Below are 60,948 nucleotides of genomic sequence, written 5' to 3'. Positions count from 1 at the left end.
CAAAAGGTAAAAAGATGAGAAATAAAATGTAAAATAAAATGGTATAAAGTAAGGGTCATAATGAGCTAAGTCAACTATGAGATAGGCCTTGTTTGGCATGTACTCATGAAGTAAAATTCAAACTCGAGTTTACATGAACTTGAAAAAGTTGAGCTCACTATCAAGCTTGTGAGGTTAAACTCATACTTGAGCTAAACTCAACTAATAGTATATAATAGTTAATTTCCGTTTTTCCACATGATATTTTTTAAAAATATAATATTCGAAGGTAAAATATAAAAGTATTGGGCAAACCTATGAGAACATTTGCTATGGTGAAACAATGATATAACCATAACCATGGTAAATATTTTTTTTACAAAATAAGAGCATGATCTAATCACATAAGTTCGAGCCACTTTTTAAGCCAAGTCAACTTAACGTAGCTTGACTCGTTGGATTCTAAAGCTAATCATGAGCTCCAGTCGAGCTCATACGAATTGAGCTATGACCGAGTTTTGATGAGTTATTCGCGAGTTGACTTGTCCCATTATCGCTCCTAAAATGGATGATCCAAACTCGACCTACACCATTTGATGAGTTGGGTGTGAATAGGAATGGTAGATTTGGTAAGAAGATACCCAAAGGATGAATTATGATAATGGGGAATTAGGGCATCAAAACACAGAAAGGTGGCTCCGACGAGGACACTATGAATGATTGGGTCATCAGGTTCAGGACTAAAAAAATAATTAAAATAATAGAAAGTAGCCACTATCTGACCCAATAGATCTCTGCCGTGTGTCCCTTTCGTACTCTCAAAGGGTACCACAACCCTTATTGGACTGTACTACTGTACTCCTATTCTTTTGGTGTTTTTTGACCCTGACCTCTTGTAATACTCCCATACCGTGTGGGCCCCCTCTCATCAAGGAGGTTGGTGCATCTTCTCTTGTTCATCCCCTTGTTTGTGCAAGGGCAAATCCGTCATTTGGCTCATTCTTCTAGGGTACCCTTCTCTCTTCATTTTAGGAGATCCTATGTGCTAAAACAGTAATAGGTCATGCTTAAGTGGGAAATATCCGTTTTTATTTCTAAAATGGAACTAATTACCATATGTTAGATAATTAAATTCGTTTAGAGATAAAAACGGACATGTCCATCTTAAACAAGCACAAATACTATCTATCATGTAAGATGGATGTATAAGACATGATCTTCTACTAAATGAATCCATTTTACATATACTTGTATCAAAGTGTTGGAAGAGACTAACTAAAGAACATCACAAATTCTCATTGAAGACATGACATATCCGTCACAAGCTGAAGACGGATACCATTTTACCTCACAATGTATCCATTTTTTCTCTCTCTGCAACACTATTCATGTGGTCCCCTTTCTCCACTAACCCATTTTGTTACCATTTTATCTCACAAAATATCCGTCACAAATGGTAACCCGTCACAAGGGAGACCAATTGAAAGAACATATACTTGTATAGGACTATCACACAAAATGTAATGACTTTATTTTATGTTATGCATCAAATAAAAAGTAGCAACTGATAGATGAATCAACTCAACCAAAACCTTCAGGTAATGGTTGAGGCCCAACTATTATAAATATTCCTATTACGCTCCCTCACTCGAATGCCCGTCGGGCTTGAAGAGTGGTTAGTTGTGCACCGGCTCCCCCGTACCGTGTGCTGGGTTTCCACTTCGAGTTTTTGAGGAGTTTTGAGGTTGCCAGGATTTGAACCTGTGACCTTCGGTCTACTAATCCGTGCAAACATTCAAATATCTATCCTATATTTATTCGTGAATGTACTTTTAATGGGTTAAGGACTATACCAACAGATCTTCCATTTTGCAAATAAGGCATTGCATTATGCATATCTTGTCTAAGGAGAGTTTTTGAATTGATACCTTTATTGAAATGATACAATGGGATCAAATTTAACATAATATTATATCTGTAATGCTTAAATGAAAATTAGAAGCTTAAATCTAATAAGGGTGTTCTAACTTAACTAAAGGTTTTTGGTTCAAACGAGAATGTAGTAGTGTTAAAACTCATTAGGGAGAATTTTAATGTCCTAGTGATCTTACCCGGTTTGAATTTGGACTAAATTGGATAGTCTAAAAAAAACTAGAAAAACAAATCCAAACCATTATTTGTACTCCAATCATGCAAAATTATATGTAATAATCCCAAATTTTTAATCAGCAATTTGACAGAATATAAAGATTTGAACAAAACCAATTAGGCAATTAGCAATGTAAAGGAAGGATTCCAAAAAGGCAGGGGGTTCTTAAAAGCAACAAGTCAACAACTCTTTTGGTGTGGTTAATTTGATAAAATTAAGGTAATTAAGCTGGTGTTGACACTTAACACATTGATTAACGAGTCTTTGATTGACTGGTGTTTAGTCTGGTGGATTTGCCATCAACCATCAAGGTGAGGTGTCATCATATTCTCTGTTTTCTAAGCTCAAAAACTTAAACAAAATGATTAAGAGTTAAAGACTATACTGTCTCACCATTAAACATGCTTAAACATAACGCTAACTATCAAATGAGGGTGTTATACCTTGTACAAAGTTCTTATAAAATAATCGGTAAAACTAAAATCAATGTCAGAAAATATACTTAAATCGTTTATGATTTTAAAAAATAACCCTTAGAATATTTAATTTAAAATAAAAATGCATAAAGAGACTAAATTTTTTAAAGAGAGTTTAAATTTGAAAACGATGGTGAAACAAAATCAATATCCAAAATTAACAACTTCCCTAATTTTCAAACCCATCCCAATCCAAACTAATTTTATACTCCTGAGAACGTTTCTACGAGATTCACCAATGATTGTTCGAAAGTCATATATTGGGTATTGGGAATCCATGATCCATTCTCAAACTCATCCCCTCTATCCTTGATCGGATACCAATATACCATTCACGTCCAAGTTTAAGACGCTCCTCTTTATCTTGCGATAAAGGTAGCCGTACTCCTAAGTATATCCTCGCTAAAGTATATAAGTAATTCTCAAAAATCCTTTTTACGGAGACTATACGATAAATCTTCCGCTAGACCGTTTTCCTATAAAAGATGTTAAACTTCACGAATATAGGCAATTCCCCGTTTATATTAACTAACTAACTTGAAAAACAGACGTACCTTAAAAATATTTGAATAAAAAAATTGCCTTAAACATATAGACGTGATTATCATATTACTGCCCAAGAATATACAAACTTGGCAAAAGTATTCTTTAAGCTTCATTTTTCAAAATAATTTTTATAGAGCATAATTACAAAGCTTCATTTTTCAACATCTCTATAATATTCACATGAATTATTATACATACCCCTACTCATTATTAAAAGACAAACATAGAGCAGAAGGATGGTCACAATCCTAATAAATAAAAAAATAATTATAAAACATGAACTTTTTCATAAACTTGCAGTCTCATAAACACCATATTAGCCAATCACAACTAACCACCTTTAATAATCAATTCTGCTTACTACCATTTTTTAGTTTTTGTCTCTCTACCTCTCTCTGTCCTTCCTCCTCTGCCCTTTTCTCTGAAAGATCTCTCCCTCTCTCTATCTCTTTCTCTGTACCTATGTATAGATGTGCTCAAACTTCATATTCATTCCTTGAATCTCTCTAACTTTGCTTTTTTTAGGTGTTTTCCCTTTATTACTTTGCCTTCTCTTTAACTTTGCTGCTCAAAACTTCAACACAATTACAAAGAGGAAATAGAAAGAACAGATCTTTCTCTATTTCCCCTACTTTTTTTTCACCTTTATTACTTATATATAGTTTTTGCTTTGCCTACAAAATTATTCTGTTTCCTCACTTATTTGAGTATTTCTATTTTCGATTCTTCCTCATATAGTAATAACCACTTAAACTTTCTTGATTTAGCCTCTTGAAGAATCAAGCTTGAGTCTTGAAATTTTAGGGAAGTTTGTGCCTACCTTCAGCTTCTTTGAGTGAATCCACAAACTAGTTAGGTCATTTTTATTTTTTTTTGAAGTTTGTGCCTTACTGAAAGTCTAAATTAATCACCCATTTTTCTTTTCCAAGTCTTTTTACTAAAAGCAATAGATAACTATTGATCGAGACAAGGCGGAGGGAGTAATAATATTTCACAAACATTTTTCTTGTATGGGAGATTTATGGTAGATTTCTATAGGTGGGTCTTTTCTAAGATTCCTTGATAGAGGAGGGGTAGTAGGCCTAGGCAAGATAGAAAGGAAGTGGTGAGAGTATTCTGATTCCTTTCAAAATGCTCCTCCACTCTCTTTAATTCTCTCATTTTAGAAATCTACACATGTGCATTTTCTTAAGAGGGCTCCTTACTATCTTTCCCTCACAACCTCATATGTTCTTCCACTCTTTCATCAAAACCCAACTCCCTACTCTTTGCAAGTCAAAACTGTCCTTTTGACCCTTTAAATTCCATCAAAGATCTCATCAAATTATTGAAATACCCCCCAAAAAAGAAATTATAAAGTTTTTACCTTTACTTGGTCCAAATATCGGAACCAAACTTCCGACTTGTTAGGAGTAAGGTTGCGTACATCTGAGCCTCTAGAGACTCTTCTTTGCCGGGTTTCTTATCCGGGTTATTGTTATTAGTCTTTGGTTAGTTCAATATACACTTCTTTCTAAATGAAGTATGAAATGGAGGATCTATCATCTTACTTGTCAAGTGCAAGTTGGTTGATTGATGAGAGTAGAACTGCTAAATGGACACAAGCTGAGAACAAAATCTTTGAGAATGCTCTTGCAGTGTATGATAAGGACACTCCGGATCGATGGCAGAAGGTGGCAGCTATGCTTCCTGGGAAAAATGTGGGTGATGTGATCAAACAGTACAAAGAATTAGAAGATGATGTTAGTAATATTGAAGCTGGTTTGGTTCCTATTCCTGGTTATGACACTGCTTCTGCATTCACCTTGGAGTGGGTTAACCATAATGGCTATGATGGGTATAATCACACTTACAGTCCTGGTGGCAAGAGGGGTCCCGGTACTCGGCCCGCTGAGCAAGAGAGGAAGAAGGGGGTTCCATGGACTGAAGAAGAGCACAAGTAAGTCTTTTTTTACTCTTAACTGATGATTTGCCCAAGTGCATTTTTAAGTAAAATGTGTGTTTTAATTCATACTTTATATGGGTAAGGTTGCATACATAATACGAAATCAATTTTCTCTTGGGAAAAGACCCTTGGAAAGGAAAATAAATGGCACCCCCTCTTTCTCAATCATTTGCTTAACTTTTACATTATCCTGAAGAGTATTTTAATCAAAGGTAAATAAACGGTTGAAACGAAGGGAATATTATGTATGTATCAAGGACTCCAGGCGTATAGTACTATAGTACTATACAAGTACAGTGCTGTGCAAAATAACAGTTGCTGGTTTGAAGCATTTAGTTGATATTGTATTCTTTTTTTTTTTTTTTTTTGGTTCCTTTCATATTCATTTGATAGCAATTAAATTGTTAAAACTACTTGGTAAATCATGGCAAAAGTTTGACATGGGTGAAAAAATATGGCTTTTGCAGGTTGTTCCTAATGGGGTTGAAAAAGTATGGAAAAGGGGACTGGAGGAACATTTCCAGGAATTTTGTGGTAACAAGGACACCAACCCAAGTAGCGAGCCATGCACAAAAATACTTCATAAGGCAGCTATCAGGTGGTAAGGATAAGAGAAGAGCTAGCATACATGATATTACCACAGTTAATATCGAAAATGACCCTCTTTCACCAGATACTAATAGTAACAGCAAGAGGTCAAATTCACCAGATCACTCAACAATCACTCTGCAAACACCACATCAGGTTACTTCAGCTTCAATGCTCAAAACACAATTCCACTGGGACTCACCCAACAATGGCGCGGCCATCGCCTTTGAATCGATGCCGGAAAATGTGTTCATTTCTCAATATGGGAATAGCTCATATGGGTTCAAAATGCAGGGTCAAAATTTCCAGAGGGATGATCTTGAAACTTATCTTAGGAATCAAGGCATGGGTTTCCAGGTTCAACCTTCAGAGCACTATCCTCATGGATGACATTAAGTTTTAAGGTTTTTATTAACAAGGATGTTGTCTTAATCTTAGTAGTTTGTATTGTTTGCATCTTTGTTTCGGCCTATTTTAAAGTTTTTTCTAGAGTTAGATGTGTTTTTGTCTCTGCTTGGTACTGTATGTGAATATTATTATTAGTCCATGATATTCAAAGTAAAAGAGAAGCATGAGATTATGATTTGGGGTAAGAATATGGAAATATTAGATTTGTAGCATTAATTCAAAAAGTCATTCCAATACTATTTCTACCCCTTGTGTTTGGAATTCTAATTGTTATCTCTTTAGGTAATGATTCTGTCACGGGCTCACGGCTACCGTCTAGGAATAATTAGTGTAGCACACAATAGCTGAGTTTAAAAAGACAATTTAAAATATGTAATTATTACGGCGAGAGATGAGTTTTGAATTTTTCAATTTTATATATGAAGATGTAGCAATATTCTTGCCTGGATTGTAGCCCTTTTGTCTCCTCTCCCTCAGCCACTGGTAGTCCGAAACCTGGCCAGCTGAGTATATTTTTCAATCGAATTATGTCGACAGCATGTATACTGGTTTATGCAAACCTCAGTCCTGCAAAGCCCATTACATTCAACAACTGGGTGATGTTTACCAAGATATTATGACAGTATACGTAAAGATACCGCGAGCTATTCACAAAATTGTCAGCTTATGTTTGTATTATCCGTTCTAGACTGGGATTCATACTACCATAAGACAACGAATTACAATTAAACACGCATACTTGCGCCAAGTCGTACAAGACATATGGTATGACAGGATGAAACCATCTAGTGTTCAGCTGAAAGGAACAACCCGAAATAACTCGAGATTCAAACAAGATAACTAAAACAATTTTCGACCGTCTTTGTTCTTCAGTAACGACGGAGTGTCTAGCCTATATGATAGTAGGCTGAGTCAAAAGGCACCCCTTTAACTCTGTTCATGGATTCCTATACAATCCATTTTAATCTAATGTTTTGTACACAGAAACATCCCAAAATGACCTAATTTACTAGTAACTTGACCTAAATTAAGAGCAACTGCTGAGTCTACACTCCACTATCTAAAGCACTATATTCTTCACCATAGCATATCAACCAAGATCTTTTCCTAGGACATTCTTTTGTGAAAGAAGAAAGGATAAATTACTTTCACTAATAAAGACAAAGATAATGATTAACCTCAAATAGGATTTACAGAACAAATCCAAGTAAGATTCACATACATAAAAAACAGTTTATATACTTAAATTATGGTTTAACCCACTAACTAACCCCTTTTCCACTCTAACTCTTTGGACCAACCCTGTGTACGGTATATTGCATGAACTATTGTATTAGCACGCCACTACCGCCTTTTATCCTAGATTACGAAACTAACCACATCATGATTACCGGTAAAATATTGTAGGACACCCACCTAATTAACTAACAATTTTCTCTTGAAAGTGGTCCTGCACATTTAATCAGGGTCTTAATCTTGTTCAAGGAAGAAAAAGCTATCAAGTGCTTTTTCATTTGTATGAAAAGGATCCCCTGCCTTTTTCCTAATCAGCTACTAAGTTTGTTTTCCGAAATTTAGTTGATACCTTTAACTCCCATTGTTGGATCGGTCCAATGGATTCCCTGTATATGAGGACTCGACGCTGCAACCTATTGTACCGCTACCTCTGTTTTAGCCACCAGGTCAAGACTTCCTGAGTAAATAAGTACGTAGTATTTTGTTTCACAGTTGGTCTTCCGTAAGATGGTTATATATGTCTTAAATGTAAAACAAGTTAAATACTACCCCATATAGATAGATGGGCAAAAGGGTTTGCCATTCCCTAAGCATTCTGCTTTAATGTCCGTCTTAAACAAAAATGTGTTTCGTGAGACCATGCTTTTCTTCTGTAAAGGCAAGACAGTATAACCTTTAGTTGCTGAACCTTTACATCCCTAGTACATTGAAGCTGAACTAGCAAGTTTGGCATACCTTCCCAATAAAAATTCCTGCCTCAAATAATTGGCAAATTGACTGATTCCACTGACATATAACAAACACCAAGCATTATTAGTCCTCCAATAATAATGCCTTCCCTAGACTTAAAATTGGTTGACATAGCTGTATACTCCAATATTTATAGTACTTATTCTTTACTAAATATATATTATACATATGCACACACAAAAGTTTGACTTATGGCTTCAATTATTTTTTTATGCTAATCAACCAGCTGGTGAGATATCTTGTCTCTAATTTAATGAACTGCCAACAGATCCCTTGAGGTTTCAGTGTATCAAGACCCATTAAAAATAAAGTTCTTCAAAGTTAAGACTGCATTGTCATGAAATTCGGGTACGCTGCTCCTATATAAAAAACGGTTTCAGGGTTAGAATTTGGTACTAACTCGACTTGGGGTGCTCAATTCAAAGCAAAACCTGATGGGAGCTACTGAGCTCTATAATGTAGTGCTTGTTTGGATTGAGACTGATTACCTAATTATTAAGGGATGATATAGATCAATAGAAAGGTAAGGGGTGGAAGACGATGCTGATAGAGGGCGGTGCTTTTGGGGTGGTAGAGAGTAATTGCTCCCATTTGGGAGTACACTCCATCATCCAAAGGTGGAGGTGAATAATTATTACCGCCTCTGGCCCTCTCTCTCTCTCTCTCTCTCTCTCTCTCTAATTCTATCACTAACGCGGCCACCTATGCTACTCTTGACACTTCTCTTTGCTCGGGTGTCCGACACTTGAATATCTAACACCACACGACATTTCCACACTTCATTTTAGGCAAAAAGAAATTCAAAATTTCACAAAAAGTAACCATATCTGACACTCCATCATCATCTTGTGTTCAACACTAGCAACCGAGTCAGAGTAACATAGGTGGTCACACCAACGTAATTTGTGGAGAATTTTAAAAGGGTTAGATAGGGGACCATCACTTCCTAAATTCAATGTTTTACACTAAATATATAATACAGTACTGTGTAAGACGGTAAGATCCAAGTCTAGCTCCACTGCACCAGCCCTGGTAATATTTTATCTAAGATTAAACTTTAAAGACTAGCCCCTCCTAGATTTATCGTAAAGATCCGTCATTGACTCATTGTAAACTGTAATACTCAGAAGTTTCTTAATAAGTACCATTAATCCAAGCAAACCTGAGGAAGTAATATTCCAAACACAGCCAAAGAGTACTACTTTGTAAAATAATCGTAATTTCGTGTTTCGTCTGATTCGCATACCAGTTTTGACGACTTCTTTGTCCTACTGCTTTCTTTTGGTTGCACTCCGAATATCAGCTCATCTAGTGTGGCTGCATATTGTACACAACATGTCAGCTCAAATAATTCAGGCAGTACACCCTCATGGTGTTATTCCAGTTCTCATCAATTAGGCAAAAAAAAATTAAAACAAAAATCAAAGGCAACTAAGTGACAAAAATAACCACTTCTCCTTTTAGAAAGAAGCATCTTTTATACACATTGCTCTATAGCCTTGCATTCAAGTCCCAAAAGCGCCTTGGCCACTTTATTCTCGCGTAAATGTAATTGAGACCATAAACTAGATTCATCCACACAAAAAAATACATAAAAAATAAAAATAGTTCATCCACATGTGCATTAGAATAATATTTACATTATTATTTGGGACCTATGCTGCTCGGACTCGGCTAGACGTATCCGACACAGGTGCATGTTCAAGTCTTATATTCAGCTATTTTATGAAGAAATTTTTTTTATGTTTTTGGTCTAGAATGAAATGTCCAAGTGTCTTACTCGTGTTCGAGTGCCGAGTGTCCGACATGGGTACGTGAGGCAATATTGAAGAGTCTGACCAATATAGAGATGTGCAGAGCAGCAGTAGCAAAGCTTTCAAAGTTTCAAGGATTTTCGTCCTTTGCTTTGAGGGTTGTCCTTTTTTTTGTTTCCAACCAATGAAGGACTGCCACCTATCGGGTCACCAACTTTTAACAATTTCTCAACTCAGGGTCATGGCTTGCCCCTCAGTTATTCAAGGTCACCAAAATCATCTTGTTAATCCTAGTTTAAGGAGTCATTAGCGTGACCCGACAAGGTCACGACCCAGTCGGTGACCTTGCTTGGGAGTGGTCTTATAAGGAACATTTATGATTTGATTCTCTCAAGTCTTACCATTACTGGGTCAGAGTCAGATACTCACAGAACAGATGAAAAAGATACAAGTAGCACGCTAATTATTGAAGGAATCTCTTCATCAGATCATGTTACTGTATACTGAATAATGTGATAAAACCATGACACAACTGAAACTCTGAAGGTTAAATCAAATCAAAATAAATTAATACTAGAGACTAGTTTAAACATGCATTCATAAAGCCATATACTCTGGAATCTGAATTGAATTTGGGTGACTTGTTTAAATATACTGAAGATTAAAAAGACGGCTTAATGTTGTAACCAATGTAGCTCAGACTCGTTGACTACAGATTTTAGTCTTGTATATACATCCAGTATCAAACCCGGCTAAAAAAACCAAACAACACAATAGTGCATCAAAGGCTCTCGCAAATGACGAAGTAAGGGATGAAAGTTTTGCGAGAATGCATCAAATGACAGCTATTTCACAATAAAATCGCCATCTGTCTCAGACTCATGTTACACCCATGTCCAACTGTCTACTATGTAAGGCAAGTAATAGATGAAAAAATGAAGTTTTCAATTCGACAGAGGTTGTACAGACAATGTGAAAGGTATCAGTTACTGAAATATCATATCAAAGGCATCTTTTGGGAAAGTTGGTAAAAAGAGAGATGGGACGTACCATTGCTGATAATTGTATAGGATCCATGAGAGAGGCATATGCCTAGTGTGCTGAAGAGCTTTTATTTTGACGTGAGACCACAAAAAAGTTGAACCACTGTTCTCTCTCCTAAAGAATAATGTCACACCATTAAACCCAAGAGCTGTAGGAGTAAAAAACTAGAGCCAGTAATTTGAATTTTTTTGGCTAAATAGGGTTATTTAGCAAATTAATTAGACTTTTAAGGTTAATTTCAAACTATTTGGGGTGAATGGGTCCACGTCATCAGTTTATTTTTTTTCCAGATTTTAGGTGAAGCCACTAAGCTTCCTAGCGGCTTGTGTCTTTACCACTTCGCCAAGAAACTAGATGGCTTATCCTCTTAACTATTCACAAATTCTAAATGTTGCAGCAAGTTGCAGCTATGGAATATGAAGTCAAGTATGGAAGCCGCTAGGGACTTGAGCGTTTTTCATGAATTCTCTTTTTCTAAAACTTAAATAGCTTTTGGTAAGTGGTACAATACAAGCCGTTAGGGAGTTTAGCAGCTTCACCAAAATTCTGAAAAAAAAAAAAAAAAACTGATGACGTGGACCCATTCGCCCCAAATAGTTTGAAATCAACCATAAACATCTAATTAATTTGCTAAATAACCCTATTTAGCCAAAAAAATCAATTTGAATTTTTTTTTGTAAAACTTAACCCAAGATGATAACATGACCAATGCATCACCGGTATAGCTCAGAAATGCAGCAGGAAGTACTATTACATTTCCATATTCAATAGATTTGCAATATCATTATTATTTGATTTTGGATTATGATGAAACAAGGTAAAAATGACATGACGCATGAAAGTGGTTAGTATGTTAACAATGCAATTTTCATAACAAGTCGTAAGAAAAAAAAAAATTGTGATTTAATGTATGGGTAAGACTGTAATTTGACCTCCCCTTCACGTACCATGCCATTTATGGGAGCCCTTGTGCGCTGGGGTAATGTTGAAATTGTTGTTAGTATGTTACTCAGACTTGGGTACTTGAGTAGCACATAGGAACATATCAAGGAATCGAACTCGTCAGGGTTCATGAGACACATGAACTTTTGTCCAAGAAATGAGAACACGGCCACACGGGTTCCCCTGTTCACATATTAAAACATAAATTTGATTAAATTTATGAAATGGTGAGATTATTTAAACTGATACACAAAGTTGCATGAAACGTAAAGGCTTAAACTCGTCAAAAATCATAATATATGCTTCCTAAACCATAGTATTTCTCTGTTTTTGTCATGCAAGCCTTTCTTTTGGCTTTCGCTATATCTAATTACCAGAAGTAAATTATAACTCTTCATGATATCTAATTACCAGAACCAATTGAAAGGACAAAATCACAACTCTCTCTCATAGCATAATTTTCCCTGCCTTGTAAAACAGGAACTAAAAGAATAACACGCTGTAGTCAAGGGTAAACTACATAACGGCCCTATCACCTCTGCAACTTGGTTCAGAATTTCAGATGATACAGGGAAAACAAAACAAGAGTCTCCCTGTTCTTTCTGTGGAGTAATTTTTGAAAAGCAAAGAGAGTGAAAACAAGCTTTCCCTAAAGCTTCTTTGACCACTTTAATCAGCTAGTAAATCAATTATATGCAGGTTTGCCTTGTTATGCCCTTTAAAAACAGTATGAATACTTGTTGAATAATGAATGATGTCTAAATACTGATAATTATGCCTATTTCAGAACCTCGGCTTATATGATAAGGAAAGGCATGTTTACTAGCAATCAGCTGCATAGTAGACAGGAGCATAGAAAGAGTTGGGAGAAAATATACACAATGGAAGATTAATACCGAAAAAGCCTGAGGAGTAAAGAACACTAAATTAGGTACAACTAGCGACCTTTCGGGAAAAAAACAGATAGGGTTTTTAGTTTGGAAAGGCGCAAGGTGAACTAAGCCAATGACTGCATATAGCAATGAAGCAAAGCGTGAAGTGAAGGCGCTAGTGTTTTTGCAAACAACATTGTATTGTAAACATAATACATTTTGCAACAGTAGAGAAAAAGAACAAAACAGATAACTAAGGTACCACGAGACATTTTGGCTAGTGCCTCACTTAGCCGGCCTTAAGCTAGAAGGTGCGGTTTTTTAGTCTAAGGCCAGTCTAACTACTTGGCAAGTTGGCATAGTGGCCTTTATCACACTGTTGCTTTCTTTTCTTTTGCAAAGAACTTAAAAGACTTAAGCAGAGACTCAGCATCATTACACATTCAATAACGGCTCTACAAATTTCAGATGTAAGTCCAAAGAACAAAAGGTATACAAATTGAACTTTATGAACTGCTTTTAGTAGCAACAAATTGTTTAGTTTTTATTTTATCAAGCAAACAAAAACTTATGATCACGATATTTTTGGGGGAGGAAGTAAATATAATCTCCTCATGCATTCACTATTCCAATCCAATTTCATTAGTACACTACATTCATTTTAGCATTGTTTATCTGTGACAGTAAGACACCATGATCTTTTGCAATATATATAAAATTATCTAGTTCAAGGAGACAAACCAAACTGCCTTTTGCTTTCATGGACAAGGTTCTCTAATACATGATCATGCCACCTATGATGTAATTACTGATCACATAACTAATCATCACATTTGACCAATAAGTTGACTAAACAACTCCCTTAACTCAATATTTAATCACTTACAGATAAACAAAGGCGGATCTTAGTTAAGCGGTTGGTCCTTACTGGTTTGATGATGGTTGAGCAGTGAAAGTTTCAAAGTTTAGGTCAAGGGTTTGAATCTCGGCCTCTTTTGTCTTTTGCCATAAGAACATGCTCTCTGTATGGGCATATTCTTGTTCAACAATCAGGTCCATTATCAACAACACCTACTAGTGAACAACAAGCAAAATGGAAGACATTCTTTATCAGATGGCATTGTCAGCAAATAAGTCAGATTAGTCATTACAGAACAGAGAACTTGAGGTCAAGCGACTCCATTCACAACAAGCACTCAAACCACTTTATTTAGTGTATAAACAGTTAAATTCAAGGAGCAAAGGTAATAGTGAGCAGTGAGCAGTGAGCTCCACTAGCTATAAGCTTCTGCAATCGTCGTTGCAACAATTATCTAAGCCAAATTTGCATCGTACAACATATGTCGGCAAAATTCACTTCCCTTTTCCCTAACAAGCAATCAAATTTTCAAAAAATGACCAACATCTAAGCAAAAGAAAAGAAAGGAATTCGAGTAGTTATTCTTAAAGGACCTGAGGCACATTGAGGAGATGAGTCCATAGGGACAAGGTGCAAGGGGCGAGGCAATGTCACACCATTACGAGTTGCACCTTGGATGCACGTGTACGTTGTGTACATGACACTCCTAAGAGCATATACCAAAAGCACTTGTTTTGCTCTCCATTTATTAACTCTCACCAAATCCATAATACTCATATTCGCTCTTCATCTCATTTTCTATTTTGCATCTTTTAATTTAAATTTTGAAGAATACATACTCCAAAGGCGCGGGGCTAATTACTCTATAATTCTCCATGGAGAGCACAGCACAAGGAAACAATGTATAACAGTCGAGAAACACTAACTTTTGCTCTCTAACAAGGGGATCACCTTGAGAGCACCTCAATAACTCATATTATACATACTCTAAAAGCACACGGCGAATTACTCTATAATTCTCCATGGATAACAGTATAACACATAGGGAGCTACTCTTTATTTTTCTCCGCAACAACCACATATAGAGCACAAGAAAACAATGTATAACGGTCGAGAACACCAACTCTCGCTCTCTAACTAGGGGATCACCTTAAGTGCACCTCGAAAAACTCACATTATACATACTCTAAAATCACGATTTGTCTCGCGCATTCCCTACCCTCGTATATAGACGTGCTTCTTAACAATAAACCTACTAGCACCAAGGATTGACATCTATGCGGAAAAACAGTAGCTTCAGAATTATTATTATTATTATTATCATCATCATCATCATCATCATCATCATCATAATTATCACTATCATTCTCATTTTCATTATCATATTATCAAATCGCATTAACTCCGTAAGGTGTAAAACTGTAAATAGTCTGAATTGCCGCAATTGCGTCGCAGATTTGCGAAATTCATTATTATTATCGTGAATCGCGTTAACTCCGTAAGTAATCTGAATTGCACAATTGCGTCGCCAATTTACGAAATTCGTAGTGAAACCGCTAAAATCAGATGATAATGCTTGATCAAAGAGAACAAATCGACCCGAACGCATCGAAATTCATGAAAAATCAACGAATAAATAACGATTCATCTTAATTAAACAATTGAAATCAATAAAACCCTAGGAGAGAGAAAGTACCGAAGCGCATCTGAGTGACCGAGTGTCTGTGTGACTGTCAATTGAGCGAGTTTCTCAAGGAAAGTCATCCGAGTTACTGAGTTAGGAGGTATTTGACTCGGAATTCGATCAGCGAATTAGGGATTTTTAGTAGAGGAATGAGGAGCGTGTGCTAGTACGGCGGACAATTGAATTCGAAAAGTATGCCAAAAATATGGCGGGAGTTTGTGACATAGTAATAGGCCTGTAGCACGGAATAACACCGCTTTCATCCATGATCCGACTCTTTAGTTCGAAAATTAAGAGAACTCCCGCCCGGCCTACATATATTTATCGTCAAATTTTATTTTCTGGTGAATAAAAATCCGGTAAACATACTTAACTCATACGTTTACCGTTTATATTGAAATGTTAAAATTTATCAATAAATTATGAGACACATTCACTGCTCTCACGGTTAATATTATTACTTTCACGAGATCTCATGTTAATACTATTAATTCGCTAATCTTCTGGTTGTTGTTGCTTATCATTCTATTTTTACTGTAATATTCATTCTCGTTAATTTTATCAAACTCATATATAAATTAATATAATATTTTTCTAAAATTAAATTGTTAGCTAATTTTTCATAATTTCTTCGTTGTTCTTACTCTTAATTTTATTATATTCGTTATTACTATTGTTACTTCCACTACTTCGGCCGTAATTATTGTTACTTTCACTGCTACCGCATTAATATTGATAATTTCACTACTCCTGTTGTTACTTATATTACTTTCACTACTCTCACTCACTGAGTAGTCACTGCTAGTATTGTTACTTTGACTATTTAAATGAGTGATTACTATCATTTCACTAAATTCCAATGTTACGATAATTATTTTCACTACTAACAAAATTACTTTTACTATTTAGGCATGCAATTTTAGGAGACTTATATATTATATAAATATATTACATATATGCATTAAATCAAATCGAAATATTTTTGCAATATTATATTTTTTTTTGTAAATCTAGTTTGATTTATTTTTCTTTTAAAAGTTTCCAAAATATAACATACTTATATTATATTTGTGTGTGTTAAATAATTAACATTTTTATACTAATTAATATCATAAGTGTGACATGTTTATTTTAAGTAAAATCATCATATTCTGGTGTTCTTTAAATTTATACTTCAACCAACACTATATAATATTTACATTGAAGTCCCTTTGTCAGGTCTATCACACATCATTATCGATTAAAACTATATAGTATAATTAATTTGTATAGATTTATTTAACTACATTGAAGTCTCATCTTTTGAAAGAAATCCATTAAAAATCACGATATATAATAACACTAAATTAATATATATAGATGTTGAATGTTTTTAATATTCTAATCAAGAAATTCTTATTAGTCACATATAAAATTTGTTAATAAACAACTAAATTTGAATATATAAAATGAAGAAAGAAGATAAAAAAAATAAAAAAATAAAAAACTTTCCTTTATATTCAAAGCATTTCTAATCCATCTATAAATATGTTAATTAATTAATATACACAATTATAATATAAGTATATATCGGAAACTATTAAAGGTAAATAAATATAATATTCCATAATTATTTTAGTTTGATTTAATGCGTATATGTAATATTTTTATATAAATTATAAGCCTCTTAAAATATCATGCCTAAAAAGTAAAACTAATTCTGTTAGTAGTGAAAAAAACTGTAGTGACATTGGATATAGTAATATGATAATAATCACTCATTTGAATAGTCAAAGTAACAATATTAATTAGCAGCGAGCGGGAGTAGTGAAAGTAATAGAATTAACGAGAGTAGTGAAAAATCAATATTAATGCAACAGAAGTGAAAGTAACAATAATTACGGAGAGAGTAATGAAAGTAACAGTAGAATAACGAATGTAATAAAAATAACAATACTAACAACAAAAAGAAGTATATATGAACAATTAGCTAACCAATCGATTTAAGTAAAATATTAGTAGCGGGAGTACTGAATTTGTCTCATAATTTATTTCATCGTAATTTTAAGATATGTCATAAAAAAATATACTAACGATAAATTTATTAGTTATGCAACTTTAAAGTAGTTTTATTTAATTGAAAATAATTTTAATGCTAAATAGAGGTAGAGCGGGCGGGGTCGGGCACCAATACTAGTTATATGAATATTGATGACCTACTTCAACACCCCCTTCTTACGCGGCCAAGGTAATTGGGAGATGTTACCTTCTCGGTTTCCCGAGGTGGTAAATCGGAGATACAATAAAGAAACCCTTATTATAACTGACAAGTTTAGTGATTACAAACCCTTAACTAATGAATAAATACAACTCATGACCATTATACTCATATAATCAACTATACTCGTCTCGTGACTCATCAAGCTCGCCCCATCTCCCGTGTGCTATCCGAACAACCTGTACTTAACATGCTCCCCATATGACCGGAAATATCATATGGATCGACACAGGCCACCTCGAAAATAGGTGACAATTACACAGACAAACAAACGTCAGTTTCAATAAGCCAATAAGGTGTGACACGACTCAAGTGTGTGAATATGCAACATGTCTACTAGTATAAATAAACCACTATCACCATAGTACCGGGACATGCCCAGACATACCGACAACCTCACTCGTACCGGGACACACCCAGACATACCGATAGCCACAAACAGGTACCAGGACACGCCCAGACGCACCGGATCCGGAAGCCAACCGGATCACCTGCCAAGCGTCGTGTCTCAACCACACGAGTCCCTTCGTAACTCAAGCCTTTAATGTGCCCATCCCTCTTGGAGTGGAAAACTCTAAGAGGCGACTTAAGCGTAATACGGTCTCCCAACCGTCTTACGTCTCCAAAACAACAACAGCAACAAAAACAACAAGTTCTCCAACATATATGATAATAACCAATACATGAACCACACCCAACATGTCATAACCATCCTTTTAATGATGTGATTACCACTAAACATGTTATAATGCAAATGCCCTAATTATGTAAGACTCACTACAACATCCACATAAATAACATCACATTATTGAAACCGAGTAGGATTAACCTACCTTTTAGCAATCTCCTCAAACTACTCGAATCCGGACCGAAACCGTCTCAAGGAACCGTCTCATCCTATACAAATCACATGATAACTATCACAATACATCCTATACTAATATACACTACAAAGCCCCTTATTATTACCCCTATTACACATATTAATTACTAATTAATTACCCATAATGAATTCCACCAAAAGTTAGGGTTTAAAAGATTAGAAAAAGACAGATCTTTACTTACTAGATTAACCCAAATTATGATTTCAACTATTCACCATGATTTGAGCCCAAAATTATGATTTCAACTTCAATTTACTCCGTAAATGAACCCAAACAATTATAATCGTGACTAGCTTAGCGATCGAGCCCAGATTTGATGTTAGGGGTGAGAAATTCCGGTGGGAGTGAACTAATGATATAATAGTGTAGGGGAAAAAAATCGAATTTCAACTAAAAAATTCAATCATTGTTCAGCGGGAATGACCGTGTGCTAGCCCTCACCTAGCTCCGTCACTTAGCAAGGCATTCATTTTGTTATACCTTATACAGAATTTTTTTCAAAAATGGGGTCAAATACAAACAAATTAACGAAATGAGTTGAGTTTGAAAGTATTTACCCAAAATGGGTCCACGTCATCACCGAAGCTAGGTTCGGATTCAAGTCGCTCTCCCGCTCAACGACCTTACCCAAAGTCTCATTTAAAGTCCACTCAAACCTAAGTATGGTACTTCAAGTCAAGTCGCTTTGGGAGTGAGCGATTTCAGCTCAAATCGCCCTCCCCCACAGCGATTTGCGTCTTTGCAAAAAAAAAAAAAAAAAAAAAAAAAAAAGCTGGTAAGCGGAATCGAACACATGATGTTCAACAAAACAAACACTTATCTTGTTGAAGCTAACCACTAATACAAGCAAATTAACATGTTAAAGTTTAGTGCTTAAACTTTATAATTAGTAATTATTATTCAAATCCCAAACAGCTATTAAATACTCTTAGCATTAAATATGTATTTTAATTACCATAGTGAGTAAGCATTAAATATGTATTTTAATTACCATAATGAGTCAATACATTATGCTGGGCATTATGGTTAGGGGTGTGAAGTGTATGATTTTAGATTGCGGGTTCGATTCCTATCAACTTCTCCTTCTGAATTTTTTTTTTTTTTTTTTTTTCCTGCTAAGTCGCTCAGCCGCACGGCGGTTTGACCTCAAGTCGCTCTCCCGTGAGCGACCTTAATCCCGACCCTAACACCGCCAAAACCAAGCCTACGTGGACCCATTTTTGGTAATTAGTTTCAAAGTCGCCCCATTTTGTTAAAATGTTTGTTATTAAACCCCATTTTGGAAAAAAATTCCCTTATACATTAAATTTCTTCCAAGTACAAAAAAAAATTGTGCCAAATGTAACACAAAGAGTCTAAAAATTGTTCTATAATTTGAGGCATTTACACATAGTTCTATGTCAAAATTGTCCATAAATCTACCAAAATTTGCCTGCTTATCTATCATACAAGCTCCTATATCCCAATTTTAATGGTGAAAGGGGGGAAGTAATCAACAATGTAACTCAAGTTTTAGACTGTTCTGAGTTGTCTTCGGAATCGTCTACAGGTCTCGAGTTCACTGCATCTATTGAGCTTGATGACTCCATATTATCCTCTTCTATTGTTGCTGGTTGTGGTGCGTCATCGACCTCTCCTAACTTATTCTCGCTTTCTATGCTTCGATCACCGGGTTCCAACTTCTTATCGTCGAAAATAGCATGGTTCGTTTGATCATCGACTTCTAACTTCTTATCTTCGAAAATAGCATGGTTGGCTTGATTGTCTTCACTCTTTTCAGACAATGTAGACTTTTCCTAATGATTTATGAGGGTTAGTTAGCAAACCATTACATACTTACAAACGATTCAAAATCAAAACGTAAACAAACAAATGATAACACCGAGTAATCAAAATTAAACTTACGTGAATAACAACATCGTTAGCTGAATTATTTATCAGCTCATCGTCATGCAGGATTTTCTTATCTTCTTTCGAGTTTACGTTACCCCGCTCTTCTAATCTTGATTGCTCAAAGATTTCTTCTAGACAAGTAGTTGAATATGAATCAGGAATGGTTTCCTTCTCTTGGCCTATTTGTTCACCAATGTGGGATTCGGAATCCAGTACATCATTTTCTACTAAGCTTGGTTTATCCTGAAAAACATATCTTCTAAGTATACTCGAATCTTCCAAAATAGTAGCGGAACTAGGGGTTAGCAGCCACAAAAATGGATGAAATCAGATACTATCTAATAAACCTCGTATTCTTTAAACTAGAACCCAGATTCTTTATTACAAAGCTCAGATTCTACATTGTACAACCGGTAGAACTGGTGGTATAATCCATGAATTGTTTTAGTCCGTAACTTAAAATCTCGACTCCTCGGTTGTTGATTGTCCTAGGAGAAGAGAAATATAATATTATTACCTCTATTATCCTTGGTTGATTATCAAGCACTCCAATGTGTATCTCTTGACATGTAGGCTCACTTTCGGGTTGTTCACCCGAAGTCAAGTCCGTCTCTTTTATTGCTCCGATTTCGTTTGTTGCGCTACTTCTAGGATGTGATTTTTCCATCTCTTTACCTTCTCTCGACTCGTCTTTAGCTTCATCCAACTTGAATTCTATAGGTTGTGTCTCATCTTCAAAGGGGTGGTTTTCCGCGCTAACCTCTGCTTCAACCTCTGGCTCCTGCTCTGGCTCTGGCTCCTAATGTTTGTGAATAAAATTTAACCTTAATAATTAACTACTAGCTTAAAAATTAAAATTAACCATTAATAGAGTTTATTAGCTTGCCTCTAATACGGTAGAACCGGTTTGACTAGTAGGAGGTAGATTAGCCAAGTACTCCGCAAGGTGCTCGGTTTTAGCCTGCATTTGCGAGGTTAAACCGTCTGATGAGGATGAGACTGATGATCCAGACTCTATAATTTCCGCGTCTATGCTCCTTTGGTCTCCCGTCATTTGTTTATTACCCTCTTCTGTAATATCCGGTAACTTGAATTTCGAAACAAACTCTCCGTGTCTCAGAGGATGAGGTGAAGCACCCCATAAGTCTTCATCACCGGAGTTTGCGTCTTTATCAACATCACCATCATACACCAAGGATTCTCGATCAGTAGGGGAGCTTGGGTCCAATGTAGCCAATGGAGGCGATCCCGTCTCTGAGACCTCCACTTGCATGTCCGATGCTATTGAGAATGTCGTAGTATGGTGAGGTTTACTACTTGTGTAAAACGATCTTTCTTCCATTTTGGTCGGTGGAGTAGCGTGTGGGATTAAATTCACATTTTTGTTTCCTTTTATTACATTATTACCCATGCTTCTTTGGATTATTAAGCAATTAAGTACCTTTTTAACCGAGTTCCTAAACGCCTCGTTTTTATGAGCATCAATGGCCATCTCTGTTGAAGATGTCGATGATGAAGACGATGATGATGACGATGATGTACTATCTTCATCATCTTCGCGTTGGTTGTTTATTGTATCCATACCGAAAATATTAACTTCTTTGTCTTTAGATTCGAGCTCATTTTTGTTCTTCTTTTCTGATGAATTTATTGAGTCTAATTCTGATGGATCAAAGTTCTTGGCAAATGGATTTTCTAGCTCATGATGATCTTTATTTTGTAGAGGTAAGCTAGTGTCGTCGCTTGATTGAACTAAACGAAAAAAAAAAGTAAATTAAAAATAACTCCCTTTTAAAATCCATTTTTTTAAAATTACTTCCTTATATAATTTTTTCCTAAAATTACTCGCTTAAGATTCACTTTTGTTAAAAATTGCTTCAAAACTTCAATTTAGGTGACTTGTTCCGTATGTTTTGAACTTATTTCTCATTGTTATACCTTTTAAAGTATAAATTGGCTAAGTTACAAACGAAATAAGTTTATAAACATACGGAATAAGTCACCTAAATTAAAGTTTTGAAACAATTTTTGATAAAATTACATCATAAGGAAGTAATTTTAGAAAAAAAATCTCCTGAAAAAAAATAAGTCAAATATAAATAATTATTTATCGAAAAACAAATTGGAATAGGTAAGGAAAAACAAGTACTCCTATGACAAAAAAAAAAGCCGAAAATTGTCATCACCTTTCTCAGGTAAGTCTTGATGATCTGGTGCTTGGTCATCTCTTGTATCTAAAATAAATTAGAAGAAAATTAATGTAAATTAGAAGAAAAATAATGTCAAGTTTGTAAGTTTTTGTATAGTTACTTAGTCAATACTCCATCCGTTCGAGCCAATTTTCATGCGTTTGTTTAATATATGTGAGCTGTATTTTAATCAACATATGAAATTGACTTGAACAACGGAGTATATCACAATTAGTTTGTATCAATCAAATGGTAAAGGTTTTGAAGGATAGCTAGCCGTATAACACCGAAACTCAGTACCTTCTTTAGGATGCCCCTCAAGGATTCCTAGTAAGTTTTCTTCTGCAAGATTTAAGGAACATGAAGAACACATCATTAATTCATTAGCCATATGTACATTAGAAGTAACTTATCTTATGGGGAAAAAAAACAATAAGTCTTTCGTATAACCGTCTAAGATTAATACGATTGTAAACCCAACACATATATGTTGGTCTCTAATGTTCAGTGTATACCTTTGTCTTAACCACTAGGCTGATACGTATTATTTTTTAAAATGTGCGGTCTCAAAGAGTTATATACGAGACTATAACATAATTACCAGATTCCCTTTGAAATCGAGTGAACCGGGGTTTCTCAACTGATTTCGGGTTAGTAAAGAAGCTAGGAAGAGATTTGGCTAAATGATCTTCCATAAGCTCAGACATGAAATTATCAGATTTATTAGAACAATCTTCGGTCAAGAAATCTTTTTGATGATTGTTAAAGAATTCTTCATCAAAGCTACCTCCAGTAAGAATCGGCTTTTCTTCATGAGGATCATAAGGAAGATCAAAAGGATTCTTTATCGAGCGTAAACCGCAAGGTGCAGATCCGGGTTGGTGCTCCATTTCCGTGTCAATAAACCGCGTAACCATAATAGACCCGACTTGATCCATAAGATTCTCATATGGATAATGGTTTCGTCTTGGTTGCATACTTAATAGTTTTCGAGCTCTTCTTTTCGCTATTAAGCTCTCTAATCTTTTGTTCCTTTCTATCTCTGATGATCCAAGATCCATCAAGTTTCTTTGGTCATCCTCTGTCCATTCAATTACCTTGTTTCGAGATTCTCTTGTTTCATGTTCGTCATTCTCGTCTTCCTCTTGTGATTCTGTGTCGGAATGACTTGAGATTCCTGTCGAACTTTTATTTGCTTCCACATTGTCTTTCTTCTCTTCGGAATGACTTGAGATTCCTGTCGAATTTTTATCCGTGGGAAATTCCTCTTTTTTTACTTCGTGAGACGGTCCTTTTAATTTTTTTGATATTTCCGTCTCATTTTCTAAGTTTGAATGACTTGAGATTCTTGTCGAATTTTTATCCTTGGAAAACTCCTCTGCTTTTGCATTTTGAGACGGTCCTTCTAAGTTGGAATGACTTGAGATTCTTGTCGAATTTTTATCCTTGGAAAATTCCTCTGCTTTTGCATTGTGAGACGGTCCTTGTATTTTTGTCGATGTTTCTCTGGAACTTTCACTATCACAAAAATTATCATCTTCGGGTAATGTTCTCTCTAATGTTCTCCTGCTGATTTGAGATGTCAATTGTCGACGACAGCGACGATGATCAATCGACATAGTTCTAAGAACTTCATATTTCTTGTTGTTCTTGGTGTGTTGTTCTTGATTATCTTTTTTTCTAATGTGTTTTCCACCAAGAATAATTGCAATACAAATAATCAAAGGAAAAATATAAAATAATATGTCAAATAAATTTGGAAAAAATATGTATAATAGATAGAAAAATAAAAGAACACCGGAAACAAGAGGATGATCTTTTGCCCATTGATGACAAGTTTTTATTAAATATTTAATCCCTGCATTTATCAAAATTTTAAGATCATTCACATCTATGGCCATTTCAAAGTGCTACAATTATTGTTTCACATAAGGAATACGATATATCACAATGTCGTAAAGAATAATATTGATATTATTATAGGAATAAGATATGCAATTACGCTTTGTGTTTAATTATAATGTGGGGACACTTTGAAAATGTTGAATTTTGTGTTTAACTAATGAAAGAAAATTGAACATAGAGTTAGATGAATTTGCATTAAGGATGTTGAATGTTGATACACTTTGAAAATGAAGATTTTCTTAGAAATTGATCATGAGCAAAATTTGTCAAAGAGGTTATTATTTTTAGATATTCAAATTGTTTGGCTCCTAATTGTATTAAGTCCTTCAATTTAGGTCTTTCATGAACAAAAAGCTTATTGTCTTTCTTGCTATTTTTTTGCAAAGTAATTGTAGATACTTTTTAAAGGTGCATATGTAATGGTACAAATCATATACTCTATAGTATTTTGTTTACTTTATAGGGTACGTCAAATGTTGGTAGTGTATTTAAATACAGAGTATATGTGATCAATAATGTTAGGCTTTGTTTGGCAAAACTACCTGAAAATGTAGCTGAAACCTGAAAAGTTAGCTGAAAACTGAAAAGCTAAGGCTCCGTTTGGTAAAACTAACTGAAAAGTTACCTGAAACCTGAAAAGCTACCTGAAACCTTAAAAGGTAACTGAAAAGATAGCTGAAAATTACGACCTGAAAAGGTACCTGATTTTTATTAAAACTGTTTGGAAGACTAGCTGAAAAGGTAGCTGATATTTGGTCAAATGACGTAAAAGGACATGGCTTATTATTGTTATCATTTATGTTTTTATTATTATTGTTGTGTTATTGTCGTTGGCATTGTTAGTAATTAGAAGAAAATGTAATTTTGTTCACTATAATTGCACAAGTCTTCAACATGCTTCAAAATGACGGAAACAATAATTAAAATATCACGATAACGTAAAAAAAAATGGTATATCATAAAAAATGTATTTTATGGATACGAGGTAAGTTTTCTATTAAACCGTACATAAAAATAGTTAATTAAATTGCACCCTGAATTTAAAGTATTGATATTATCACGGACGCTATTCATTTCCGTAGAAACTCTTTAATTGGGTTTATTTGAGATCATAATACAAAAAATAATAATATTGGAGTAATATATAAAAAGTTGAAGGGTAAAAAAGGTAATCAAAATATTAGAGAATATTATGAAATATGATTAGAGAATATATTATCTTATAGTTAGGTTATATTATTTAACCTAACTATAAGATAATATATTCTCTAATCATATTTCATAATATTCTCTAATACAAAATATAATCAGGTACCTGAAATCTCAAATGCTACCCTAGGTAGCATTTCATTTCAGGTACCTTTTTTTACTATAAAATGCTACTTGCCAAACGCGTTCAAGAAAATAAGCTACCTGAAAGTTTTGTCAAAAAAGCTACTTCGATGAAAAAATGTACCTGAAATGCGCTACCAAACAGAGCCTAACTGAAACCTGAAAATGTAACTGATAAGGTAGCTGAAAATTAGGAGCAGCTAAGATAACTGATTACATAAAAATGTGTTTGGCAAACTAGCTGAAACGGCAGCTGATTTTGGTAAAATGACGTAAAAGGATATGAAAATTATTTAATATTATAGAATAAATGGGTAAAAAATGGAAAATAAGTCATTTCAGGTTCTTGATTTCTCAAATGCTACTGAGGTGACATTTCATTTTCAGTCCTTATTTGACCAATTAAGCTACTTGTCAAACACTTGCAAAAAAATCAGATAGCTGAAATTTTGGTCAAATGAGCTACTTTGGTCAAATAAGTTACCTGAAATGTCGTGCCAAACGGAGCCTTAAGGCTCCGTTTGGTAAAACTAACTGAAAAGCTACCTGAAACCTGAAAAGCTACCTGAAACCTTAAAAGGTAACTGAAAAGATAGCTGAAAATTACGACCTGAAAAGGTACCTGATTTTTATTAAAACTGTTTGGAAGTCTAGCTGAAAAGGTAGCTGATATTTGGTCAAATGACGTAAAAGGACACGGCTTATTATTGTTATCATTTATGTTTTTATTATTATTGTTGTGTTATTGTCGTTGGCATTGTTAGTAATTAGAAGAAAATGTAATTTTGTTCACTATAATTGCACAAGTCTTCAACATGCTTCAAAATGACGGAAACAATAATTAAAATATCACGATAACGTAAAAAAAAAATATCAAACGGTATATCATAAAAAATGTATTTTATGGATACGAAGTAAGTTTTCTATTAAACCATACATAAAAATAGTTAATTAAATTGCACCCTGAATTTAAAGTATTGATATTATCACGGACGCTATTCTATTCCGTAGAAACTCTTTAATTGGGTTTATTTGAGATCATAATATAAAAAATAATAATATTGGAGTAATATATAAAAAGTTGAAGGGTAAAAAAGGTAATCAAAATATTAGAGAATATTATGAAATATGATTAGAGAATATATTATCTTATAGTTAGGTTATATTATTTAACCTAACTATAAGATAATATATTCTCTAATCATATTTCATAATATTCTCTAATACAAAATATAATCAGGTACCTGAAATCTCAAATGCTACCCTAGTTAGCATTTCATTTCAGGTACCTTTTTTTTATTATAAAATGCTATTTGCCAAACGCGTTCAAGAAAATAAGCTACCTGAAAGTTTTGTCAAAAAAGCTACTTCGATGAAAAAATGTACGAAATGCGCTACCAAACAGAGCCTAATCAAACACGAAAATGTAATCGATAAGGTAGGCTGAAAATTAGGAGCAGCTAAGATAACTGATTACATAAAAATGTGTTTGGCAAACTAAATTAAACAATGGTGATTTTGGTAAAATGACGTAAAAGGATATGGAAATTATTTAATATTATAGAATAAATGGGTAAAAAATGGAAAATAAGTCATTTCAGGTTTTTGATTTCTCAAATGCTACTTGTGGTGGCGTTTCATTTCAGGTACCTTATTTGACCAATAAAGCTACTTGTCAAACACTTGCAAAAAAATCAGATAGCTGAAATTTTGGTCAAATGAGCTACTTTGGTCAAATAAGTTACTGAAATGTCGTGTAAAAACAGAGCCTTAAGGCTCAGTTTGGTAAAACTAATCGAAAAGCTACGAAACCCGAAAAGCTACCCAAACCTTAAAAGGTAATCGAAAAGATAGTGAAAATTACGACTGAAAAGGTACTGATTTTTATTAAAACTGTTTGGAAGACTGGCTGAAAAGGTAGCTGATATTTGGTCAAATGACGTAAAAGGACATGGCTTATTATTGTTATCATTTATGTTTTTATTATTATTGTTGTGTTATTGTCGTTGCCATTGTTAGTAATTAGAAGAAAACTAGTTTCGGGACCCGTGGAAATCCCGGGTTTTTTTGTTAATAGTTTCTCGGTTGGTTTCGGCTTCATTTTGTTTTGTATTGAGTCGTTTTTGGTGTGGAATTTATGTTTGCGGGTTCATATTGGTGCGCTGTATACGGTTTCATGACGGTATTAGCTTATTAATTTTTAGAAAAATGAGAAAATAGGAAAAAAATGTTAACAAATCAAATAGTTGTGTGACACGATACACCCCACACCGCCCAAGAATCGCGTAACATTGTAGATCCCCAATTCCTCCTTCATTTTGAAATCAGATCTCAGATTTTGAAGCCCAAAACGATGGATTTTCGCCAAACAAAATGATCAATCGTGTATTCGTTATAGTTGCTGTCGAAAATCATTCAGTTTTTGTAGAAATTGGGGAAATTAGGTCTAGGTCAACATGTTTATTGATTCGAATTTGGGAGGAGCAGGTTTGCCACAACTCGATGAATCAGCAGCAAATGAATCCTGAGGGAATCGGAGTTCCGACAGTGGAGAGATACGCGGCCGAGGTTGCAAAACGAACCCTATTAGTGACGGAGGCGATGATGAGAAGCATGTATGTTGTTAGTAAGGCGACATACAAAAGAAATCAGCATAAGGTCTACATTTCAATTGATTCGGATTTGAGTTGCTGTAGTCCAATTAGTTGAAGAATCAGAAAGGAATGAAAGTTCAGTAACTCGTAGTTCCGACAGTCGTGCAGGACATGTCCGAGTATGCAAAAGAACCCCGGTTAGTGGGCCAATCTATGATGAAGAGCATGTATGATGTTACTAAATGCAATTGAAATGTAATTAGCTGATGGCTGAGTAGAGATTTTAAAATTTTCCGGTCTACAAATGTGTGCGCCACAGTGAACTGCTAAACCTACAATTTCCCAAACTACTGCATTAAAGTTTTGAATCTCCCACAAAATAACCAAGAGAAGTTTATTAAACTTTACTCCTTATTTTGAAAACTGTGTAATTTGCAACTCTAGCTGAAAGTATCAATGTTGCAGCTGCTGATTTGATCCTAAAGTTACTATTAATAAAGCATCCCGTATGTCCATTAACATAGGACACACTGACTGTATATGTAAATTACCTACAGATAAAACAAATGTCTATGGAGTACTATTCTGGGTAGAAACCAAATTTTGAACCCAATTATACATGGGTAGATTGTCAGCTGAAAGTAATGGGGAAGTGGATAACCAAACAAACCAAATATGACTACTAAGTCCGATTATGGCAAAAACTCAAAACTATTTCTCCAAAATAAGTAAAAAATCTGTATTTCAAAAATGGATATCGGGAGCTTATGGCTTCCCATGGTACCCATATATTCCCACTACTGGTGATACATTGCAGGCAGCTAATGCCAAATAGAAGAGTTGGATTAAAAATTGAGGAATAAAATAATGTTAGACATCGTTTCAGATCCTACGAAATTCGTATAAAAAAAACACTATTTTAAAATGTAGCCAAGTGATGCTGTGCTCCGACGCGTAATGAAATTCTTCGACGTAGCTGAGTGAGTATGCTCTTGACAGATGCAACATAATGCACAAAAACCTTCTTGGTTTCATATCTGATCTTCACACCAGACCAAAGTAACAACGATCCCTGGGGTATCCATTCGGGGACATTCGATAAAGTTGCTTTACTGCTTTGAGCAAACCCAGTAGCCATTTCCAAATACATCGTGGTTAAGACAGTTTTAAACATTTCTATTAGGAACTTGCCGTAGTGGAAGCTAGCAAACTGATCTTCTTTGAAAACCATTTCCGCATGGTAAACCTGCGAGATATAGCATCATAAGCGTTAATTAATGTAATACATCTTAAGTTCACGGAGGTTGTTTTTTTCAGCAGCACGACTACGCATGATTGTTAGTGCAAGTGTGCACTAACATAAAGTAACTCGTAAATCGAGTGGAGCCGGGGCAAGGACAACGGAAAAGGGTGAGAATAAGATGTGTTCTGAAAATTGTTTCCTGTGTGGTTGAATGTCCGATGTCAAAGAAACAGGTAGCACAGAAAAGCAGATGCTATCAGAATTAAGACATATGATAAGACTTAGAAACTAACCGTCACATGGAACGGCTCCATGTACAGGCTGCCAGCATGTGGTGGAGGATCAAAAGCCTTGTCCAGTGATGGTCCAGCACCTAGCTTCTTACCCAAATGGCAATCATATATGGACACGAGACAGGTAACATGGGTTGTAGCATCCGGGAAATCGAAAGGCAATGCACCTGAAAAAAGACAGTGTAATGTTAAACACCACTAATGTGGAAACATAGAATAATTAGACATTAGTCACTAAATTAATAACTCGGTACGTATAAAAATTATCACAAGCAGCTTATTTCTACGGCTACATGCTACATCTGTATGGGTATTAATCTATAAAAAATCTCGTTCTTTATTTATTTTGCCAAGTTTACAAACGAAATCAACTCTTCATCAGTTCCTATGGGTGGGATTCGAGACTGAAATCTGGCCAAACATTAGCATACTTTCCCTAAATATACCATCAACTCCCAGAACTAAGCTGCCATATGCTGAACTTTATGGAGTAATATTTAAAGCTGAAGTTTCTCTTTAGGGTGGGCTGTTTTTCTAGCTTTTTTGTTGCTAAAAAGCAGCTGGTAGCAGGTTCTCCACTGATAGTTCTATACTTCCATTACATTTGTTCTGCTCTGTAATTTAGTGGTCTTCCCTACTTTGGGCATTTGGATTAAATCTGAACCTTTTTTTATACATCATTAGCGTAAGTCAAATTAAAAGTAGCACAATATTATGCAACTTAAATTATAAAAAGCAGTTTACATGTCAATATCATAGACGAAACAAAGGAAGTCAGAGTACAAACACGTGGGGAGTTTGAATGAGGAATCCGGTACTATTGGAGCTATAAAAACGACAAAAAAGCAGAAAATATGTGGAAACATCAGAATAGCGGTACCTTATTTTTTATCCCCGAATACAAAACCAACAAAAGCCGAAATAATAAAAAACGACTATAAAACACTTAATATGTGGAGACGTCAGAATAGCGGTACCTTAATTTTTCTCGGAATCCAAATCCAACAAAAGTCGGAATTATTAGCTACAATTTTTGACAGGCTGATTCTGTCTGCATTTGTTCTAAATCTGGATTTGCGGATAAATTTTGTCCCTCTCAAATGTGCGGGTAATTCATCTTTTGTATGTACCAAAAAAAAAACATAAGATTTTATTGATCTTTTACGTAACTACACTGGCAACGTTATGCATATTTTCGCAAGGAGGAACTGCAAGTACTTGAAAGAACGAAGCAACAGCAAAAGAATTCATCGTCTTATATCGCTCCACATCTGTGTTCAACATTACAACTTTAGAAAAGATAGGCTTTCCCCTGCCGTTGTTCATCAAGTAAGGAATGAGATACAAAAGCATTCCTGATTGAGCTTGATTATTATGTCACATAGGTAGATATAGAGGCATAGAGGAAAGGTGGGAGATTTTTTTTTTTTTTTTTACGATAGAATTGCTTGGTTATTCATTCCTCTACAAAGAGGTATTTATACAATTATAATTTCATAACCTAAAGTATATTAAGGGCCTCTTATTTAAGACTACTCATTACTAAACTAAATATTAGGAATTATGGGTCATAATTCCCCATTAATTCCTGATATTGGTTCTTGAGAGTTACTTGGATAGAATAAGCGTCCTTTTATAGGTAGCGTTAGTCAAATTTAGAGTAACACAAAAATTAAAATATCAAAATTATTAAAACCGGTTTACATGTCAATATCATAGACGAAACAATGGAAAAAAGTGTACTAACCCGCTGCAATTTTGGAAAGAAAAATCCGGTACAATTGAACCTTCAAAAAAGACTATAAAACATAAAATATGTGAAAACATCAGAATAGCGGTACCTTTGGATTTTTTCCCGGAAACCCAATCCAACAGTATTCGAAATTATTGCCTTTAGTTGTTCTCAAGCAGATTCTGACTGAAATTAGAGGCACAGCAACAAATTAAAGCGATTCACAATAACAAAGTGAGAGCAAACAGTAGGGAGCACGAAGGGAATCCGTGAAATTGTATACATATATGAAACAGACCACAGATCGTGTGTTGCAACTGGTGGATAAACATACCTGTGGGATATAATATGAACCAAATTCACAATTTCTACGAGTAGTAACCCGTTCCCCAGAAAGATTCGAATAACAACGGAGGGATATACAAAGCTGTCCACAATCACAGATCGTAATTCAACCAAAAATGGTTTGTTGTTCCATTGCGATTCCGCCTGAGAACGTGATAAGACGTTGTTGGTTTCGAAGTAATATTTGATTTAGGCTTCAATACGGAGATGAATATGAATGAATTTTAATATAGAATGGATGAAATTTGGGGGATTATGTTGTAATTTGATGGTCAATAATGGCTATTTCAGTTACGGACAGAGGTAAACGAAGAGGGTTAAGATTAAGAGTCGATTTTTTGTACTGTTTTATGCAATCAATAGGAGCTTTCAATGGAGTAAACCGTCTGAGCTGAGGAGGAAGATGAAGGAACAGAGGTACAAAGTTTGGGTAGCTTTAGTGAGGCGTTTAGTTGATTAATTATGCTGCATTTTCTTAAGAGATAGGAAACATAGGTTGACATTTGACGTGGAAAACACGTGGGAAGTAGAAGTCCAGGTGGCTTTTTCCAATCCAACGTGGATTTGTCCGCTTGGCGTTTAGTAGCCATTTTAGAGGAGGCTTTTAATTATATTTATAGATGTAATTTTGTTCACTATAATTGCACAAGTCTTCAACATGCTTCAAAATGACGGAAACAATAATTAAAATATCACGATAACGTAAAAAAAAAAAATATCAAACGGTATATCATAATAAATGTATTTTATGGATACGAAGTAAGTTTTCTATTAAACCGTACATAAAAATAGTTAATTAAATTGCACCCTGAATTTAAAGTATTGATATTATCACGGACGCTATTCATTTCCGTAGAAACTCTTTAATTGGGTTTATTTGAGATCATAATACAAAAAATAATAATATTGGAGTAATATATAAAAAGTTGAAGGGTAAAAAAGGTAATCAAAATATTAGAGAATATTATGAAATATGATTAGAGAATATATTATCTTATAGTTAGGTTATATTATTTAACCTAACTATAAGATAATATATTCTCTAATCATATTTCATAATATTCTCTAATACAAAATATAATCAGGTACCTGAAATCTCAAATGCTACCCTAGGTAGCATTTCATTCAGTACCTTTTTTACTATAAAATGCTACTTGCCAAACGCGTTCAAGAAAATAAGCTACCCGAAAGTTTTGTCAAAAAAGCTACTTGATGAAAAAATGTACACGAAATGCGCTACCAAACAGAGCCTAATCAAAACTCGAAAATGTAAATCGATAAGGTAGCTGAAAATTAGGAGCAGCTAAGATAACTGATTACATAAAAATGTGTTTGGCAAACTAGCTTAAACGACAGCTGATTTTGGTAAAATGACGTAAAAGGATATGGAAATTATTTAATATTATAGAATAAATGGGTAAAAAATGGAAAATAAGTCATTTCAGGTTCTTGATTTCTCAAATGCTACTTGAGGTGACATTTCATTTCAGGTACCTTATTTGACCAATTAAGCTACTTGTCAAACACTTGCAAAAAAATCAGATAGCTGAAATTTTGGTCAAATGAGCTACTTTGGTCAAATAAGTTACCTGAAATGTCGTGCCAAACGGAGTCCTAAGGCTCCGTTTGGTAAAACTAACTGAAAAGCTACCTGAAACCTGAAAAGCTACCTGAAACCGTAAAAGGTAACTGAAATGATAGCTGAAAATTACGACCTGAAAAGGTACCTGATTTTTATTAAAACTGTTTGGAAGACTTGCTGAAAAGGTAGCTGATATTTGGTCAAATGACGTAAAAGGACATGACTTATTATTGTTATCATTTATGTTTTTATTATTATTGTTGTGTTATTGTCGTTGGCATTGTTAGTAATTAGAAGAAAATGTAATTTTGTTCACTATAATTGCACAAGTCTTCAACATGCTTCAAAATGACGGAAACAATAATTAAAATATCACGATAACGTAAAAAAAAAAAATATCAAACGGTATATCATAATAAATGTATTTTATGGATACGAAGTAAGTTTTCTATTAAACCGTACATAAAAATAGTTAATTAAATTGCACCCTGAATTTAAAGTATTGATATTATCACGGACGCTATTCATTTCCGTAGAAACTCTTTAATTGGGTTTATTTGAGATCATAATACAAAAAATAATAATATTGGAGTAATATATAAAAAGTTGAAGGGTAAAAAAGGTAATCAAAATATTAGAGAATATTATGAAATATGATTAGAGAATATATTATCTTATAGTTAGGTTATATTATTTAACCTAACTATAAGATAATATATTCTCTAATCATATTTCATAATATTCTCTAATACAAAATATAATCAGGTACCTGAAATCTCAAATGCTACCCTAGGTAGCATTTCATTTCAGGTACCTTTTTTTTACTATAAAATGCTACTTGCCAAACGCGTTCAAGAAAATAAGCTACCTGAAAGTTTTGTCAAAAAAGCTACTTCGATGAAAAAATGTACCTGAAATGCGCTACCAAACAGAGCCTAACTGAAACCTGAAAATGTAACTGATAAGGTAGCTGAAAATTAGGAGCAGCTAAGATAACTGATTACATAAAAATGTGTTTGGCAAACTAGCTGAAACGGCAGCTGATTTTGGTAAAATGACGTAAAAGGATATGGAAATTATTTAATATTATAGAATAAATGGGTAAAAAATGGAAAATAAGTCATTTCAGGTTCTTGATTTCTCAAATGCTACTTGAGGTGACATTTCATTTCAGGTACCTTATTTGACCAATTAAGCTACTTGTCAAACACTTGCAAAAAAATCAGATAGCTGAAATTTTGGTCAAATGAGCTACTTTGGTCAAATAAGTTACCTGAAATGTCGTGCCAAACGGCTCCGTTTGGTAAAACTAAATGAAAAGCTACCTGAAACCTGAGAAGTTACCTGAAACCTTAAAAGGTAACTGAAAAGATAGCTGAAAATTATGACCTGAAAAGGTACCTGATTTTTATTAAAACTGTTTAGAAGACTAGCTGAAAAGGTAGCTGATATTTGGTCAAATGACGTAAAAGGACATGGCTTATTATTGTTATCATTTATGTTTTTATTATTATTGTTGTGTTATTGTCGTTGGCATTGTTAGTAATTAGAAGAAAATGTAATTTTGTTCACAATAATTGCACAAGTCTTCAACATGCTTCAAAATGACGGAAACAATAATTAAAATATCACGATAACGTAAAAAAAAAATATCAAACGGTATATCATAAAAAATGTATTTTATGGATACGAAGTAAGTTTTCTATTAAACCATACATAAAAATAGTTAATTAAATTGCACCCTGAATTTAAAGTATTGATATTATCACGGACGCTATTCATTTCCGTAGAAACTCTTTAATTGGGTTTATTTGAGATCATAATATAAAAAATAATAATATTGGAGTAATATATAAAAAGTTGAAGGGTAAAAAAGGTAATCAAAATATTAGAGAATATTATGAAATATGATTAGAGAATATATTATCTTATAGTTAGGTTATATTATTTAACCTAACTATAAGATAATATATTCTCTAATCATATTTCATAATATTCTCTAATACAAAATATAATCAGGTACCTGAAATCTCAAATGATACCCTAGGTAGCATTTCTTTTCAGGTACCTTTTTTTACTATAAAATGCTACTTGCCAAACGCGTTCAAGAAAATAAGCTACCTGAAAGTTTTGTCAAAAAAGCTACTTCGATGAAAAAATGTACCTGAAATGCGCTACCAAACAGAGCCTAACTGAAACCTGAAAATGTAACTGATAAGGTAGCTGAAAATTAGGAGCAGCTAAGATAACTGATTACATAAAAATGTGTTTGGCAAACTAGCTGAAACGGCAGCTGATTTTAGTAAAATGACGTAAAAGGATATGAAAATTATTTAATATTATAGAATAAATGGGTAAAAAATGGAAAATAAGTCATTTCAGGTTCTTGATTTCACAAATGCTACTTGAGGTGGCATTTCATTTCAGGTACCTTATTTGACCAATTAAGCTACTTGTCAAACACTTGCAAGAAAATCAGGTAGCTGAAATTTTGGTCAAATGAGCTACTTTGGTCAAATAAGTTACCTGAAATGTCGTGCCAAACGGAGCCTTAGTGCTTATAGTAACTAAATACGGAGAATGTTATGTGAACATGTTTTTTAAAATGTACATGTAATTTTGAAAAACATTTTATATCTAGCTTTTTTTTCCATTTAGCAAAATTATGTGTGTGCTTGACTTAACTTTTAAAAGTGTTCTTAGACTAAAACATTTTTTTTGGCCAAACACATCATTATTTAAAACTTTTAAAAACTTCTAAAAAGCCAAAAATTCATTTTTTTGCTCATAAAAATAAAAGTACTAATTATGTGTTTATGCTTTTGAAACACCCTTCTAGAAACCTAAGCTTGAAAAAAAAACTCATTTTCAACAAGTTAGGCAAAACACAAAAATTGCTCATACCTAGCTTGTCCAAATTCATTTTATGTGATTATATTTACTTATTAAGTAAATCAGACTACCACTTATATATACGAAAAACTAGCTTAGTACCCGTGCAAAGTTGCACGGGCATGCATAAAAAGGTATATAGATGACCTTTTAAAAAATTATTGTTAAAAATATTGCATTAGTTAAAATGTACAATATCTCGTATAAGGAGTTTACTCCGTCCATTATAGGGAACAAAGAAAAAAAAATATCAGTTGATTAAGTTAACAGCTTGTCTAATTGAAGACATACACTATTCATCACAAGCTGAAAGTAGATAGTGTCTCTCACATCACAAGTGGAGGGCAAGTGAGGTGCTCCATTTAATTCCCAATTGATTTGCCACTTGCATATTATGAGAGGGGTATTATTCATCTTCAGCTTGTGACGGATAATGTCCGTCTTCAATGAGAATTTGTGTTAAGTTAAATTGTACAATATCACACTTGTCTCGCATAAAAATTTACAAATAATAACACTATTATTACAGCAATACCCTTATTTTTCGGTCACATTTGATTCTCACCTTCATAGTTATTTCTTTAGGTTGGAATCAAGTAGAAACTTTGCAGTTATCATGCCTTCACATTAACGAACAGTTTTAATGGTAATCACTCCAATGCTCTTGACAACCTTCACTTCCAGATTTGAATTTCTTTACAACTTGATAACTTTATCGAGGCTGCAAAATTAACACAAGAAAAATAAAATAAAAATGATTACGACTTAGGTGACTATATGGCAAATCTAATAAAAACTGTTTACTTTAGGATAAATAACAATGTCCAAGGAAAATTGATTATTCTATTAGTAAAACACCAAAGTGACTAAGCGGAAATATTACGGAGTATAGTTTTAGAGTAAGAGACTATAATAGTATAGGCAGTGGTAATGCAGTGTAACTAACTCTTAATTCCAAGTCCTATATATCTTACATCATGTAAATGCATATAAATCATGTGCTTTTTTTGTTTTGAAATAGAGCTAGTTGCTCAAACTCAAATAATGGAATGTGTATTAACTTTTGCCAACGATTACTCTTAGATTGGAATACAAAAAATGGAAAAGGTCACTCAAATACTCCAAATTTGAATAGTTAATTAATCATTAGATTGATAGTTTCTACTCGAATCAACTAATTGAAGGCTTGAAGTTTGTGTACAAGGTAAATAGGTAGATCGTCAATACACAAAGGCATAAACTCCATGCAAGTTCAAGAAAGTTTGCTTATTGAAATTTTTGAGATCTAAAACAAAAGCAAAACACATAAATACTTGAACAAAATAATAATATAAGAAAAGAAAGAAAGCACGGACATACATAAAAAAATATACAAAATATATAATCTTTTATTATTTTAAATGTACAACATCTGATATAAACAATAAAAATTAATGATTTGTAATGATAATCTCCTGCCATATGTACAACTTTTTATGACACTCATTTTAAGGCCATATTCTTTTGGACTTAATTTCAACTTATTTAGTTAAATTCTACTCAATTCAATTTAGTTTAGCTTCATTTACTTCACTCCAGTTAAGTTTCATTAAGTTACTAACTGAAAAGTAAATAAAAAAAGCCTTTTTAGATCCAACATTCTACATTATCCTAAAGACATCATCAAATTTGTTTTTAGTGTTGAACTTCATACTACTGTACTCAAACTCATAAACAATATTGAAAATAAAATCTGACTCATGCAATACTTAGCTTGAACATAATGGTATAGCAAAACATCTTTACGATATTTAAGAAGAGAAGACAAATAAGAGAAAAATCAAAAAGAACGATTTGCAGGTTTTACAGAGAAGTGCGTGCCTTGTTCCCCAGTGACATTGAAAAAATAGCAAGGCAGATGCATAAAGCAAGCAAATGCAACAACATTAAGCTTTTAAGATCAATTAGCAACCATATGAAACCTTGAGGGATAACTACCCTTAACCCTAAACTAAACACCTTAACTATGTGTCTTCATCAAACGACATGAGCAAGTATAAGTTATCTTAGATCATGGACATAAGAGTATTTCACCGGTCAAAAATTCAAACCAAACCCACGCCAAGATTTATGATTCATGTGAGAATGGTTAATTAGAACACTAATTACACAACATAGAATCAATATAATAGCGAAACAAAGATGGTAATTTTATTCTATTAGCAACCAATATTACAGATATATATTTAACGTGTAACGTATACTTGAATGGGAAGTGCTATTTAAAATGGCCACTATAATATTTTTTTTAAAAGAGAAGTGAGAACAATAGGAAGAACGTTCAACTTTAGGATGTTTACTCGGTTTGATAGGAAGAAGTAGTTAGATGTAATGAAATCAACTGCAATTACGATAATAATAAAATAATAGCCTGAAAATTGAAAAGACTGAAGAACCAACCACTACTTAGGCAAGGCAATGAGGAAATAAGCAACCAAAGTGACTGCAAATGCCCAAATGGGTGGAAAAACAATAAAACATACAGAAAAGTGGAGAATTTAACTGTAATCATCTACTTGTACAGTTGTACTCAAGAGAATAACCAATTGCAAGCAAATTAGGCTCATATGAAACTCATAGACTATTAGTTGAGTAATTGCCTTGAAGATTAGACCTTGAGTCAAGCTAATACGAAATTTGAATGATGGTTCTAAAAGTAGATAAAACATGTCAGATCACTTTATTACGGTTAGAAACTTGGTTAGAGGAAAATATTAGAACCCTGACATATGATGTTATTTATATTAAAAAGGACGATTTGCATACTACTACCTATTAAAGTCTGAAATTTTCAAAATACTACCTAATAAGTCTATTTCTGCAAAATACCACCCAAAACACTACAACTAAATATATTATACTACTTTTTTGACGGAAAGTACGAATTTGGTACGAATAAGTTGCCGGAGCATGTAAAATGACAACTCTACCCTTACTTAACACACTCCCCCAATTACCCACCTCACACTCCCCTAACTTTCTAATTTCACCCTAACTCTTCAAATTACTGTAAACCACAACCATCACCATTGTTCTTCGTCTTCTTCGTCTTCATCATCCTGGATAGCAGCTTCTGATCATACATTCAGGTCAGTTACTTTTATTTTTGTCTTGTTTATCTTGTTCGTCTTCACATTGTTCTTCGTCTTCACATTGTTCATAAAACCGTAACTGCATAATCATTTTGGGGGTTTTTCTGGGTTATTGATTAAAAGCTTAAAATTCCGTGATTAATTAAAGTTGATGTTTACATTGTTCATCAGCAAGTCATTGATAACATCTCTTTGCCATGGTGTTTGTCCATTGTCGTACCAGTTGAAGTATGAACAACCTCGTCTACCAGTTGAATGGTCGTAGTCCTTACACGCCAGGAACCTTCTCCCTGGATTTTGTGTAGTCCACGCCTTCACCAAAGCAACAGACTTGCCACAGTGACATGTCAATGAACTTGAGCCATGTGAGTGAGAGTTTCTTGAAGACATCAAATTCCAGATCTACTCCAACAAAACCCAGAAAAAATCAGAAAAAAAAAGTACCCGATTAATTGTTGAGAAAGGAGCAGAATAATGGCAGAGAAGAGGGAGACTAATTAATGGAAATAAGTGTAAAGTTTAAGAGATAAAACTTACCTTTAATGGAGGAGAGAAGAAATGAATTGAAGAAGAAGAAGAAGCTGTTAATGGAGGGTGAGTAAAGAAAAGAAGCTGATAATGGATATATGGGTGAATTAGAGAAGGGTAATATGGGTATAAAGGATAAGTAAAGAAAAGAAAAATTGAAAGAAATACAATCTTACCTGAGATTGGACGAATTTGTTGCGTTTTCCGTCAATTAGGTAGTAGTCTGAGTTTATTTGCAGTTTAATAGGTAGTAGTTTGCACTTTTGAACATAATATGTAGTAAAATAAAAATTTCGAACTTTAATAGGTAGTATTTTGCCATTTTTCCTATTAAAAATGAGTAAACATTTTTTTCATGAACTATCTGTTATTGGTTGAGACGGTTCAATGTTCCACTTTTCTTTCAATCTTGTTAACTCTGAATCATTAATTTTTTTTCTTCAAATTATTTATTATACTCGTTAAAAAACCATACACAGTCTCGAGGAATAATTTTCGTTTGACCTTTCTAGTGTAATCGTACAGTAGATATGCCAGCACACTTTTTAAATTACTTATTCGTTTATAAAAAAATCTACTCTTCCCACCAAATTATTTCAAATCTAGTGTAATCTCAGTAGCAGCCATGAGAATGTAAAAACTGAGATGAAATACTTAGCTTCTGTGTGATAGACAAAAAAAAAAATGGAACTACAATAATAAAAATGTACATCAAATGTGTAAGGTACAAAAGAAAAACATGTGTAAGTTCATGGAGGATAACCATGTGTAAGAATTGAACATTAATTCAAAGATGACTCATACCAATATAATACATAAATTTATACACAGAAAGACGACATTAATTCAAAGTTATAGTGCAATATGATATTCATCTTAAGCATAAAAAGCCGCCACATATGAAAATCGTGATAAGGACTCCGATCAAAGATGAAACTAATTGAATAGGCATGGAGGCTAGAGTAGATTACCGACAAAGGAGAGTTCCTAAATGTTAATTCCATAGGCAGAGAGGAGAGTGAGAAAGATGGGCTACGCCGCGCCGCTGCGATGAAGAAGTCATAAAATTGATTAGACTAACTCAAGCCATATAATCACATATACTCCGTAGGAAAAAAAAGATTAATGGCAGTCATCGTTCACTATCCTTCTTATATTTCACAACAATCAGGCAAATTATGAGCAAATTAACAATTAGTAGCAGAATATATATAAACTATTATCTACTCCGCATAAGAGATTAGCGATCCAGATGATGGGGAGATAGAATATGAAGAGGGATAGAAACAACTGAATGGTGTGTAAGGGAGAAGAGGGAGCGGTAATAGCAGGATAATAATAAGGAAAAAACTTAAGCGTCGTATCTCAATTAGGGCTAGGAGGAATGTTCAGTAAAAAAAATACGGAGCATGTTTTTAGGGTTTTGTGTAGAAGGAAGCGAGTTCATGAGCGATGACGGCATATTAGTCGTAGATAAAAAATGTTTTTAGGGTTGTGTGGAATGAGCGGGAAAAAATTTAATGAGGAGCTGACACGTGTCCAGTATGACGTGTAATGGTTATTCTTTTATAGTTTAGATATAGATAGATAGGTTTTTCCATGAATTGCAAACATGAATTAAGATTGTTTGGTTACTAAAATGCATGTATCACTAAGATGAATTATCAGTCTATACATGAAATATTTTGTATATTTATCTGTTATGCAAATTACTTAGTTTAATTTAGTATGTAGTAATAACTAGTGAGCAGTGAGTCAATTGGAAAAAAAATCAGGGTAAAATGATTTGCTATTTTACATACAAATTTTACTTTTATGACTTTTACTGTATAATTTTACTCTTGATTTATTCTCATCTTCTCAATAGACAAATATTTTTTTTTATAAAAAGTATTACACATAATTAATTAACTTCTTATGGCCACATGCATTAGCCTCATTTTAATCTACAAAATACTAGAAATAGTATATAAGTACTCCATCATATATTCATATCATTCGCACGAAAAAAAAATCATATATTATATTGCAATGAATAATGATAGGGCGTCACCACTAGGTGATACTAATGCAAGTTCGGTATCATTTTTTGCAACTTCGGTATCACTTTATGGCGCTAAAAAAATCATATATTCGGATCACAATGAATAATGATAGGGCAGCACCACTAGGTGATACCAATGCAAGTTTGGTATCATTTTTTTGCCACTTGGGTATCATTTTATGGCGCTATTTCATTTTTTTCTTCGTTAATTAATTTATATTATTATGTCTAGTGTCTAATATTATGCTCTCAAACTCTCATCTTGGGTTATCAAACCATCCCCCTACTACTAAGAGAATAAAAATTTTCTTAGTTTTCCCGCCTAAAGATACTTCTTCTTAATTGTGCCTATTTCTCTGGATACTACTAACATAACAAGATTTGATGGATTGTAAATTGTGGACTTTATGCGTAGCCCATTTTTTCTATCTCATCTATCAAAGTAAAAATTATTAATAGCCCATAATTTTGGGCTTTACATGTCATATTATAAGGTAGATGAATGAACTTGATTTCGTATAAATTTATATTATATTTATATGTTACCTCTTTTGTAAAAAATCATCAGTTATTTATTATGTAAATTTTTGTATTAGTAATATGGACTATTTTTTTGAAGGATGTAAAAACACTTATGTATTTTCTATTAGAAATAAAAAAGTGAAAACATTATTTTAATAATTCGTAAATCGTCTTTTTTCGACGCGAGGAATAGTTTTTACTGCTTTTCGTTTTAAGGTCAATACACGTTTTAATAAAGTTATACAACTAACTTAATAATTGTACTATTAATGTTATCAATTAGTTGCATGTAACGGTATAAAATTATTGTGTTATTTTTAATAGTAAAAAAATAACTCAACTTAAAATGTCTTCTTATGGTAGTAAACTTTTTTTTCAACCTCTTATTAATATTATATTTAGTAGATTATAACATTAAATTAAAAGTAAACTTCATTTATGCAAATAATTTAATTGATAATACTCCCTCCATACCAGACCAATGGTAATATTGACTTTTTGGCACTATTCATGGTCGTAGGTAATCTTCGATATTATTCTTAATCTATAAGAGAAATCAAATTTTTATAATTTTTAATAATGTGTAACTAAAAATATTCACGTTGCAAAACGTGTCTCGATAAGTGTGAAAAAGTCAATGCTATCATAGGTGTGGTATGGAGGGAGTATCTCTTTATAAAATAAATCTAAAAAGTACCGTGCTATAGCACGGGAACTACACTAGTTAAGATTAAAATGCTAAGGAAACACAAATTAAAGGGAAGAGAGCCAAATATAGGGTAAAATTACAGGTAATACAATGGAAAAAAAAACCAATGAAATTAAGTTTACAGCTATTTACCATGCATGGTTAAATAACAATCACCCAAATTATAGCATGCATCAAAGTATATAAATAGAGAAAACAAGGGAAATAATCATATTAGCAATTTTGTAGAAAACACAATTAGTACATGATTAATTAATAATTAGGTTAATCCTAATAAGTCATAGTTAATGGAGTCATTTATCCGAGCCACCACTTTGTGCTTGGTCCTTCTTGTGGCCGTCTTCCTTACCAATGACGTCCACGCCAAGAGGCCCAAGTTCCAACCCGGTCCATGGAGATCGGCTCGTGCTACCTTCTATGGTGGCTCTGATGGCTCTGGAACTTATGGTATGCATTTAGTTTGCATCTAATGTGTTGTTTATCTGATTTGCTAGAAGTGTTATATGTTATGCTTGCTTTGTTAAAAAAAAAATTATCTTAGGTAAAATAATTATAATTGAGGTATGGATGATTCTTTTAATTGTGTTAATTAATTAGGAGGACCAATATAATTAGTAATGTGAAATTCTATGAATTTTCTTGTAAGAATTTTAAAAATTTTTCTTTTAAAAAGTGAAATCATCGTAATAGAACAACAATAATAATAACAATAATCATAATAACAATAATCATAATAACGACAATATACAATATATGTTTATATTTCATGCGGAGTATTTAATATTTTTTTATGGTTATATATCCATCTAAATTCATACAATCGCCAATAACCATATCAAGTCATGAGATAAATTTATCGGAGCCCTCTAATTATATTGGCAACACATTTTTTTATGCATATTTCTGGATTTTTTTTTTTTTTTTGGTGACGAGGGAACCCGCAACCGCTACCTTCAGTGAGCACTGGGTAAACCCTCGAGTATACGCGATAGCCTGCAAACCACGTATAATTTCTGGATATTTTGTAATATATGATCTTATAAGAATTTTGTGGAGATAACTGACCATTAAATAACAATGTAGATGGAGCATGTGGGTACGGTGACTTGCAAAAGCAAGGCAAAGGGTATGGATCGGTGACAGCAGCTATAAGCACACAATTGTTCGAAAAGGGTGCGGGATGTGGTGGTTGTTACGAGCTCAAGTGTGAAGACGTTGCAAAGGGTTGCAAACCTGGTTCATCTATCATCGTTACTGCCACCAACGAGTGCCCCGATGGCGGGTGGTGTGCCCCTCCTCAAGAGCATTTTGACCTCTCACAACCCGCTTTTGGTCAACTCGCTGAGTACAAGACAGGTGTCGTACCTCTTCAATATCGTAGGTAATGTTATTACTAATTACTTCTTTCGTATAATAATTAATGGGTTTACCATTTTCCTATTTTTATAGGTAACATTTAATTAAAAACAAATGATTAACGTAGAATTTATAACTTTAATTAAAATCACATCATTTGACCTCTATACCCCTAGAAAAAGTTGTATTTAACGGCAGGGCTAATATAAATTTAATTATTTCATCCATCTTATTCATCTGTTTATTTCTTTTATAAAAGGATAAACACATGATTAATAATCATTTGACGTAAAATTATTTTACATTTATTAAAACTTTGCCAACTTCCTAACGTTTTTTCAAATAATAGGGTTCCATGCATGAGAACTGGAGGAATCCGATTCACAATCTCCCCAAGTTCGAACCCATATTTCCTCTTGGTTATGGTGTCGAACGTTGCAGGCGCAGGCGATGTCCGAGCCGTGATGGTAAAGGGAGATAAGGGTAAGCCATTTGTGGAGATGAAGAGGAACTGGGGTCAATATTGGGAGAGCCATGAGAGTTTAGTTGGTCAATCAATGACTTTTAGGGTTCGAACTAGTGATGGTAGAAAAGTTACCTCATGGCATGTTGCACCCAAAGATTGGCAATTTGGCCAAACCTATGAAGGTAAAAACTTCCATTAAAAAAATATTTACCACACCCTCCCTATACATCATACAAAATTTTTCTAATAAAATTTTCGAGTCAAAATGAATGGGGGAAATATCTAGTATTATGTAATTTAAATTTCTTTTACTGCTTTAAATATACATTTGTAAGTGATTATTGTATGATTGATACTTTAAAATTGGAATGAGAATAAGTTCATTTGCCTATTTAACTTTTTTACATCATGTAATTGTCGTTTCTCCTTTAGAGCGAGTAAGATCAACCTATTTCATAACTATTTAAGATTTTATTTATGCTCATTTAATTTTTTACTAATTGACTATTTTAATATTAATCTAGAGTTTAGGTGGATTCATGTACGCGCATGTTGATACGAAATATGAAATTTTAGAAAATGTTTTATTTTACTACGGTATAATCTAATCTCCATTCAAATATGAATAGATTTGATATGATTTACAAATGTAGACAGTTTCCTTTTTCCCACTTGAACTCGTTCAGATTCCAAATGAGTTGATTCGTGAATTGTGGCTTGTTCAATGACCCAATAACAAATTATGTATAAATTAAAACTTATACGGAGTTTCTTTAAATTAATATTTATGTAACTTTAACTTAATGACAAAAAGAAAGTGACCACGGATATACTTAAACAGTGATCACCAGTTCAAGATTTACCTACAAAACAATCGATAATAAAAGGAGTAGACCGTAAGCGTTACTAGAAAGAGTAGAAATAATAAGAAACTGACTTGAGTCACTATGAGTCGAGACCAGGGGCGAAGGCAGGATTTAATATATGGGGTAGTGAAATTTTTGTAACATTTCTTCGATCTCTTAGGAAATACACAAATGAACGTATTTTTGTTAGAATAATTGTATTTTTCAATTTCAGAAAATGAATTGTGTTCGCACTTATGCTCCGGTACTCTCCCGTGTTCGCACTAGTTTAGCGCTTATAGTGACCGACCGTTATATACGTGAACAATTCGCATACCATTAAGTGTTACTAACAAAGGTGACAACTTGTATAACAAAAAAATTATACTTCGTACATAATTTGTCTCAATCGACTGGGAGGGGATTAAAATATCACTCACAAAATTAAACATGTAAATTAATGATTGAAACGGGAGAGTACCAATTAATAATTTGTGAAATAATATATTTGTATATAATAGATAGTACTCACACTAAGTATAAATTATTGGTAATAAAACAATATATAAAATCATGGAAACAAGAACGCAATTGCAACAATATCCCTCAAATAACCCAAAAAAAATGAAAAATTGCTTCCAAGGAGGATCGAACTCGAGTGGTCATGAAGAAAGCCATAAAGCCACAAACACAAGAATATACCACTGCACCACTTAGATTATGATGCTAACATATCAGTCCTATTTAATCTTACACTTGTACTGCACTGGGGGTAGCGAGAGTCATCTTCTTCCTTTTGTTTTTCTGGTTTTTCTGGGTTTGGGGTAGCAACCGCTACCCCTTGCTACTCACTAGCTTCGCCTCTGGTCGAGACCACACTTAAATAAATCTAAACAATAGTGAAAATCCTTCAAAAACAAAGCCGAAATTCTCTATATTTCCACTCGAAATCGTTGAAGTATATACATTTGTATACTCCCTACTAAACAAGAGGTGATCCAATGAGCATTTGTTAGACACGAACCATCAGTCGCGTATCTAAGAATTAGATTATGGGGGTACGACATTTGAATGTACCTCAAGTCATTAAGTTTAGGCCAATGAAAATATACTTACAAAAGTTCGAAAAGAAGACGATCACATATCGTGAGTTTGTCATTTTCTTTAAAATATCATCCATTTATCGCTAATTTGCTTATAAATGGACTCAATGTCTTACAATATAAAACCATCTTAGATATGCTTAAATACAATACATTTATTTTATATACAATGCATGCAAAGTAGAAGTATAATATAAACTTGAAAAACAAAAGTCAAAACAATTAGTTTATAATTAATTGCATTAGTGTACATTTTAAGTGGTGCATTATAGTGAATGATAACTTGGAAGAAATACTTAGGAGGTGTTTGGTTGGTGTGGAAATAGTGAAGCAAAGGACCCAGGCTGACTGAACAACAACTGACAGCTCGTGATAGCTCATCATGAGTTGGCATAACAGAAAGTTTGTTACACACAAAAGTTGTTACTATATTCATATTGTACAGATTACATTGTATATATATATATATATATATATATATATATATATATATATATATATATATATATATATATATATATATATATATATATATATATATATATAGATAGATAGATAAGATCTAATGAGTCCATTACCTCATTTGAGTCCTTAAGTCCTTATAAGGACCCTTAGATGGACAACATCTATGGTGGACATTTTTTTACAAAATGTAGGCCAAAAAAAAAAGGGAAAAGCTTGGCTATGAAAGAGGACAACAATTCCCGCAAATTGTCCTTACCAATGATCATTTCTGGGACAAAAGCATATATCCTTTGTACTATGTTTCCACTTCCCACATTCTTCCTTCCTGAACACACTTAATTCCAACCTTTTTCTTTCTTTCTTCTCTCTAAAACTGGGTGCTTTCATCTCAAAACGAAGTTAAAGTTCTCTCTAAATCCTCCAAATCAGCGTAAACATGCAAATAATAGATGGCATCAATGGTATTTCTTCATTTTATTCATTCTTTTCAGATCACGTTTTCATATTTTTCATTGAATAGGAAGGATGAAGGTAATCATTACTGATTTTGCATGTCATCGAATTTGTTCATTCTTGTTTTGATTATTTGTTCTTGGGTTTGGAATGAAGATTGTTAGAAGTAAATCTTCATCTTTGGGTTTTCATTAATTTTAGTTTGGATTAGCATGAACGCATTCTGACAAAATTTACATGAACATTTTTCCTATAGTTTTACATTTACACTTTTTATTGTTATATTTTTTATGTGAGTTAACATTCTGACAAAATTTACACTTTTGTTGACATTTACACTTTTAAAGCCTCACATTTACACTGCATTACTGCTCACGTTTACACTTTTCATGTACTTTTAAATTTACACTTTTTTATTGTTATAGTCACCTTTGCATTTTTATTGTTATATTTTTTATGTGAGTTAGCATTCTGATAACATTTACACTTTTGTTGACATTTACACTTTTAAAGCGTCACATTTATACTGCATTCCTGCTCACATTTACACTTTTGGTGTACTTTTACACTTTTGTTGACATTTACACTTTCAGACAATCACATTTACACTTCCTTTCTGCTACACATTTGGATGTCAACACACTTTTGTTGTCTTTACACTTTTGTTAACATTTACACTTTTTTATTGTTATAGTCACCTTTGCATTTTTATTGTTATATTTTTTATGTGAGTTAGCATTCTGACAACATTTACACTTTTGTTGACATTTACACTTTTAAAGCATCACATTTACACTGCATTCCTGCTCACATTTACACTTTTGTTGACATTTACACTTTTAAAGCCTCACATTTACACTGCATTACTGCTCACGTTTACACTTTTGCTGTACTTTTAAATTTACAATTTTTTTTTGTTAGTCACCTTTGCATTTTTATTGTTATATTTTTTATGTGAGTTAGCATTCTGACAACATTTACAATTTTGTTGACATTTACTCTTTTTGCCATAGTTTTACATTTACACTCTTTAATTGTTATAGTCACCTTTTAATTGTTAATATTATAGTTTTAATTTGAGTTAGCATTCTGAAAACATTTACACTTTTGTTGACATATACACTTATAAAGCATCACATGTACACTGCATTTCGGCTGACTTTTACACTTTTGCTGACATTTACACTTTCAGAACAACACATTTACACTTCGTTTCTACTGACATTTACACTTACACTTTTGGATGTTTACTTTTACTATAGTTTTGACATTTACACTTTTGATGACATTTACACTTTCGAACAAAGACATTTACACTTCATATCCGAGGACATTTACATTTACACTTACACTCTGTGCACATTTACGAGACTTGGTAAAACAGAATGGGGTTCAACCCGACAGAGCGGGAGCCGTGTAGGGAGGTGGAGAAGAGGTTTACACCGTACATCGGCCAGGAGTTTGGGGGGCTTGAGGATGCGGTGACTTTTTATAAGATATACGTCATTGCTTGTGGGTTTGATGTACGTAGGTACACAACAACAAAAATGGCGTGGCGGTGAGATCAAGTCAAAGCTCGTCGTCTGCAATCGAGAAGGTTTCGCTCACAAGACGCCCAGAAAAGATCAGGATGACGGACTGGATGGGGGAGAAGTCACAAAGGATATTCAGGGTCACTAGAGTGGGGTGTAAAGCGAGGATACGACTATATATGAAGAATGGTCTTTTATTAATTGACCGGTTCCACGAGGGTCACAATCACGAGCTTATCTCACTTAAGGACAGAGAGTTCCAGAAATTGTCGCGTAACATAACAGATTATCACAAGATGATAATCGTTTCAAACTCAAGGGTTTGTAATACATAATTAATCTCTATACTAAATAAATAATTCCATTCATGTTATATTTATATGACGTATCTGTTAATGATTGATTGACAGCTGAAGATAGGAGCAACAAAAACATACAGAATTTGCAAAGAACAAGTGAATGGATACGAAAACATTGGAACAAGCTTAAATGATTTTAAAAACTTCCATAGGGATGTTAAATGTTTCATTCACGAACGGGATGGTCAGTTGTTTGTTGACCGTTTCAAGGAAATGACTGAAACAAGAACAGGTTTCTACTTTGACTATGACCTTGACGATGATGGCAGCCTACGTAGGGCCATATGGGCGGACGGTACCGCCCGAGATAATTACAAAATTTTTGGTGATGCGGTGTCATTCGACCCAACTTACTCCACCAATAAGTATTCTATGGTATTCACACCATTCACAGGTGTTGACCACCATAAACGATCTGTGACGTTCTGTGGGGCTCTTGTTGCAAGGGAAGATTATGAGTCGTTTAATTGGGTTTTCAGCCGGTTTTTACAAGCAATGGGGGGTAAGGAACCCGAGTACATAATTACAGATCAGGACCCAGGTATTATCAAATCTGTCCCTCTTGTTTTCAAGACAGCGCGCCATCGGTTCTGTATGTGGCATATAATGAACAAAATGCCAAGTAAGTTTGGCGTCTCGAGAAGCGATTATAATGAGTTCATATGTAAAATTAATGACCTTATATGGGACGATGAGCTTGAGGCGGCGAAATTTGATGGTATCTGGGAGCAAATAATTCAAGATCATGGTGTTGGCGTAAATGATTGGTTTGCAGAGACATATGCTATAAGGGGACAGTGGGTGATGGCGCATTGCAGAGACTTGAGGATGGCGTCGATTATGAGGACAACTCAAAGATCGGACAGCGAAAAATAGCTTTTTCAAGAGGTTTGAGCACAAGTCGGGAACATTGGTTGAGTTTTGGATGCGTTTTGAGAGCGCTATGGACCAACAAAGACATACACGTAAGCGACTTGACAACATGGATAAGCACTCGTCCGCAACGGCGTCAACACATCTGGCATTAGAGATTCATGCTGCAAAGGTGTACACCTATTCAGCTTTCCACAAATTCAAACAAGAAGCCATCTTCTCAATTGATACATGTAGAACAGGAGGTTTCACTGAGAGAGGCGAGCTAGAGGTAATTCTTGTCAAAAGATTCAACCGAAAGAAGAATTTTGAAGTTGTGTACAGTCCAGGTAGTTTACACTTCCTATGACATTTACACTTTCTGTTTTTATCTCATTTAAATTCCTATAACTTAACATTTACACTTCTAATAACTTAACATTTACACTTCCTATTAGTTTACATTTACACTTCCTATTAGTTTGCATTTACACTTCTAATAACTTAACATTTACACTTTACAATTGATGACATTTACATTTTACATCATATGACATTTACACTTCCTATACCTTAACATTTACACTTTCCCACTTATTGACATTTACACTACATTTCATGACATTTACACTTTACATCATATGACATTCACACATTTAAATTCCTATAACTTAATATTTACACTTCTAATACCTTAACATTTACACTTCCTATTAGTTTACATTTACACTTCTAATTACTTAGCATTTACACACTACATTTCATGACATTTACACTTTACATCATATGACATTTACACATTCAAATCCCTTAAACTTGACATTTACACTTCTAATACCTTAACATTTACACTTCCTATTAGTTTACATTTACACTTCTAATTACTTAGCATTTACACTTTACAATTGATGACATTTACACTTTACATCATATGACATTTACACTTCCTATACCTTAACATTTACACTTCCTATTAGTTTACATTTACACTTCTAATTACTTAGCATTTACACACGACATGTCATGACATTTACACTTTACATCATGACATTTACACATTCAAATCCCTATAACTTAACATTTACACTTCTAATACCTTAACATTTACACTTCCTATTATATTACATTTACACTTCTAATTACTTAGCATTTACACTTTACAATTGATGACATTTACACTTTACATCATATGACATTTACACTACATTTTATGATATTTACACTTTACATCATATGACATTTACACATTTAAATCCCTATAACTTAACATTCTTAACATTTACACTTCCTATACCTTAACATTTACACTTTTCCACTTATTGACATTTACACTACATTTCATGACATTTACACTTTACATCATATGACATTTACACATTTAAATCCCCTATAACTTAACATTTACACTTCTAGTACCTTAACATTTACACTTCCTATTAGTTTACATTTACACTTCTAATTACTTAGCATTTACACACTACATGTCATGACATTTACACATTCAAATCCCTATAACTTAACATTTACACTTCTAATACCTTAACATTTACACTTCCTATTATATTACATTTACACTTCTAATTACTTAGCATTTACCCTTTACAATTCATGACATTTACACTTTAGATTTCAATACATTTACACTTTGCAATTCAATACATTTACACTTTACATCAGTGACACTATTTTTAACGTTCACACTTACATGCTAGCTTTATCTAATGACACAGGTACACGTAAAGCAAGCTGCAGTTGTACGATGTTCGAAAGAAGCGGAATCCTATGCCGCCATATATAATATGGATTTTTTCAGCAAGTGGGATAAAGACTATACCAGAAGATTATGTTCTGAATAGATGGATGAAAGAGTATCTCCGATTAAGGATTTTCAATACTAATGGTGAAGGAACAGAAAACATGCAAGTCATCGATGAAAAATAAATTGCAATGTCAATAATATGGTCAGAAGTTCATGAAGCTGTAGGGCTCCTTCGAGACAAAGGAATAGCTGATGTTGACAGCTTTTCCGCTGTAATTAGATCATTTAAACAGTCCCTGTCACCATTAGGGGAAGTGTTGAATAAAAATCAACAAATGGAGAAATTTCTGAATTGTACGGCATGTGAGGTAGTGACGATATTGCCACCAAAGAATTCGAAAAACAAGGGGACCGGAAAAGATTCTTTGTCGGCCAAAACAAAAGCAATGGTGTTGGCTAGGAAACCCAAACGTAAGTGTAAGAATTGCAAGAGAATGACAAATCACGACAAGAGAAATCGCCTAACCCCTTCTCAAAGACACACGCCATTGTGCGAAGGGTCGTCTCAACTGAAGAGGATGAGGGAGAGGAGGAGGAAGAGCTGAGTCGAACAAGAATAGACGTCGATTCGGTGACAAGTGTTGCTCTATATATTTTGAGTGTGTAACTTAAAACTTTGATGTGCTATAACTGGAGCGGGCGATAAGGAATTGGTCTCATGGCAGCGTAACTTTGAACTGCAGTTGGTGTAACTTTTCATAACACCAACGTTAGAGTTACACTGTCATAAGACCAAAATCTCTCTGTTTTATTAGATAGCCAAACATTGTGTTACTTGAACTTATTTTGGATTACTTATGTTATTTCAAGTAACAGTTACACTTATTTTCAAATAATTGGTGTTAACATTTACACTTCCCATGTCAAAGACATTTACACTTCCAAAGAACTCCACATTTACACATACTATATCCTCACATTTACACTTTGAATATCTTCACATTTACACTTCCAATTTAGACAGTTTTACACTTTATTTGTTCACATTTACACTTCTCCTATATTCAAATTTACACTTCCTAATTGTTCTTATTTACACTTTTTTTTTTGTTCACATTTACACTTGGGTCATCACCACATTTACACTTCCCATGTCACCACATTTACACCGCATTCAATTTAATTTCAGGTGTTTTTACATTCACACTTTCATATGATAAAGTTGACACTAACAAAGGTTAACATTTACACTTTAAGTGTGTTAACATTTACACTTAAATTGTAAATGTCACTAAATTACAAGTGTGATAACAATTACACTTGCAATTTAGTCACATTTACACTTTGAAAAAACTATGATTATAACTGCCAAAAATAGTCAACCATTACACTTCATTAGTGTAATTTACCATTACACTTCATTCTTTGTAAAGCTTCCACTTGCAAACATTGCAAACCACAAGACAAAACTTTCTTTTCTAAGTTCAAGATTGCCAAACAAAATACATTTAAAAAAAAAATATGTCCACAAATTGTTCACTTTTTCGACAACACAAATTTAATTTTGCGCTTCTTTTGTAACTTGGCCCATAAATCTTCTTTTCCAGCGATAAACCCATTCAACTTTGCTTCAAAAATGTCTCTGTTGACATTTATGTCAGCTAGAACAAGCGTCGCCACCAACTAGACTACCAAGTACCGTCGATTCCTCTTCCTCTCCAAGTCCGGATGCTCAAAAGTTTGACCCTCGTACATCAAAGATATACATCATACGAAAAAATCCCCGATTCTGTTATGTTAGGAAGGGGTGTTTGGCGCTGAACGGGATTTGCCGATGCTGAAAGCTAGTAATCTCATATCCCATGTCCGTTCTGACGTCCAAATAATCGCTAACAGCTGATGCCACTTGGCGAGTAACATTACACATTTCAGACTGATCCCAGTTGGCATGATGTTGGTAGTCAAGGAGATCAACAGTTTGTTGTCCAAAATTTATACACACGCATGCAAAGTGCCCACCAATGTTGACAGGTACGAAGATAAACTCGGCATTCAAGTTGAAAGTTTTATCACAGTCCTGGATGAAGGTATCCCAAATGTGATACAGTACCGATCGGTGATGTCATTAGATCGTGAGCACCTTCACGTATATCCAAAAGCTGCATGATACATTCCTGTTCAGAGGAGTGAGTGAGACTACATAATAAAAGTAAGAACTAATGTATAACTTTTAGGCTTTGTAGGGGGGGGGGGGGTGTACCATATGACGTATCCCAAAGAAGGCCATCCTAGGAAGTAAGTGTTCAAATGAGACTCCAAATGGTTCAAAGAAAAACAGCCCACGACTCAATGACAACAAAGCGACATTACAACCTCGGGAAGCATGGTCATGATGTCGGACCGGCGCAGTGGGCATGCCCTCTTGTACCAAGAGATTGATTCACTGCAATAAAACACACGTATAATAGTAAGAAATTGAGAAGTAGTTACAAATTAAATATCGTAACTAATTGGCCCTGTTATAAGAGTCTGGCAGGTACTAACGAATCTTCAAAGTTGTAGTCGTCTAACAAGCAATAGTCCACCGCATGCTTTCGACGTGATCGAATACCCCTGACCAAGCTTTGATTGTTCCGTAAGTAGGTTGAGACAACAAGAGTCTGCGTACCAGCAGCCCCATAGTCAATTGAGCAACCCAAGCCATCCCCCTGCCCCGGGGACGGCTCCGTACGGCTGACAAAGGTTCGCTACCTGACGACTGCGCTGACGCTTGAACAACAACGGGGCTGCTTTCCGCCTGTATGGCTACAGGATTGACCATAGGACTTCCTTCTACGCGTTTAGGGGGTGGGACTGCAACACGGGGACGTTTACTGTACGTGATCTCTTCCTCATCGTCCAGGCTCCGCTTTTGTGCAACATTGGAGACCGGGTTCACACCTTGACCATACTTTTCCCTGAATTGGGTTATCCTTGAGCGAACGCTCTCCCTCACTTTGTTATGGTCACTCAGGATAAGAATCGACACCACTTCAGCACGGACGAGGTTCAGAACGTCCCTCTCACCTAAGGCGCAGTCAAATAGCTTCCCATTGAAAAGCAGCATGTGTATCATCATGTACACCCCGCAATCAAACGCAGAATAACCAGTACCTTGCCATTTAAATTCGACATTCACAAATTTGAACCCGGCAACCTTTGAACCTCTGACAAACCCTTTAGACTCCAGATACGCACCCATTAAATCACACTGTAAAAAGGAATTTTAAAAAAGGTCAATTTAAAAACAGTGTTTACAATTCCAGAATACATCAACACTGAAGAACAAATTAAGGTATGCTATTTATAATTATTACCGCAATACGGGAAATTCCAAAATATGGAAGCTTCTCAAAATCATCGTCGTACCGACGGTTGTCCAAATACTCTATCTGCTCGGAAACGAAGTTTATGCATGCACAAATTGTAATGATCATTATTGCCGGATAAGATCGGACGAAGACCTGGCGGGTGTGACAACAAAGACATAAAAGATACACTCAGTAAAAAATACAGATTTACACTTTCAATAATTCGTCACATTTACAATCCCTGTGTCATGACATTTACACTTTCCATATATTCACATTTACACTATATATATCATGACATTTACACTTCATATTTAGTCACCTTTACACTCCCTGTGTCATAACTTTTACACTTCACTATATCTCACATTTACACTTCCTATGTGATGACATTTACACTTCACTATGTATCACATTTACATTTCATATTTCATTACATTTACACTTCACAATATCTCACGACATTTACAGTTCACTATGTCTCACGTTTACACTTCATATGTCATGACATTTACACTTTACATATATTCACATTTACACTTTATATGTGCTGACATTTACACTTTCTATTTAGTCACCTTTACACTCGCTATGTCTTCACATTTACACCTTCTATATAATCACATTTACACTATACATCATGACATTTACACTTCACTATGTATCACATTTACACTTCATATTTCATGACATTTACACTTTCTTCTTAATCACTTCCAGGCATTTACACTTTCTGTGAAAATCACATATACACTTTCGGTGTGATGACATTTACACTTCACAATAGGTCACATTTACACTTACCATATCAGATCCAAGTTGAAATGGAGACAAACAGGATTGAATCCAAGCATCCCACCCGATTTCGTCCTTTTTGTCAAGAACAATTCCTTTCTTCTTCGCTTTCCAAATATCCAGTGCAGGGGCTGTTCAAACGAAGGGCAGCGCTATTAAATTTAGAAACTTACGTTACAATTAAATTGGAACTATAAAAATTGCATTGAGTGAGGATAGGGCAAGTACGGTGTGACTAAGCCCGAAGAAACAACGAGAGGATGCAACTGGTGCAGTTTGGTTATACATCATCTTATTGATTAGTAGGCACCAACAATCGATTACAGAATTCATAACTTCCTGTCCAGGTTCAAGGGTTAACATGTCTTCCCGTGACATGAAGAAAAAGTCTGAAAAAACTGCCAATTCTTCCCTACAAAAAAAGAAAAAATTATATAAGGCGAACATGGTTACGACAACATATAAGTATTAATATGTTTGACATAGAAATTAATCGACTCACCCTTTCAACCAAGCTTCTGATTTGTTAAATACGTAGTCCAGGACGTATTTCCTTTCCTTAAAAACACCCCTAAATAATTTCTTATTCAAATTACAGTCTACAGAATAAAAAGCCCCTGCTCGGGCATGGGTTCCCCACAATCCATGGTGCAAGTCAGATTCTCAGAAACCACTTCCATGCACTGTAAGGGCTCAGGTGAATGAAATAGGAAAGGGTGGTGATCCATATTACTCCGGGGGACATAAATTTCCCGACCATCCGCGGGCACGGCTGGTTGAGAAGGGCCTGCCACATCAGTCGTTCCAAAATCCTCACCGGAACCCCGTAAATGCCTCGGCTAGCTCTGCGAGAGATATAAACGTACACTGAAATTCCGGCAACTTAAACTCAGAGGAGGGTGCTTCAACAACCACCTTATCTGCTCCCTCTGCAACATCCATGAGCTTGTCATCATTCTGAAATGAACCAGGACAACCGGGTTGTTCAGTAGGGCCCTCACCTTGCTCGTTGACCATGCCACTACCAATCTCTAACCCTTCTTGCGATGCATCTTCACGGACTGTGGTCGAAACAACGCCAGGCTCACAATCCGGTGCTTTCGTAACACTAACTTGGCGTCGGTCAACGGGCTGTTCCACTCCCGGTGCACCGCTAACATCCACAGCCTCACCAGGCACTAGTCCAACCACGAGTGGTTCGGGCCCACGGCAGGGCCCCTGGTCTTCGGGCGGCTCCATGTCCATGCCCTGCACAGCCTCATCCTGGACTGTCGGTGCACCGCTAACATCCACATCCACATCCACGCCTGACACTAGTCCAACCACCACTGATTCAGGCCCACGGCGGGTCCCCTTATCTTGAGGCGGCTCCATATCCATTCCTTGCACAGCCTCGTCCTGTTCTCTCGGTGCACCACCCTGTGCCACTTCACTGTCACCGCTGTCTGACAACTTTTTTAGCGCGTTATCAATATCAGCTGTCGCTATAAATTTCAACTGAAATGAAGATGATCCATCTTCAATTGACGGGACTACCACATCCGCATCCACCTTGTTTGCTACTTTTGAAAAAGACGCCTCCCCTTCACCAGAAACAGGCCCCTGTTCTTGAGCCAGCTCCATATCCATACCCTGCACAATCTCATCCTCACCTATCTGTACGCAACCTTCTACCGCTTCACCACCACCATGACCAATATCTGTCAAACCTTGCAGCGCGTTCTCAATATCAGCAGTCGAAATAAATTTTAGTTGAACTGAAGATGAGCCATCTTCAGTTGACTGACCTACCACATCCGCATCAACCTTATTCGTTGCTTCTGACTTACACTTCTCAACAACATGTTCAGCTTTCTCAGGGGCACCACTAGTGTCAGGCACTTCCCCTCCCAAACTTTCCTGCTCCTCGTTCAATGAGGGCTTTGTGTAAGCTTCTTCAACTTCATCCGGGCTATAAATTTTCTCTAGAATCTGCCGATCAGTTAATTGAGTCAAGTCGTCGGTTAAATCTAGCCCGCATTCCTCTTCCTCTCGTCGACAGGCTTCGTTAAGTTTAGCGGTGTTGTACAAACCAGCGGTCTCCATTACCTGTGACATCGCCGCATCACCTGCTTTATCACCCAAATCAGAATCTTCTGCAAGTGACACAGGCTATACAGTAGGCGTAAACTCGAACTTAGGAACCTTGGTCTTTCTTTTCTTGCTTGCCTTTGTTTTTTCTTGGCGCTGTTTTTTTTTCTTGGCCAACATCTGACAATGAGGGAGCGTTATCATTATACTTCTTCATTTGGGAAGCTAAATTTCCAACTTCTTCAACATATTCCTTCACCTTTGCACCTTCAAAAAAGCTTGCGTCGCTTGTGACGGAACAAGATCGATTGAAGAAGAAGCACTGTTGTTAAATTCTTAAGCATTGCAAATTTGCATCCGTATACCAGGAATAGAAGGCCACAGCGTTCCTTTGAATCTTCAAGTACAGCTCGTGTACACCCTACGATTGGTAACAAAAAAGATTTAAGAGTCTAGATACACAAAATAACCCTGCTCAATATATATATATATATATATATATATATATATATATATATATATATATATATATATATATATATATATATATATATATATATAGAGAGAGAGAGAGGGAGAGAGAGAGAGAGAGGTAAGATCTAATGAGTCCTCCTCTCAAATTGAGTCCATAAGTCCCTCTAAGGGCCTTTGGATGGACTCAATGAATGGTTGAGATGCATTTGATTAAGGGCTATTAAAAAGAAAAGGAAAAAAATGTGGATGGTTGGATTGAGATGGGTGGTTGAGATCGAAAATTACCAAAAAAAATTACCACTAATCAAATTTCTATACACTAATTAATTTTTCTTTCTCTCTCTAGCCCCTAATTAATCAGTTTTGAGTTTAAGATTTCAGAAGTGTAAATGTAATGTTGTATGAGTTTTACAAGTGTAAATGTGATGTTTTACGAGTGTAAATGTAACATTTTAAGAGTGTACATTTGATTTTTTGTGACGGAAATTTTGAATTTATATAATTTTAACATTTTACAAGTGTAAATGTGAAGTTTTACGAGTGTAAATGTAACATTTTTAAGAGTGTAAATTTGATTTTTTGTGACGGAAATTTTGAATTTATATAATTTTAACATTTTACAAGTGTAAATGTGAAGTTTTACGAGTGTAAATGTAACATTTTTAAGAGTGTAAATTTGATTTTTTGTGACGGAAATTTTGAATTTATATAATTTTAACATTTTAAAAGTGTAAATGTGAAGTTTTACGAGTGTAAATGTAACATTTTTAAGAGTGTAAATTTGATTTTTGTGACGGAAATTTTGAATTTATATAATTTTAACATTTTACAAGTGTAAATGTGAAGTTTTACGAGTGTAAATGTAACATTTTTAAGAGTGTAAATTGATTTTTTGTGACGGAAATTTTGAATTTATATAATTTTAACATTTTACAAGTGTAAATGTGAAGTTTTACGAGTGTAAATGTAACATTTTTAAAGAGTGTAAATTTGATTTTTTGTGACGAAAATTTTGAATTTATATAATTTTAACATTTAACAAGTGTAAATGTGAAGTTTTACGAGTGTAAATGTAACATTTTTAAGAGTGTAAATTTGATTTTTTGTGACGGAAATTTTGAATTTATATAATTTTAACATTTTACAAGTGTAAATGTGAAGTTTTACGAGTGTAAATGTAACATTTTAAGAGTGTAAATTTAATTTTTTAGTCAATTTGAAGGTTTTAGAGTGTAACTTTAGTCCTTTGAGTGTGAATTTGGTCCTTTATAAGTGTAACTTTGTCCTTTATGAGTAAAACTTTAGTCCGACTACCAAAAAACGCCACCATCATCGTCCTCTCCCACCAACTCATATCCACAAAAAATATGAGTGCAAATTTATATAATTTTAACGAGTGTAAATGTAAAGAAATACAAGTGTAAATGTAAAGAAATACGAGTGTAAATGTTAAGATATATGACTGTAAATGTTAAGAAATATGAGTGTAAATTTAAAGAAATACGAGTGTAAATGTGAGGAGATACAAGTGTAAATTTAAGAGAAATACAAGTGTAAATGTGAGGAGATACAAGTGTAAATTTAAATAAAAACGAGTGTAAATGTGAGGAAATACAAGTGTAAATGTAAAAAATATGAGTGTAAATGTAAAAAAAATATGAGTGTCAATGTAAAGAAATGTGAGTGTAAATGTAAAGAAATGTGAGTGTAAATCTGAAAAATGCATGTAAATGTAAAGAAATATGAGTGTAAATGTATAGAA

General features: G+C 34.2%; 5 protein-coding genes and 2 long non-coding RNA genes across 9 annotated transcripts; 3 read left to right on the top strand and 4 right to left on the bottom strand.

Annotated features, from left to right (window-relative positions):
- Positions 1–3,202: 3,202 nt before the first annotated feature.
- Positions 3,203–6,352, top strand: LOC141616873 (transcription factor DIVARICATA-like). The gene is made up of 2 exons (XM_074434033.1): positions 3,203–5,089; positions 5,563–6,352. Exons 1-2 carry the CDS (start codon positions 4,668–4,670, stop codon positions 6,071–6,073), a joined length of 933 nt encoding a protein of 310 aa, XP_074290134.1. The 5' UTR covers positions 3,203–4,667; the 3' UTR covers positions 6,074–6,352.
- A 92-nt stretch (positions 6,353–6,444) lies between these two features.
- On the bottom strand, positions 6,445–15,447 carry LOC141616881 (uncharacterized). 3 transcript variants are annotated; one of them, XR_012531064.1, is made up of 6 exons: positions 15,245–15,447; positions 13,576–13,763; positions 11,823–12,000; positions 10,882–10,989; positions 9,324–9,394; positions 6,445–6,658 (listed from the first exon to the last, which is right to left on the bottom strand). It is a non-coding gene; the product is annotated as an uncharacterized LOC141616881 (long non-coding RNA). The 3 variants fall into 3 exon arrangements; XR_012531065.1 differs by having other exon boundaries at positions 13,618–13,763; XR_012531066.1 differs by having other exon boundaries at positions 13,576–13,760.
- Positions 15,448–19,671: 4,224 nt separating this feature from the next.
- On the bottom strand, positions 19,672–24,513 carry LOC141621024 (uncharacterized). Its single transcript, XM_074437770.1, has 7 exons — positions 23,057–24,513; positions 22,756–22,797; positions 22,453–22,500; positions 21,153–22,018; positions 20,784–21,065; positions 20,279–20,509; positions 19,672–20,169 (listed from the first exon to the last, which is right to left on the bottom strand). Exons 1-7 carry the CDS (start codon positions 24,354–24,356, stop codon positions 19,879–19,881), a joined length of 3,060 nt encoding a protein of 1,019 aa, XP_074293871.1. The 5' UTR covers positions 24,357–24,513; the 3' UTR covers positions 19,672–19,878.
- Positions 24,514–28,996: 4,483 nt separating this feature from the next.
- Positions 28,997–32,409, bottom strand: LOC141616870 (uncharacterized). The gene is made up of 4 exons (XR_012531063.1): positions 31,889–32,409; positions 31,664–31,740; positions 29,823–29,989; positions 28,997–29,532 (listed from the first exon to the last, which is right to left on the bottom strand). It is a non-coding gene; the product is annotated as an uncharacterized LOC141616870 (long non-coding RNA).
- Positions 32,410–39,100: 6,691 nt separating this feature from the next.
- LOC141590644 (uncharacterized) lies at positions 39,101–40,874 on the bottom strand. Its single transcript, XM_074411218.1, has 5 exons — positions 40,860–40,874; positions 40,209–40,292; positions 40,042–40,116; positions 39,664–39,906; positions 39,101–39,583 (listed from the first exon to the last, which is right to left on the bottom strand). Exons 1-5 carry the CDS (start codon positions 40,872–40,874, stop codon positions 39,503–39,505), a joined length of 498 nt encoding a protein of 165 aa, XP_074267319.1. The 3' UTR covers positions 39,101–39,502.
- Positions 40,875–43,516: 2,642 nt separating this feature from the next.
- Positions 43,517–45,520, top strand: LOC141616861 (expansin-A32-like). The gene is made up of 3 exons (XM_074434024.1): positions 43,517–43,754; positions 44,391–44,688; positions 45,013–45,520. Exons 1-3 carry the CDS (start codon positions 43,595–43,597, stop codon positions 45,326–45,328), a joined length of 774 nt encoding a protein of 257 aa, XP_074290125.1. The 5' UTR covers positions 43,517–43,594; the 3' UTR covers positions 45,329–45,520.
- Positions 45,521–49,380: 3,860 nt separating this feature from the next.
- On the top strand, positions 49,381–50,762 carry LOC141590637 (protein FAR-RED IMPAIRED RESPONSE 1-like). The gene is made up of 2 exons (XM_074411213.1): positions 49,381–49,518; positions 49,938–50,762. The coding sequence occupies exons 1-2, from the start codon at positions 49,381–49,383 to the stop codon at positions 50,760–50,762; spliced, it is 963 nt and encodes a 320-aa protein (XP_074267314.1).
- Positions 50,763–60,948: the final 10,186 nt, after the last annotated feature.

Source organism: Silene latifolia, chromosome 1 (assembly GCF_048544455.1).
Source record: "Silene latifolia isolate original U9 population chromosome 1, ASM4854445v1, whole genome shotgun sequence".
In the NCBI taxonomy this organism is placed as follows: domain Eukaryota; kingdom Viridiplantae; phylum Streptophyta; class Magnoliopsida; order Caryophyllales; family Caryophyllaceae; genus Silene; species Silene latifolia.
The sequence above is the reverse complement of the archived record's forward strand: the minus strand, read 5'-3'. Positions and strand labels throughout refer to the sequence as shown.

Coding starts and splice junctions, on each gene's coding strand:
- LOC141616873 (XM_074434033.1), top strand. CDS start 4,668: ATGAAGTATGAAATGGAGGATCTATCATCTTACTTGTCAAGTGCAAGT. Junction 5,090..5,562: donor TGGACTGAAGAAGAGCACAA/GTAAGTCTTTTT, acceptor TGGCTTTTGCAG/GTTGTTCCTAATGGGGTTGA.
- LOC141621024 (XM_074437770.1), bottom strand. CDS start 24,356: ATGGCCATAGATGTGAATGATCTTAAAATTTTGATAAATGCAGGGATT. Junction 22,798..23,056: donor TCGATTTCAAAGGGAATCTG/GTAATTATGTTA, acceptor TAAATCTTGCAG/AAGAAAACTTACTAGGAATC. Junction 22,501..22,755: donor TGAGGGGCATCCTAAAGAAG/GTACTGAGTTTC, acceptor AATTTATTTTAG/ATACAAGAGATGACCAAGCA.
- LOC141590644 (XM_074411218.1), bottom strand. Junction 40,117..40,208: donor ACAAATTCGTCCAATCTCAG/GTAAGATTGTAT, acceptor ATCCATTATCAG/CTTCTTTTCTTTACTCACCC. Junction 39,584..39,663: donor ATGACTTGCTGATGAACAAT/GTAAACATCAAC, acceptor ATGATTATGCAG/TTACGGTTTTATGAACAATG.
- LOC141616861 (XM_074434024.1), top strand. CDS start 43,595: ATGGAGTCATTTATCCGAGCCACCACTTTGTGCTTGGTCCTTCTTGTG. Junction 43,755..44,390: donor TGATGGCTCTGGAACTTATG/GTATGCATTTAG, acceptor ATAACAATGTAG/ATGGAGCATGTGGGTACGGT. Junction 44,689..45,012: donor GTACCTCTTCAATATCGTAG/GTAATGTTATTA, acceptor TTCAAATAATAG/GGTTCCATGCATGAGAACTG.
- LOC141590637 (XM_074411213.1), top strand. CDS start 49,381: ATGGGGTTCAACCCGACAGAGCGGGAGCCGTGTAGGGAGGTGGAGAAG. Junction 49,519..49,937: donor TCATTGCTTGTGGGTTTGAT/GTACGTAGGTAC, acceptor ATTGATTGACAG/CTGAAGATAGGAGCAACAAA.